The sequence below is a fragment of the Nicotiana tabacum genome, chromosome 19, assembly GCF_000715075.1.
Source record: "Nicotiana tabacum cultivar K326 chromosome 19, ASM71507v2, whole genome shotgun sequence".
Classification (NCBI taxonomy): Eukaryota; Viridiplantae; Streptophyta; class Magnoliopsida; order Solanales; family Solanaceae; genus Nicotiana; species Nicotiana tabacum.
The window spans coordinates 743,453-815,541 of NC_134098.1; the positions used below are offsets into that span (position 1 = coordinate 743,453).

Genomic DNA, 72,089 nt, shown 5'->3' on the forward strand with positions numbered 1-72,089 from the left:
ATCGATAAGAAATTGAATAAGTTTTTCCCTGAGTTCGGGGGTCAATCACGTTCCCAGGTATACCTTTCTCTTAGGCAGATATTCGATTAATATAACCTGCTCCAGTTCTTCGATCGTAGATTTGGTGGCGTCGGAGTCGTCAGGGACGATGAAAGCTCGAGGTGTCAGAAATTCTTCCTCGTCCTCTATTTCCTATTCCACCGGTTCGGTCGAGACTGGTGGCTGTGATTGCTATTTGGTTTCTCGTCTATCTTTAGTGCTTGATCTTTCTGAGGTCGATAGCATTGGTATCGATGTTACCTCATCGACCGCAAACATTTCCTTCGCAGCATGTTGCCCCAGTATACTGTTTTCACGTCGTACGACGTAGGGAATTTCATTACTTGGTGTAGGGTCGAAGGCACTGCCTTCATATTGTGGATCCAAGGCCTTCCGAGTAGGGCATTGTACCTCATATCTCCTTCGATTACATGGAATTTGGTATTTTTGATGGTTCCAGCTACATCCACTGGTAGAGTAATCTCCCTTTTAGTCTTTTCACTGGCCATATTGAAGCCGTTCAAGACCCGAGCTGCGGGCACGACTTGATTCTACAAACCGAGCTGCTCTACTACCCAAGATCGGATTATATTCTCAAAGCTACCTGGATCCACTAAAACACGCTTAACTTGAGATTTATTTAATAGGATAGAAATTACCAGAGCGTCATTGTGAGGTTGAGAGATGCCCTCGACTTCTTCAATTCCGAATGATAAAGTGCCCTCGGGTACATAACCTAGAGTTCATTTTTCCCCTGTGGCCGGTATCTTGCCGTATTTGAGCATGGGTCCCTGTAGAGTATCGACCCCACCGATGATCATATGAATGATATGCAGAGGTTCCTCTTGTTTATGTTTTTTGCTGGCGTCCCTTTCTCTAAAGTGATTCTTGGCTCGGTCGCTGAGGAACTCTCGAAGGTGGCCCTCATCGAATAGGCGGGCTACTTCTTCTCTTAATTGTCTGTAATCCTCGGTTCTGTGGCCATGCGTACCATGATACTTGCACATCGAATTTGGGTTCCTTTGGGAAGGGTCGGTTTGTATGGGTCTGGGCCACCTAATATCTTTGATTCTTCCGATCGCTGATACAATGCCCGATGCGTCGATGCTGAAATTATACTCCGATAGCCGAGGTGCCTCTATAGGATCGGCATATTTATCGAAGCCACTCTTGCTCATAAGCCCCCGAGAATTTTGTCCTCGATCACTCCTTCGATTGTTTCGAGCAGAATTGCACGCTGAACTATTGTTCATTCGATCTGTGACGTACGGTTGATATCGGTCTCTGTTCGACCTTTGCTCTCTGTCGATGTCCCTCTGGTTTTTAATAGCTGTCTTGTTCTGATGCATAGATCCGGAAGGAGCTCCCAACTGGTCGTCTTTGACCTTAATTTTTGACTGATATCGATTGTGTACATCCGCCCAAGTTATTGATGGATACTCGATCAAATTTTGTTTCAGCCGACGTGATGCTATTGAACTTTGCTCGTTCAACCCTTGGGTGAAAGCTTGGATGGCCCAGTCATCTGTGACCGGTGGCAATTCCATGCGTTCTATTTGAAATCGAGATATGAACTCCCTCAGCATTTCACTACCCCTTTGTTTTACTTTGAAGAGGTCCGATTTCCTTGCCGTGACCTTTATGGCACCAGCATGTGCCTTTACAAACGAATCCGCTAACATGGCAAAAGAATCAATGGAATTTGGTGGCAGATTATGATACCAAATCATCGCTCCCTTCGAGAGGGTCTCTCCGAATTTTTTCAATAACACAGATTCGATCTCATCGTCTTCCAAATCGTTACCCTTGATGGCACATATGTAAGAGGTGATGTGTTCGTTGGGATCGGTCATACCATTATATTTGGGAATTTCGGGCATACAAAATTTTTTGGGGATTGGTTTTAGGGCTGCACTCGAGGGAAAAGGCTTTTATACGAATTTTTTTGAATCCAGCCCTTTTATCATTGGTGGAGCTCCCGGGATCTGATCGACCCTGGAATTATATATTTCTACTTTTTATCGTTGGCTTCGACTCATTTTGTGAGTTCCTCGAGCAATTTAGTAATTTAGGGAGTAGTCCCCGATTCTTGCTCGTTTGACTTCACTATGGTTGGCTCTGTTCTGTGGGTGATTTCTTGAAGCGGATTGGGCTCCGGCCTGCTTTGTACCTGAGTTTGGCTCTGCAACTGAGCTATCTATTTGCTGGGCTTGTAACATTTCGAAAATCATGCACAAGCTAACATCGTTTTCCTCGACATTATGGGTATCTCGAACTGCAGATCGAGTGCCACCATGAATGCTATTTTCGGGTTCAACATGTAGGTTCGCCTCAATAGCTACATGCGAATTGATATCTATCGGCGCTCCGATTCGAGCTCCAACGGCATTTATAAGTGGTTTTTCGGTACTGGGTGTCAAGTTATTGTTCTCATCTTGAAGACCGGCTTCGTTGTCGATTGGTGAAGCCATTTGATTGGTAGTTAGTCGTTGTTAATCTGAAATCCAAGATATTTTTGGAAACAAGCACAAAACACAATGGTGTATTTTTCAGATTCGTATCAAATAACCACCGTTATCCTTAGCCCCACGGTGGGCACTAAACTGTTTACTCGAAAAATTGGATAATGTTAAATTTGTGTATGGTTCTAAGGATATGTGATATAATTTGATACAAATTGTATAGAGAAATAGAAATACGTGTATTCCTGACTATGGGAATGAGAATAATGAGCAAAAAGAACGAATAAGATAAAGTGAAATAAACATAAGGGGGTAAGAAATCTTTTGTTACAATGTGTCCCTCTGCTCACAATCCATTCCATCCTTATAGTAGATGGATCATACTTTATATACAATAAAAATACATAGTGGAGAGCCCATGATGTATTATCTTTTCCCTAATTCCCACCAGGATTCTCTCCCTTAGTGCGGCTGTAACGGCCTTGTCTGTGAGTTTCGATACTGACTCGAACTAGATATCGGGTCGAGCCATCGGCCTTGACTCGAGCTCGATCCTGACTCGGAGTCTTGATATTCGGGGTGGGTGTTGGTCGGTCTGTACATCTTCGACAACCTTTTGCCTCGTGGTTCGATTTGGTCATGGGCCCGATAATGATACCGAACTGATCCTTGATCGGACTTGGAGCTCGAATCCCGAAGCCTTTTCTTCGGACCTCGACCTGACCTTACGTAGATACCTTTCGATCAAAGTATTATTATCTCGACCAGTCCGTACGATTGACTTAATAGGTTTCGACCGCATACACTATTTTCTGTCATATCACAAATCTTAGTTTGCTAGTTTATTAGTTTTACAATCAAAGGGTAAAATCCTAAAAGGAATTAGACGAAGATGATTAGCCTATTGGATTTTTTTAGTTAAATTTGAAAAAAGAAAATGAAATGGAAGGACCATTAGAGCAAAATATTCATTAGTATAGGGACTAATATTGAAGTTAGAAATACTTTAGGGATAAAACTAATATTTTCATAAAACCGAACAAGTCTAAAGCCGAGGGACATATTAAACAAACAATTGCAGTCCTATGTTTTAACGAAGGTTCTGTTTTCTTCTGTTTGGTTTTAACAATGGCAAAACTATTTCATATTTCAACTTGTGCTCTTTTAATTCTCTATGTCAAAGTTTCACTGAGAACTCATAGAGCTAGCTACAATGGCTTCCTTATCAACTATTCCAAAACCAATATCCGACGCCTCTTTTTTATTACCAAAATTAAGGGATTCCGTTATTTTTCTGAAGAACATCTCAATTTCAAGACCAAAGATCAGACCTTTGACCCGATCAAATATTATCAAGAATTCAAATCAAACCCAGTTTTCATCTGGTCAATTTGAAATATTTTTTGCTTAATTCTTTTATTTTGGTGGGGCAGGATATTTGTCAAAGAATATTTTCTAGACATTAGCACTTTGATTGTAGGTCCTATGCTTTTTAAGAATGGTTTAGCTGGAGATTTGTACATTTAGAAAATATACAGAACTAATTGTATTTATATTATATTGGCATGAAATGAGTTTAAATGGATTAACATATTCATATAGCCGAACTTTACTTGTATTTATTGCACCCAATGGTGTGGCCTGGTGCGTAATGAAGTGAGTGAGAAACATGAGGTCTTATGTTCAAATCTAACAGGTGATTTTTTCTCATCTATCAAGTCTTGGTGGATAGAGTTACCTAATAGTTGTTGCTGGTGTAAGGTAGCACGTATACCGTGAAATTAGTCGAGGTGCACGCAAGCTGGCCCGGATACTAATGTTATAAATAAATAAATAAATAAAAATTATATAGCCGAACTTGTTTTGACTGAGGTGTAGTAGTTGATGTTGTTATGTTATTTTGGTAATTGGGGTTATATATGTTCCAATTATTTCTCAAAGTTGTTCAATAATTTAGCTTAAGCAACTCTTGTTAGTGTTCCGAGTTTTTGGTTTATTGATGGTTAGCTGTTATTAGAAGTTTAATTTGAGCTAATACTAACATGGCTGTTTGGTGTTGCAGAAGGACAATGTAGTCCGATGTTTGAGGTCCCAGTTCTTTCTTCCTCAGAGGTCTGTCTTCTTTTTATGTTCTTAGGGCTCGTTTGGTACGAGGGATAATGGATAATGGATAATTAATTCCGTGATTAAATTTGAGATGAGTTTATTTATCCCACGTTTGGTTGGGATAAAATCACGGTATAACTAATCCCGGGATTATAGTGTTATTTTTATCCCTATGAGAGGGTGGGATAACAGTCTCGGCATAACTAATCCCGGCAGGGGCGGCCCGACGAATCTCGTGGCCTAAAGCCAAACTTCATGAGGGGCCTAAACTTTTTGATTAAAAAAATTATATCTATTTGAAGTATATTTTTCTAGCTTTTTTTAGAAGCAAAGTTATTAATAATTTTTTATAATCATTTTTCTCCTAATAAGTGACGAGATGCGAAGCGGAGTTAACGCGAGGTTGGAGGTTTGGAGACAGAGTCTAAAGGTTTCAAACTGAGTAGAACCAAGACAGAATGCTTGGAGTGCAAATTCAGTGATGGGACCCATGAAGCAGACGTAGAGGTAAAGCTTGATGCTCAAGTTATCCCCAAGAGAGCGAGTTTTAAGTATCTCGGGCCTATTATCCAAGGTAACGGGGAGATTGACGAAGATGTCGCACATCGCATCAGAGCGGGATGGATGAAGTGGAGGCTCGCTTCCGGTGTTTTATGTGATAAGAATGTGCCGCCAAAACTTAAGGGTAAGAGAGCGAGTTTTAAGTATCTCGGGTCTATTATCCAAGGTAACGGAGAGATTGACGAAGATGTCGCACATCGCATCAGAGCGGGATGGATGAAGTGGAGGCTCGCTTCCGGTGTTTTATGTGATAAGAATGTGCCGCCAAGACTTAAGGGTAAGTCTTATAGAGTGGTGGTTCGACCGGCTATGCTGTATGGGGCTGAGTATTGGCCAGTCAAGAACTCCCACGTGCAGAATATGAAAGTAGCAGAGACGAGGATGTTGAGATGGATGTGTGGGTATACCAGGAGAGATAAGATTAAGAATGAAGCTAACCGGGACAGAGTGGGAGTAGCCTCCGTGGAGGAGAAGATGCGGGAGTTGAGGCTGAGATGGTTCGGACATGTTAAGAGAAGAAGTATTGATGCTCCTGTTAGGAGGTGTGAGAGGTTGGCCATGGAGAGTTTGAGGAGAGGTCGAGGTAGGCCTAAGAAGTACTGGGGAGAGGTGATTAGACAGGATATGGCGTTGCTTCAGCTCACTGAGGACATGACCCTTGATAGGAGTGTGTGGAGGTCGAGGATTAAGGTAGAAGGTTAGTAGGTAGTTTTTAGTTGTTCACCGATAGTCTTAGTAGGACGCATGTCCCTTCATATTCTTAGATTTTTATTACGTTATGTGGTTTTGTTCGCCTCAAGTATTGTATTCCTTGTTGCTATTATTTGGTACTACTTATCCTTTATCTCTCCCTTTTTCTTTTCTCTTCCTTCTTTCTTCCTTCCTTGCTTTCCTCTTCTTCTTGTTACCCTTCCTGAGACGAGGGTCTATTGGAAACAACCTCTCTACCTGCATTAGGTAGGGTTAAGGTCTGCGTACAGACTACCCTCCCTAGACCCCACCTGTTAGGAACATACTGGGTTTTGTTGTTGTTGTTGTTGTTGTTGTTATTTTTCTCCTAATAAGTCTTTCTCAATTGACAATATAGCTAATTCATTTAATCTCTCTTGAGACATTATGATCTTCGGTAAGGTTTTATCAATTTTAATTTTGAAACACTTCTCTCCGCTGAAGCAACGGTAATAGGAGCTATTAACATTATTCTATAAGTAATATAGGCATTTGAAAAAGATTCAAATCTTTTTATTTGATTGAGTATATCAATTAAACTTTTATTAATTGTACTATTTTCCTTAACACTTTTAATTCAAAAAATAAATCTAAACTATCAATATCAGGTTGATTATTATGTTTTATGGAACATTCAAGATCAAGCCAATATTTTTTCAAATTTCCATCATCTAGTGATCTCAATTTTTTTACCGCTAAATAGAAAATCAAAAATATTTTCATATGCTTCTAATTGTTCAAATGACAAGAGTGAGTTCCTCTAGTGGTGAACACCCTCCACTTCCAACCAAGAGGTTGTGAGTTCGAGTCACCCCAAGAGCAAGGTAGAGAGTTCTTGGAGGGAGGGAGCCGAGGGTCTATCGGAAACAGCCTCTCTATCCCAGGGTAGGGGTAAGGTCTGCGTACAAACTACTCTCCCCAAACCCCACTATTGAGATTATACTGGGTTGTTGTTGTTGTTGTTGTTGCTTCTAATTGTTCAAATCTATTTTGAAGTGAAAAAATAGCCTTGTCTACTACTCTCTTCGGTCCATAATAAGTGACTTATTTGGCCTTTTTTGGGTCCAAAATAAGTGTCCTTTTATATAATCGAGAAGGAATTAACTTTATTTTTTCAAAATTTGCCCTTATTTACGTACCTCAATTTGTCAAGTTAACAACATATAAATTTTAATTAAGGATAATTTAGTCAAAATACCTTTTTTCCTCTAGGAGTCGTATTTTTTAAGGGGTGTGCCAAAGGTCAAAAGGTCACTTATTATAGACTAGAGGGAGTATAGGACTCTTCGAGAGATTTGAGATTTCATTATCACATTCTCCTCAAATTGTTTCTTCCTATATATCGCACATTTCTTTCGAAATTAGGATTCAATATTCATTTTAAATGCAATTTTCTTACAGTTGCAAATCCTTATCTCTATATTTGTTAAAGAAAGAAATCAAATTTTTTCACTTCACAAAACTTTTTTTAACTTACATATAGCTTATTAGGTATAAAAAAAGATGGGGGGCCCACAAATGTGGGGCCTAAAGCAATTGCTTTACTTGCTTTATGGAAGGGCCGTCCCTGAATCCCAGGATAATTAATCCTGGGATGACTTGCTTCCAACCAAACAACCTCTTAATGTTTTAATTAAAGGCATAGTAATTGTTTTTAAAGCTGCAGAAATAGAACTTGAATACTACCTGCCTCCCGAATTTACTACTCCATCTGTTCCATTTCATTTGATTGTGTTTGTCTGTGCACGTAATTTAAGAAAGAAAAAAAAAACTTTTGACTTTTGTTTTCCCGGTAAAGGTTATTCAGAGAATGAGAACAAGTCGAGAAGGTCACGAAACCAAGCAGCTTTATTTGGCAATGTACTCTAGCGTTTTCGGTGGAATCACAACTGATACAGATGCCATGGTGATCCCCATGGATGATCACATGGTTCATAGAGGACATGGAGTTTTTGATACCGCTGCCATTATGGATGGGTTAGTATTTCTAACTCTATAGGTTAAGCCATTTAATTTTGGTTCTTCATCTTTCTTCCATCAAGGTTGATTTATGATGTAGATTTTCATTCCTTTATGTAACATAAATCAGTTCTTGGGAAGGCCTATAAGTATACCTAGAGATGTAGCAACACTTGTGTGTTGGCGTCGATGAAGGTTTAAAGTCTCTTTCCTTCAACAACGAAAAGCTAGTGGTTACAGTGTCGGAGCCAGAATTTTCACTAAGGTGGGTCAAAATATAAAGAAGTAAACTCACGAAGAAGCCAGGGAGAGTCAATATATGGAGTAGTATATATACTTAAAAAGAATTTTTTATCTGGCTAAATAGTATAATTTTCGGAAAATTAACACCCTTTGAATACATGTGGCTCTGCCGCTGCTTGGTTACTTTAAGCACATATCCAAGTGGTCATGCTCGTGCATCTGCTTGATGAAATTTGTTTAATACTGTCAATTTACTATCTTGTAGTTTTCCATAGAAATATTCTGTGTGGATCTGTCTAATTTGTCGATAGTAAATAGTTATTTTAAACCCTTTTATGTTGCGTGTGTTTTCTACTTATAAGTTGAGATAATATGGGGTCTGATTTTCTGGCAAATAGATCATAACTTGGTTGTATGCCTAACTTGCCTAATTTCTCGCCCTTTGCGCGCAATTACCTTTTCTAGTTCTATCTTAGGAAAATGTCTGTTTATAGGATTAGATTATGTGCACAACTCTGAAATGTGGAACTAATTGTACTCCTCTTACGTTCTATGTTCGACAAATGCCTAGTTATAGGAAAATTATGTGAGCAACTCTACAGTGTGGACTGGTAAATCTGTACGTCTTTAATTTCTTATTCTTGGTTGGGTAGTCAACAAGAATGAGAAGCTAAAATATAGTTGAGATTCTTGGGCTTGTTTTATTCTCCTTATTTTTTTATCTACCCTCAGATGCCTTTATGAGTTGGACGAACACCTCGATCGTTTCCTGAGATCTGCAACCATGGCCAAAATACAAATTCCTTTTGATAGGGAAATCATTAGAAGAATTCTCATTCGTACAGTAAGTGTTTCCAAGTGCAGAAAAGGTTCTCTAAGATACTGGCTTTCGGCAGGACCCGGTGATTTCCAACTATCTCCATCGGGCTGTCCTCGAGCAGCTCTTTACGCCATTGTAATACAAGATCAATCACCTCCCGATCACAGGGGAATCAGAGTTGTAACTTCATCCGTCCCAATAAAAACCCCACAGTTTGCCGTCATGAAAAGCGTAAATTATCTGCCGAATGCACTTTCCAAGATGGAAGCAGAAGAAAATGATGCGTATGCAGCAATTTGGTTGGATGGCGACGGGTTTGTCGCTGAAGGACCTAATATGAATGTGGCTTTTGTTACAAAGGAAAAGGAACTTCTGATGCCTAGTTTTGACAAAATTCTCAGTGGCTGTACGGCTAAAAGAGTTCTGGTTCTTGCAGCAAAGCTAGTAAAAGAAGGTAAACTTCGGGGCATTAGAGTAGATAACGTATCGGTAGAGGTTGGGAAAAGAGCAGAGGAGATGATGCTAATTGGCAGTGGAGTTCTTGTCCGCTCGGTGGTGCAGTGGGATGAAAAAATCATAGGTGATGGTAAGCCTTTCTATGCCGCCTTTCTCAGTTTCTTTGCTTCCATCGAAACAATGAGCTTTGCACTTTTACAATTGTCTTTCTATAGTCAGTAACTTAATTTTCTTATATCCTTATATCTGCTTAAAACTTTTTCATCCAAGCACATAGAAGCGTATTTCAACCGGTAATGAATAATGGATGCTCTCCTTGTCATGTTGGAAGCTCGAATGCTCAATTTTGAACTTGACTTCTAAATAATATTTGGACAACGATCACAAATGATGAGCATCACATACTATTCTCTTGTCTCTTTGTCACGTTGGTAGCTCGAAAACAGAATTTTGAACTTGACTTCTTAATAATATTTGGACAAAGATCACAAAGGACAAGCATCTCATACTAATCTTTCATGTTCATGCATATAAAGAGTAATCTCCTTGCTGTGTAGTGTGCCATTGTTATCCATAGTAACTGTTATGCCTAAGATGCATTTTAAGACCTGAAGTGTAAACTTAAGTCAATTTGCTATGGTTTCATATGCTGCTCCAAATATGATATTTCAAAATTCGAGCAGGAAGAAATGTTTCTTAATTTCGCGGTCCAAAGAAAGTAATGTTTGACAAACTGAGACTAGACAGATTAGATACCAATATATGTTCACTCATTGTCGCTCTTTCTAAACACTGGTCCCATCTAAATCTTGTTTCATAAGTATGCAAGAGCGACATATAAATTTACGATCATTGAAGTAGTTGATTGTATTCTCATTTACTTTCTGCTTCTTCCTCATTACTGTAGGTAGAGAAGGTCCTGTGACACAAGCTCTGCTAAATCTTCTTTTGGAGGATATGAAGTCAGGGCCTGCATCAGTGCGAGTTCGCGTTCCCTATTAAAATGGATAGCATATTTTCCCTTTCAATATGGTGGTTGGAAATTCAAGATTCAACAATCTCAACTCTTGATTAGGAATTACTGCTGCTGCTGCTGCTACAGAAATGTTTCTCAGATAAGCTTTGCTAAAATAAGCTTGCTTTCTTATTTTCTTCATAATAGTTGTACTATGGCCAAAGAATATTCAGCTTTAAGTTCTTTCCTCAACTGTATTTCTCACATTCCACCCTTGTCTATGCATTTATTGAATGAGATTTGCTTAAATGGAAAAGGCGATACGCCGCCGAATGTATATGGCCATGCACATGTCACAACTCAGAGTTTAATTTGGATCCTGCTATGAATCAAGCAGAGGGGGACCTACGTTGTGGGTTGAGGGATCACGGGACCCCGTTAGCCTCGGCAAAAATACTGTATATATGTGTTATATATATCTGTCCATATATATGGGACCCCTTAAATATTTAAGATGTGACCCAAACACAAAAAGGTGGATGGAGAAGTGGTTGAGTTGGGCATTTAAGTTCGCTTCTTGTCCAGATGGCGTGGGTTCAAAACCCCTTTTCTCCTTTTTGTTTTAGTTCTTGGAATACAACAGTTTTTAGACTTAATAGCAAATTGCTTTAATTTTAACTTTTATCTTCTTTTTGAATCCAACTATAGCTTAGTACTAATACATAATAGTCAACTTAATTAGTTTTGACAAGAGTAGGTTGCTCTAGTGTTAGGCACCCTCCACTTCCAACCAAGAGGTTGCGAGTTCGAGTCACCCAAGAGCAAGGTGGGGAGTTCTCTTGGACGGAGGGAGAGAGCAAGGTGGGTTGTTGTTGTCTCTTTCAAATCCCTGCCTTAAAATTAAAAGCCTCAAATTGTAACTTATCATTCCACAAATAGAAACATACAAATCCTTCAACAATCACTTTGACTCCGACGCGGCAATGGCAACTAAGAGTTTGAAACTCTTCTTCAGTTCTTTGGCTTTTAACATACCAATACTCTTGATTTCTTTAGTAAGTTTTGATAATTTAAACATACCCCTTTTTGTTAAAATACTAGAAATTTAAAGTGTTAAACATGCTTAATCAAACACCTTCCCTTTCCATAATATCAATTTTGTGAAGAAATCTCTCTCTATTCAGTGCTTTCTATTTTTTTTAGAACTTTTTATTATACTTGAACGATAAGTCATCATAATATTAAGTTTTCAAAGAATCGCACGCCGAATTTAATTTATCGCTAGTGATTAGCATACAGTGATGCCCCGTTATGCTCAAATTCTGGGTCCACATCTGAAATCAAGTCTGGTATTTAAATGGAGAAGAGTATAGGACATGTTCATTATCCATAGATTTTATGGTATTTAATGATGTTCGTTATTATTTCCGTTTGAAATGAGTTAAGTTCTTTCCAATTTTAAAAGATTGAAAAGTTCCATGCACTGATGAATAATTGAGAATTATCAAATATCATTTCCAGGCCATCAAGAGAAAAATAAGAATATGCAAGTTCAGAAGCCAACAAGAATAGAGACAAAGCCAAAGGGCAGCCGATGCATTAAGTTTTCATCGGAATCCGGAAAATGGTCGGACTACAAAGGTTTATTTTACGCAGCCATACCTTGTATTTCTGCAAGAGGCTGTTTCTACGGCTCGAATCTCATGACCTCCTAGTCACATGACAACAACTTTACCAGTTACAACCATACCCTACATTTCTGCAATAAATTATTTTCACAGTTCGATCCCTTGACCTCCTAGTTATACGACAACAACTTTATCTGTTACGCCAATACTCTCCTCCTATAGCCAAAGCCAATAAAAATAAATTTTCCACGGGGAGAACCAACAAAATCAAACAATTGAGAAAGGTTTACAAAATAGTACTATCTACTCAAGATGATCTAATTAATAAGTTAGGCTAATAAAAATTCACAATATGTACACCAATTCTTACAAAAAGTTCTAAGAATTAAAGGTAAGAAATTAATCTATCTTGAAGCTAAGCTCAATACGTTCTTTTGTAAAAATAACCTACCTTATAGATTAGACGAACATGCTTCTCGAACATAGTTATACGAAATTCTTCTCAACAATAAATTCATTTTATATCTTAGATAGAGCCTTTATATCTCATAGACCAAACTTCAAGAAAATATTTATATCATGTCTATTGAATGCTAGGATATGCTATAGATTATTAGATGATACTCCCTCAAATCCACTTTAATTGATTTTTTGACAGTTTTTGCACATATTAAGGAATGCACATTTTAGCATTAATTAACAATAAAATTGACTATATTAATCTTAATTTGTTCATAATATAACAAATACTTTAAAACTCTTTAGTCGAAGGGCAACTTTGAAAATAAGAAGTTAATTACTTTTTGGTATCTGAAAAAATCAAATATTATGGATCATAAAAAATTAAAAAATTAATTAAAGTAGACCGAAGAGAGTAATAAATAAGGAATCCAATTGGAAAAGTAAAAAGAAATCGATAATAGTAACTACTAACTACCTTACGAATTTCATTTAAAGTTTAAAAGGTCCAAATGTCAAATAACAAAATTACATGGTTTTTTATTTAACTTCTACAAACCTTAGGGGCTTAAGTTTACCAACTTGAAATCTTGACATAGTTAGACTTATACGTGTTCTCTTTTCATTGGCTACTTCCACTTTCTTTTTAATTCTCTTTTTCTTGACAGGAAAATAAACTAATCATCATAACAGAACACAAGAGAGAGAGAGAGAGAGAGAGAGAGAGAGAGAGAGCTCAGATGATTTGATTCGTTTTTGGAATATCGCCAGTGAATTATTTTAACGCCGGAGAATTCGCCGGCGGTCACATTTTTGTTTCAAGTGATCGGAGGCGAAAATTTTCTATTTTATTTTTTGGCGGTAAATAAAATAATTATAGGATGGTGAATTTTTTGGTGGAACGAGCGACGAGCGATATGCTTATTGGGCCTGATTGGGCCATGAATGTCGAGATCTGCGATATATGCAATCGCGATCCCGGGTATGTAAAATTTGGATTTTTTTCTTTTTCTTACATAAAATATGATTCGGCTTTCTGTTTTATTGAATGCTCCATTTGTTACTGAAATAGTTGTAATTTTCAGTAGTAGTAATAGTTTCTGGTTACTTGTATGTCAACCTTTTAGTTTTAAAAACTAGTACTAATTTATGTGATACATTTTCTTATTTTAGTCGGTTCCAAAAAATGATACATTTTTATAATTAGAAATAATTTTACTTTAAATTTCTCATTTTATCTCTAATGAAATAATTTTTAGCCGCACAAGTATTTATGACTTATTTTAGACCACAAGTTACATCGTCCAATCAAACAAAGTCACATTATTGGGACTGAGGGAGTAATTTGTTTCTCTGCTTTTGCATGTAAATATTTTTTCTTTTACCTGTTTTAAAAAAAAATGTATGAGTCAGTTTTCTGTTTTGCTGAATATATGTAAGGGAAAAAAGTTGTAAGTTTTCTATAGTAGTAATCTCTGGTTAGAGACTTCTATCTCAGCGTAGCTACAAGTGTGAGATTTAAAGAACTTGTAGTTTTAGGGAACCTTATTTTGTCATAAAAGACAAATTCTAACGCTTGATCTTAGACAAAAGGCCTAGAAAGAGTTTGGAAGCTCAAAACAAGAGATTTCTCTATTATGAAAAAAGGCTTAGTTAGATAAAAAAAGAAAGGCTTAGCCTAATGGTTGATGAAGTTGAAATGAAGACCATGGGAGACAAGGATTTGAATCCTAGTAGTGCTAGAAAGATTAGGTGATTTCTTCACATCTGTCTAAATCTTGGTGGACAGAGTTATTCGGTAACTATGGGAGGACGCAGGTTGGTGGATAATCGAGATACATGCAAATTGGTCTATACAACACCGTCATTTAAAAAGAGGCGATAAAGGCATGTCCAAGAAGACAAATTAGTTGCCAGTATTGAAGAAATGGTCTTGAATAGAGTGGAATGGACACAAAGGGTTCATATAGTCGATCCCGACTAGTTTGAATTGGGGGTGAAATATAAAAACTTAAGGTATTAGAGAATTATTTGCTAGTATTGGAATGAAGTGGCATCGAGTTAACCGGAATGGATATAGAGGATTGATATAGTTTTCCCGAAGGTAATACAGAGGAGATATAGTTGACCCAACTAGTTATGGATTGAGACATAGTTGATTGATTGATTTTAGTAGTATTTTTCTGTGATTATGGGACTGTGCTGGACGGTATAGAGTGAGTTCAAAAACTAGGTTTGCATCTTTATATGGTGCTACATCTGAGGGTCATTGTTTTGCCATGTGTTACTGTAACCTTTGTTTTTGTGGGAAGCTGGAATGTAGGATTTTAAAGAGATCACAATTCATGTTGGTTGTCTGGTGCTTTAAAAGTAATTTTTCTTTAAATGAATTTTTGAAGAAGAAACTAAGATGGAAACAGTTGATCTATAATTGCAGCAGACCTTATTGATAACGATTTAACAGTAATGTTCCTTGTTTAATCTTGCTAGATCCGTAATTTAATGGTGGGTTCAAATGTGTTTCAGCAGCGGTGTATGGCTGTATGCAGGATTTTTTGCAAGCAGTGTCGACATTTAAAAACTAAAAAGTAAACAAATGAACAAGTCACTCTAATTGACACAATATAAAAAAGACACAATTCAAATTTTATTACTAATTTTTAGTTAACTTGGATGATTCCGTTCCAAACTTTTTAAATTATTTATTATCAACACTGGTAATGAATTACTTTGTCGATCCGGTGGTTAGTTTTGTACTTAAACAGTAAGTGGTTGGCGGTTCAAGCATGACAACAAACTTTTCCTTTGAGATAAGGACGCAAAACTTTAAAATACGAGTAAATTTTTGAGCCAGAGAATCAAAACGTCAACCTCACTCTAATAAGTAAGGCGCTTCACCATTGGGCCAGAGCTTGTTGTGGCAAGTGGTGTCAGTTTTAACGATCTACAAAAAAAATGTTTTCCTATTTCTTTTTCTCCAAATTGTCCGTATAGGCTCTAGAGGGACTACTGTTATTCCTTTTCTATTTATGTTGTTTTTTCTTTTATTTTTTGTTTTGTTTTATATTTCTACTTTTTTATCTTCGGTCCTTCAGCCGCTTTGGTATCTTACCTATTAGATACAATTTTGTTCTTATCGCAGTTTACTGGTTTGTGCTGAGATTATCTGGTAGCTAATTGCTACAGCTTTTTATGTTTCCTAATTGGAGTGCCCTCATGTTTCTGGTGCTGCTGGTTATTTATATGACATCTGACTATTTTTAATTACGCAGTAGGCTATTATCAGAGGCTAGTATATTATAACACTCTCATGAGAGTCTTTCTTTTGGGATTAAAAGGGTTTTAGGGAAGACGAAGATATTTTTCTCTTCTCTTTTTTGGTGGTGAAAGTAGACAAGTAAATACTGGTATTTGTTTGATAGGTAGATTATCATATATGAGACTATAATCATCTTGAAGATGCAACCTCACATTTCCAGTGGAAGGAGCCAATCCCGAGGGCATTTCATGCGTTGATTATTTTAGTTGAGATGACCTAAAGGAAAAATGGCGCAGGTCCAAGCAACCAGGGTATTAATCTAGTATTGACAGATTTTTATTGGTGAAGCGGTTCGTTAATTATTTGCTAACCTACAAATAAATTGCCATCAAGTCGCTTCAGCAAGTCCATTCTTTTTTGGACGACCTGAACTTCTAATTACACGTTTTTTTTTAATTTAGTAAAATTAAGATATGAGGTTCTAGCCTCTTTACTGACCTATTTTAATGAAAATTGAGACAGTGTTTATTGGACTTCTAATATTTTCATAATAAAAACTTCAGTGGTGTCATGCTGTGGTGCTCAATGCAATTTCCCCTTTTTCTTTTGTTTTCTAATTTCAAATATTTGGTATAATCATTGAGGTGTTTGCGTTGTTTGGACTGGAGATTGGTTAAAGTAGTTCTTATTGTTTGTTTTATTTTGGTTCACCAGGCAAGCCAAAGATGTTGTGAAAGGAATAAAAAAGCGTCTTCGCAGTAAGAAACCAAAAGTCCAGCTACTCGCCCTGACAGTAAGCTTTTGAAACTATTTTATCCACAAATTGCTTAAACTATATGGATTGTCAAGTCCTTACCTTCCATCTTTTTTGTTAGTTTTCCTTTATTTGTTTTGAATGAGAGCTAAGATTTCCATCTACATTCATTTGTCATTTTGCTATCTCTCTGCCTTCTTTCTTTATATGTTTGCTATTTCTCCTTTACTATTAGCAACGAGATATGATGTAGATTTTGAGATGAAGAAAATACTTCTTATATTTCTGTGTATGTGTACATCCCATGAGCAAGGAAATTTATACAAAGCTCCTAATGCTAATTAAGGAAATAAAATAAATCTATACAATCAATTCAGCTATCAAATAAAATCAAATAAAATCAAATCTCCTAAATATAATCAAATCTTCTGAAATCGTGCTAATCAACAATCTCCTAAATAAAATCAAATCTTCTTGAATCATGCTAATCAACACTCCCCCTCAAGTTGGTACAAAGATGTCGCACATGCTCAACTTGAAACTCAGAGTATGGAAAATTCGCTTTTGAGACCTTTGGTAAACACATCAGCTAGCTATTTTTCCAATAGCACATGAAACAAACTCACGACACCAGTTGTAACTTTTTCTTAGATGAAGTGTCGATTAATTTCCACATGCTTTGTTCAGTCATGCTGGACTGGATTATGAGCTATACTGATGGTAGCTTTATTGTCACAGTACGAGGAAAGTTTAACTTTTTCAGACAGTCTCAATTCCTCTCGTAGCTTTTGTAGCCAAAGCAGTTCGCAAACACCCTGGGACATAGCTCATATTCTGCCTCTGCACCTGATCTAGCAACTACACTTTACATAGATGATAGATTAGAGCTTAGATAATGGTACTAACAGATAAAAGATAGTGACGGGGAACTCAGGGACACGGAGCATAGATGATAGTTTAATATTAGGAGGACAAACGATAGAACCTATTCCAGAGATAGGTATTAAAGAACCATTGGCTATTTTAACATTATCTCCTTTGAGATGCGGAGAATAATTTGAATGCTTTTAGAAGAGCTTGTCATGTGTCTATTTGCTCCGGAATCAACAATCCAAGAATTAAGGCGAGCAACAAAAGCAGTACCTGATTGCACATGATTGGATGTTGCAACATTAGCGGAGTCAAGTTTGGCTAGGAGGCGACGGAGAAGCTGAATTTTATCTGAAGACAAATTGAAAGAACTTTTGTGTTCGAACCTCGAATCCGGACCTGTTCGACAAGACCAGATCCATCAACAAACCTAGGTCCAATATTTGCGTGTACGAGCTAGCCATCAACAGACGGACATCCTTTTTACCGCAGTCTTCCCCGATTGGGCATAGCCTTTTCTCATGTCTCCAGATTTCTACCCAATCAGAAGGAAATCCGAAGAAAATTGCTCAAAAATAATCTGTCTCGCTGGAAACCAAATATGTCTCGACGGACCTTAACTCTGATGAACGGAAAAATCAAAACTGGTAGGGATAGGCTCGAAATGTTCCAGCGACCCTAATAGAAAAGAAAATTCCAAAAATAAAATTGACCAGAAGGAGTTTGTGTTGCGGACAGCCACCAAGAGAGAGAAAACTCAACCTATTTGATAAAAACGGAACCCTAGTGCTGCGAGGGAGATAACTAACCTCAAAAAGGCAGCAATGACTCTGATACCATGTAGATTTTGAGAAGAAGAAAAGGCTTCTTGTATTTCTATGTATGTTTACATCCCATGAGCAAGGGAGTTTATACAAAGCTCCTAATGCTAATTTAGGAAATAAAATAAATCTATACAACCAATATAGCTGTCAAATCAAATCAAATCTCCTAAATATAATCAAATCTCCTAAAATCATGTTAATCAACAATCTCCTAAATAATGCTAAATCAAATCTCCTTGAATCATGCTAAATCAACATATCATCTTGGAAGACTAATAAAGTACTGATATAATGAAATACTTGAACCAATATGCTACTGTTACTACTAATAAAGCTCTAACAATGCAGAATATTGGTTTCTTTTCACTGTGTAGTCGCCCAGTTGTCCCAATGTTCCAATTATTAATCTCAAGAATCCAACGACTGGATTTGTAAATTGTCTTGGTCTCTCCAGTGTACTTGACTTTTTCTTACTTTTTATCTAATTATCTCCTGTTTTATGCTCCCCCGTTTTATTTTATGTGTATTAGTATGACTGGACATGGAGTTTAAGAAAGTAAGGGTGGACTTTTAGGTCTTGTGGCCTTAAACTAAAGATTTGTGTAATGCACCATAATTCCCCCTGAACTTATGGTCTTAAACATGCCATGTGTAATGTTTGAATTAGAGAGTTATACTAAACATAGAAAGTTGCATTTTTTTAACACACTAAAAATGAAAGTAAGACACATAAATTGAAACAGAAGCATTATCTCTTTTCATTTTGACTAAGAAATTCTTAACATACTATTTATTTTTAAACGTCTCATTTATGTAATACACTTCCCCTTTTTTTTTATAAGGTAAATTGTATTATCAAAAGGGAGAGAACTCCTGTATACACGAAGTATACCAAAAAGTAGAGAATTTACATCAGAACATGATTCTCTACAAAAGACGCCCAATTTTCTATACAAGTAGGGGCTAAATGAGTGCACCAAAAAGCGATCAAAGATAAAAGACTATTCTTAAGATGTGAAAAAGGAGACTCAATCTCCTCAAAAGCTCTCCTATTTTTCTCCCCCCATACTATCCACATGAGAGCTAACGGGGCGAACTTCCACGCCTTTTGCTTTCTTCTTCTACGGAAACCGGCCCAGCTATATAACATTTCCTTTACAGTGCTTGGCATCACCTATTGAACACCAAAAAGATTCAGGATTGTCCTCCACAAAGCAGAGGACACAGGGCAATACAACAAAAGGTGATCAACTACTTCCCCTGAGCTTTTACACATGTAGCACCAACTAACAAGTGTAATTCCTCTCTTTCGGAGATTTTCAGCAGTCAAGATCACTCCCTCGCCGCTAGCCATGCAAAAAAGCACACCTTCGTGGGCGCCCTAGGAATCCAGATCGAGGAGTATGGAAAAGTGGTCTCCTCTCTCACCAACATACTTTGGTAAAAGGACTTTACGGTGAACAAACCATCGCCACGCAAGCTCCATCTCCAAGAGTTGCAGGATGGCTGGGGCCTGTCTTGCCCATATAGAAGTGCCAACAAATCTTGGAGCTCCGCAATCTCCCAATCTTGCTTGTTCCTTCTGAATGAGAGGTCCCATACTACCTCCCCTTCATGCTCCTTACGAATCTGTTGGACCATCAGTTCCTTCTGGTTTGAAACTCTGAAGACGTGGGGGAAGGAGACCCTCAGAGTATCCTCTCCACACCACCTATGATTCCAAAAGCTGATTCTCCTTCCATCTCCCACCCTATAAGTGATGTTGCTACTGAATGCTTCCCAATTCTTCACGATGCTCCTCCACATGCCACACCCGAAAGGTGTTGTGATTGCCTTGGTCCTCTAACCCCCTCCCGTGGAATCGCACTTTTCTACTATGACCTCCCTCCATAGAGCATGCTCTTCCACCCCGAATCTCCACGGCCACTTCCCCATTAAAGCTCTGTTAAATACCCTAAGATCTTTCACTCCAAGTCCACCCCACCTCTTTGGGGAAGTGACTGTCTGCCAATTTACTAGATGACACTTTCTAGTTCCATCCGCCGCATCCCAAAGAAAATTCCTTTGAAGTCGCTTCAGTTTTTCTGTGATGCTCACCGGTGCTTGCAACAGGGATAAGTAATAGGTGGGCATACTCGATAAAGTGCTTTTGATAAGCACTTCCTTACCGCCTTTTGACAAATACTATTTTTGCCAGCCTGCTAATCTTTTTTCAACCCGCTCGATCACTGAATTCCAAACCGTAGTATCCTTATATGAAGCGCCCAATGGGAGACCCAGGTAAGTAGTGGGAAGGGAGCCCACCTTGCATCTGAGAACATAAGACAAGGCATCAATATTAGCAACCTCACCTACCGGAAAAATTTCACACTTGCCGATGTTGATTTTGATTCTGATACTAACTGAAACTACTGCAGGACCTGCTTCAGGTAGGTCAACTGATCCATATCGGCATCACAGAAAACCAGTGTGTTATCCACAAAAAGCAAATGTGAGACTTTTCGGGCTCTGAGCACCCCAATCGGAGTTGAGAATCCTCTCAAGAAGCCTCCGCCCGCCGCACGATCCATCATTTTGCTCAAAGTATCCATCACTAGAATGAATAGCATGGGGGATAGGGGGTCACCTTGCCCGAGACCCCTGGAGATGCCAAAGAAATCACACGGGCTACCATTAACCAGGATAGAGAATCTGACTGAGGAAATGCAGAACTTGATCCATCCCCTCCATCTTGCCCCAAACCCCATCTGCATCATAATGAAGTCCAGGAACTCCCAATTGACATGGTCGAAAGCCTTCTCAAGGTCCAACTTGCATAGTAAGCCGGGTTCTCTATTTTTTCTTCTGGAGTCTACAAGTTCATTTGCCACCAAAACAGCATCCAGGATCTGCCTACCTTCCACAAACGCATTCTGGGAGGACGGAACAGTCATGTCAAGAACCTTCTTAAGTCTGTTGGAAAGCACTTTAGAAATAATCTTGTAAATGCTCCCCACGAGACTAATAGGCCTGTAGTCTCTGATACAATATGCACCTTCTTTCTTAGGCACAATAGTAATAAAGAAAGCATTGATACTTCTCTCGAAAACACCATTCACATGGAAGTATTCAATGGCTTCCATTAACTCCCCCTTGATGGTGTCCCAAAAGAGCTGCAAGAAAGCCAAGGAGAAACCATCAGGCTCGGGGGCCTTATCACCAGCACAACTCGACACAGCCTCGTGCACCTCCTCCTCCTCGAAGACCCTTTCTAGCCACTCGTTGTCTCCCTCCCCTATATGGTTGAACTCTATTCCCCCAAAGTCGGCCTCCAACTAACTTCCTCTTTATATAAGTTCTCATAAAACCCCACTATCGCCCCTTTTACCTCCTCTTCTCCCTCAATCCTCACCGCATCCACAGCTGAGGACTCTATGAAGTTTCTCCTTCGATTTGCAACCGCCACCCTATGGAAAAACTTGGTATTCGAATCCCCCTCCTTTAACCAGAGCGCCCTCGATTTTTGCCGCCAACTAGTCTCCTGAGCTATTGCTAACTCGACTATTTCCCTTTTAACCTCCCCCAATCTCGCTTTCTCAGATTCATCCAACTCCCTCGCCCCTTCCCCTCTTTCTAATTCCCCCAATTCATGCATAAGTTCCCTCATTTTAACCTCTACCCTCCCAAAAACCTCCTTATTCCACCTAATAATATCTCCCTTGAGCAATTTAAGTTTCTTCGAAAGACGGAATGAAGGTGTCCCTGATACCCTGTAGCTTGTCCACCATTCTTTCACCTTGTCACCGAATCCTGGCACTTTCAACCACATGTTTTCGAATTGGAAGGGAACACGCACCCCCTTCCATCTGCATCCATCTAGCAAAATAGGCAAATGATCTGAAGTCGGTCTAGGTAAAAGAATCTGCAGCACATTCGGCACCAGCTCATCTCATGCGGGAGATGTCAGGAATCTATCAAGTCTAGACCTTGAGTTGGAATCCTCCGCCCTGGCCCAAGTAAACCTTTTCCCTGACAGAGGAAGGTTAATGAGAAAGTGATCATTGATGAAGTCAGAAAACTCCTCCATGGCCCTCGAAATCAAACTACACCCTAATCTCTCCTCCGGGAATCTAATAGTATTAAAGTCTCTCCCTATAACCCATGGAATGTCCTATTCCCCCATAATATTGGCTAGTTCCTCCCAGAAAGACACCTTGGACCCTTCCCCTACCGGCCCGTACACTCCTCCAAATCTCCACTCCACCCCACTCACTCTATCTTTGACGAGAGCTATCAAAGAAATAACTCCCTTCCTAATCTCCTTTACCTCCAAGCTTCTATCATCCCACATAAGTAGAATGCCGCCGGCACTTCCCGCTGCTGGGACCCAGTCATATTTCACCCAACTACCTCCCCCGACACTTCTCACGATCGCATCCGACAAAACTTCCATTTTGGTCTCCTGAAAACAAACTAAGTTGGCACCCCACTCCCTAACTCCCACTTTGATGATGGCTTTTTTGTTTGGGCATTCATCCCCCTCACATTCCATGAAAGGATCTTAACTTCCATAAGCGACAATAGCCCCCATTTCCCCACCCCCCAGCCGAGGTCCCTTTCTCCGTGTCACATACTCGCCCCCTTCTCTGATACACCACTACATCCCCTAAGTTATTTTGCTTAACACCTTTATCCAACTCCCTCCCTGCACCATCATAAAGAGATTGTTGCTCAATCTCCCTCAACAGTTCTAACACCCTATCTTCCTTCCCTTCAACAGAAACACCTCCCAAAGTTTAATAGTTTATCCTCCATCCAGAAAGACATATCCCCTCCTCCAATCCGTGACGAAATTGGGCAGGCGTCTTCTATATGTACCCTTTCCTTGCTACTACCAGAATACAAGACCATAGCATTGCTAGCACTAGGAGTTTTAACCTCCGAAAGGGTCTCACCATTTCCTTGAGGGGCAGCAACCTCTGAAATTAACACCCCGCTGCTATAGGAATGTCCAGAACCATCAGTAGGGTAGCATGGAGGAAAAGAGCATGGAACCCTTGGCGGCATATTAACGTGTAATACACTTCCCTTTAAATCTGTCCTGAAGAGATGATATCATTCTGTATATGCCATTTGGAAACTATTGCAATTTTTAACATTCCCGTTTTAATTAGGAGATAGAAAGATGAAGGAACATGTGGAACTCTTGGCATCTTTAATTGTTGGTTGTACGGAAAATTTTCGTACTTCTTCATATATTTAGCTTATTTGTCAAAAGTCTTTGTTTTTTTTTTAAAAACAGTAACAATGACGAATTTTAAAAAAAAAAATGCATTTGCATTAACTGCGTCCCTCATTCTAGTAAACTATAAATGTATATGATAGTCTCTTAAGTGACATATATACATGCAGCTCTTCGATACAAAATTGCCTGTCTGTTGGTTATATCTTTGCTGGTGCTTTCCCAATATGTCTTGTTGACAAGACAATCTGCAGAAAGATACATATTAACAAAAAGAAGAAGATAATCTGCATGAAGATATGGATGTTGAGATGACAACTTTTACTCTAGAAAAAAAAAGTTGGGGATCATTTAGATGATCGTGGTCAAGCCACAAAATCATATGCAAGTGTTTTTGACACTATCTTGGTGTATTTATATTGTAATATATTTATTTGACTAATCATAAATAACTCAAGTCATTCCCAAGAGGGAGAGTTTCAAGTATCTGGGGTGTGTGATTCAGAGTGATGGGGAGATTGATGAGGATGTCACACATCGTATCGGAGTGGGATGGGATAAAGTGGAGGCTCCCTTCCGTGTCTTGTGCGATAAGAATGTGCCATTGAGACTTAAAAGTAAGTTCTACAAAGTAGTGGTTAGACCGATTATGTTATATGAGGCAGAGTGTTGGCCAGTCAAGAACTCAGCTCCCATGTCTATAAGATGGATATGCGGGCATACTAGGTTAGATAAAAATAGGAACGAAGTTATTAGGGACAAGATGGGAGTTGCCCCCGTGGAGGATAAGATGCGAGAGGCGAGGATTCGATGGTTCGGACATGTTAAAAGGAGAAGCACAGATGACTCAGTCAGGAGGTGTGAGAGGTTGTCCTTGGGGAGTCAGAGGAAGGGTAGAGGTAGGCCAAAGAAGTCTTGGAGAGAGGTGATCAGGCGAGACATGGCGCAACTTGAGCTAATCGAGGACATGACCCTTGATAGGAGGGAGTGCAGGTTGAGAATTAGGGTAGAAAGTTAGTAGGCAGTCAAGTGTTTCCCTTTGTCTTCCTTGTTTCAGTAGTATTAGTGTTAGTATGGTATTATTTTATTACTACATATCTTGTTTTGTATTACTTGTTATCAGTGCTTCTTTCATCTTGTATTTTGCTATTTTAGTCTCAGTTTTCTAATATCTTGTACTGTTATTACTTGCTATCCGTGCTTCTTTCATCTTTTCTTTAGCTGAGGGTTTATAGGAAATAATCTCTTTGTCCGTCCAGGGTAGGGGTAAGGCTGCGTACCTCTTACCCTCCCCAGACCTCACTTGTGGGAATACACTGGGTCGTTGTTATTGTTGACTAATCATAAATAAATAAATAGGTGGTTGGTTACGTTTGTTTATCACTTCAGTTTTATAGGGGTTTACGTTGTTCCTTGAGAATTTTGTTATTCTCTTTGCTTGGCCTGCAAAGTAAAAAAATTAACTGGACTCACGGTTAACCTGAGATGTTACCATTTTTCAGCTATTGGAAGCAATTGTGAAGAATTGTGGGGACATTGTGCATATGCATGTTGCCGAGAAAGGTCTTCTTCACCAGATGGTGAAAATTGTAAAGAAGAAGGTGATTGCAGACTCTAAGCCTCCCTTATGTTATGTTACAACCACCCCTCCCCCCCCCCCCCAAAAAAAAATAAAAATAAATTTCTGGCATCAATCTTATACTGTTTTGCAAAAGCAGCCCGACTTTCACGTCAGAGAAAAGATATTAATTTTGGTAGACACTTGGCAAGAAGCTTTTGGAGGACCAAGGGCGAGATATCCACAATATTATGGATCCTACCAGGAGTTGTTGGTAAGATTGTTTTTAACTCTTCTATTAGGTGTATATTTGAAGTTATTTTTCATCACTATTTGGGGTTGATATTTGTTAGTTTATAGATATGTATAGTGTAGTCTTGTCCCACATTGGAAGAGGAGTAATATCTCCTTGTAGTGTATAGCAGTAAATAGGGACCTCTTGTATTGTATTTATCATCCAATATCAATAACATATTTTCTCCCGTGCCTTCTCACATGGTATCAGAGTATTAGTGAGAAAAGATTGCTGTGCGTGATTCCAGCGTTAACCGGGAAGAAAGAACTTAGTCATCGTGTAATTTTTCCGGTGACCTAAGGCTTGTCTAAGTGAAAGTCATTTTCTGTCGGTGTTGTGCTAAAACCAACACCACCACGAGGTAGGTCACCCTCCGACTACCAACCCCTGAAATTTTATCCGGCAGAAAAGCCGCCACGCTCCTCCACGCGCCGGCAACAACTTTTCCGGCGAGGGTTCCAGCCATTTTTTCGCGAAACTTCTTCAGGACAGTGTGCTCTCTTCAAAATTCCGAGCCTACCCATCTAATTCAAATCAAAATTCCGGCCCCTTTTATATTTTTCCAGCGTGAACAGTGACCTTTCTGGCTATTTTTTGAAAATATTTCTTCAGGACAGCTTGCTCGCAAAGGAATTCCGAGTCTATCCATCCTGGTTACAACAAATTCCGACAACTTTGGAATTTTCCGGCGAGCTACAGTGTTTCCGACACAGAACAGTGTTCTGTTTTCCTGCTGTAAACAATGTTTTTCAAGCTATTTCTTCAGTTTTCTCACAGGAGTTACTTATTTTCACTATTTCAAGTTAACCTTACTACTACAAATTGTAGCGACATGGGAACCGATGCTTTGAATAGTCGGATGGTTTCTTTAGCAGAGTATATTGAGTTCCTTCAGTATAAAGCATGTAAGCAGACATCTTCCGAGATAGCTTCTGTTGTTCAAACAGGTAATAGCGTGACTTGTTTCTCCCAATCTTCATCCTCTGAGTCTTGGGTCATTGATTCGGGTGCATCAGATCATATTTCTGGTAACAAATCTCTTTTCACTACTATTTCGTATTCTCAATCTCTTCCAAAAGTCACAATGGCCAATGGGTTTCAAACCATGGCAACTGCAATAGGTCAAGCAAGCCCACTTCCTTCCTTACCTTTAGATACAGTCCTTTATGTTCCCAATAGTCCTTTTAATCTCATAGATGTTAGTCGCTTAGCCAAATCACTTAAATGCACTGTTTTATTTCTTGATAACCATGTTTTTATACAGGAACGCAGTACGGGGCGGATAATTGGTACCGGGCATGAATCAAACGGACTTTATTACCTTATCCTTGCTAAATCACATGGACTCACATCTTGTCTTCCTTCTACAACTTGTCTTGTTACTGATTCACCAGATTTATTACATAAACGGTTGGGATATCCCAGTTTGTCAAAACTTCAGAAAATGGTATCTGGTTTATCTCACTTGTCAGCTCTAGAGTGTGAGTCATGTCAGCTCGGTAAGCATACTCGCTCCCATTTCCCTCGGCGTCTTGATAATCGAGCAGAGTCACCTTTTACTTTAGTCCATTCAGATGTTTGGGGTCCTAGTCGGGTCAGTTCCACCTTAGGATTCCGCTACTTTGTCAGTTTCATTGATGATTATTCTAGGTGCACTTGGATATTTTTGATAAAAAATCGATCTGAGCTGTTTTCTATTTTCCAGACCTTCCACGTTGAAATTCAAAATCAATTTGGGGTTTTTATTCGCACATTTCGTAGTGATAATGCCAGAGAGTATTTGTCTTCCCCATTTCAGCAGTTTATGAAATCTCGTGGGATTATTCATCAAACATCTTGTCCGTACACATCTCAACAAAATGGGGTAGCTGAAAGAAAGAATAGACATCTTATTGAAACTGCTCGTACCCTATTCATACAATCTCATGCTCCGTTGCGTTTTTTGGGGGATGCTGTTCTTACATCTTGCTATCTTATTAATCGTATGCCATGTTCAGCTATCCAGAACCAAGTTCCATTCTCTTTCATGTTTCCCCACTTACCTTTGTTCTCTCTTCCACCTCGTATCTTTGGAAGCACGTGTTTTGTCCATAACCTTACTCCAGGAACACATAAGTTAGCTCCTCGTGCTCTTAAGTGCGTATTTCTGGGTTTCTCGAGAACACAAAAAGGGTATCGATGCTACTCTCCTGACCTCCAACGGTACCTTATGTCCGCTGATGTTACCTTCTTTGAAACCCAATCATACTTCACAGGTTCAGGTCATCACTTAGATATTTCTGAGGTACTACCAGTTTCATCTTTTGGAGATTCAGTCACTCCAGCTCCACCACCTACAGCTCCAGTTGTAGCTCCACCACCTATAGCTCCAGTTCCACCACCTACAGCTCCGGTTGTAGCTCCACCACCTATAGCTCCAGTTCCTCCACATAATCCAGTTCAACCTTCTACAGCTCCACCACTCTTGACTTATCATCGTCGTCCACATCCAGCATCAGGCCCAGGTGATTCACGCTCCGTATCAGATTCTGCATTTACTGTGGACTTGTCTCCTCTTAGTCAACCAATTGCACTCTGCAAAGGTGTACGATCCACACTTAATCCTAATCCCCACTATGTCGGTTTAAGTTATCATCGTGTCGTCACCACATTATGCTTTTATATCTTATTTGTCCACTGTTTCTATCCCTAAGTCTACAGGTGAGGCACTATCTCATGCAGGATGGCGACATGCTATGATTGACGAGATGTCTGATTTACATGCGAGTGACACTTGAGAGCTTGTTCCTCTTCCTGCAGGTAAGTCTACTGTTGGTTGTCGTTGGGTTTATGCAGTCAAAGTCGGCCCGGATGGCCAGGTTAATCGGCTTAAGGCTCGTCTTGTTGCAAAAGGATATACTCAGATATTTGGGCTTGATTATAGTGATACTTTCTCTCCCGTGGCTAAAGTAGCATCTGTTCGTCTCTTTTTGTCCATGGCTGCTGTACGTCATTGGCCTCTTTATCAGTTAGATATTAAGAATGCTTTTCTCCACGGTGATCTTGAGGAAGAAGTTTATATGGAGCAACCACCTGGTTTTGTTGCTCAGGGGGAGTTTAATGGTTGTGTTGGCAGATTGCGCAAGTCACTATATGGTTTGAAACAGTCCCCTCGAGCTTGGTTTGGTAAGTTCAGCACAATTATTCAGGAGTTCGGCATGACTCGTAGTGAGGCTGATCACTCTGTGTTTTATCGGCATTCTGCTCCTAATCTGTGTATTTATCTAGTGGTTTATGTTGATGATATTGTTATTACTGGTAATGATCAGGATGGTATTACTAATCTGAAGCAACATCTCTTTCAGCACTTCCAGACTAAGGATCTGGGCAGATTGAAGTATTTTCTAGGTATTGAGGTCGCTCAGTCTAGCTCAGGTATTGTTATTTCACAGCGGAAGTATGCCTTAGACATTCTTGAGGAGACTGGAATGATGGGTTGCAGACCTATTGACTCTCCTATGGATCCGAATGCTAAGCTTCTGCCTGGACAGGGGAGCCTCTTAGAGACCCTACGAGATATAGGAGGTTGGTTGGCAAATTGAATTACCTCACAGTGATTAGACCTGACATTTCTTTTCCGGTGAGTGTTGTAAGTCAGTTTATGGATTCTCCCTGTGATAGTCACTGGGATGCAGTTATTCGCATTCTTCGGTATATAAAGTCAGCTCCAGGCAAAGGATTATTATTCGAGGATCGAGGCCACGAGCAGATTGTTGGGTACACAGATGCTGATTGGGCAGGATCACCTTTTGATAGACGTTCTACGTCTGGATATTGTGTTCTAGTAGGAGGTAATTTGGTCTCGTGGAAGAGCAAGAAACAGAATGTAGTTGCTCGATCTAGCGCTGAAGCCGAATATCGGGCCATGGCTATGGCGACGTGTGAGTTAGTTTGGGTCAAGCAGTTGCTCAAGGAGTTAAAGTTCGGAGAAATCAGCAAGATGGAACTAGTGCGTGATAACCAAGCTGCTCTTCATATTGCGTCAAATCCGGTGTTCCATGAGAGGACTAAACACATTGAAATCGACTGTCACTTTGTTAGAGAAAAAATACTTTCAGGAGATATTGTTACAAAGTTTGTAAAGTCGAATGATCAACTAGCAGATATTTTCACTAAGTCTCTTACTGGTTCTCGTATTAGTTACATGTGTAACAAGCTCGGTACATATGATGTGTATGCACCGGCTTGAGGGGGAGTGTTAGTTTATAGATATGTATAGTGTAGTCTTGTCCCACATTGGAAGAGGAGTAATATCTCCTTGTAGTGTATAGCTATAAATAGGGACCTCTTGTATTGTATTTATCATCCAATATCAATAACATATTTTCTCCCGTACCTTTTCACAACATTATTTGTATTTATGTGACGGAACACCCCGACAAGTTCTGTATGGCTCCAGACATAAAATTTCAGTTTTCTAACTTTATCACCTAAGCAGCAACTATATAATCAACAGGGTTTACTTGGAGAGTAAAAGTTTTCTTTTCCTTGGGTAAGTCATTATGGGGCCGACGTGTGGAGAGCCCATCACATGATCTGTGGGTTTAGGCACACGTCATGGGTTTGAACCCTTTTGCAGACAACAGTTTCTTGGTATTTAAGTGGAGAAGAGTAGAGGGACGGCCCATTATCCTCTGAGTTTTGAACCATGTACACTGGCTCTCGGGGATTTATCGGTTATCAAAAGTTATTCTGACGCCTTCCAAACAATACTAATGGTTTGTACCGGTTGATAATCGATTGGTGTTGGTTGCTAAAATTCCAAAACCAAATGCTTGAACGTACTGACTGAACTTATACAACTAACTGGAGTTTGTCCATCCCCAGTTGCTATGATAATACTTTCTATATGCTTGGTTGACACCTCAATATATAAAAAATGTTTTGCAAATGTATTGCTTGAGTTCAGTGCATTGGAGCAGTAAAAGTTATGCTTTTCTGTACTGACTGAACTTCCACTAATACTTGTAGTTTTGTCCATGCTGGTTTTATGTACTTTCTATATGTTTGTTTGACACCTCACATGATGTTTTGCAAATGTATTGCTTGACTTACAGCGCATTGGAGCAGTATTCCCTCAGAGATCTGAGAGATCAGCACCTGTGTTCACGCCTACTCAAACACATCCACTTTCATCTGATCCACAGAATCTTCAGAAGCCTGAATCTAGACAGGATACAGCAGAGTCTTCAGCAGATGCTGAATATCCCACCTTGAGGTGACTGTTTTTCTGTTAATATAAAGAAGGATGCTAAACTATGACCATTTTTGTTTACTGAGGAATTTCCAACATTCTTTCTGTTTCTTTAATTCTGTTGCCCAGTTCTCAGCAAATGTAGCTAGTTTAGTTGGTGGGACAATATGAGAATGGAGGATCACTGTAGGAAAATGCTCCCATTATCCTTGCATTGACTTGATAGATTAGTCATTTATAGTGCATGGCTTGACACTTTCTCATGGACAAGCTCAACTTGAGAAATCTGAATTTATTACTCACTAGCGTCTGGACAGTTAGAGCTTACGAGAGGTTTAGGACTACACTAATTTCTTCAGTTAGTGCTAGTACCATCTTATCCCTCAAAAGGTGCTAAGAGGCAAAAAGCTTCTGAGTTCGATTTCTAGTAAATCATTGGTCTTCCAAGCATGCAATGTCTGTTGAATGTAAACCTGCATTACCAGCTCTTGATCCGAGTACTTTGAAGCTATATGAAAATCTTTAAGAAGCAGAAAGTGGTAGAAATGACTCCGACAGGTTTGGATGATATTGGATGATTTAATACAATACAAGAGGTCCTTATTTACAGCTATACTATACAAGGACATACTACTCCTCTACCAATGTGGGACAATACTACACTATATGCATAGTTGTAAACTAACACTCCCCCTCAAGCCGGTGCATACAGATCATATGTACCGAGCTTGTTACATATATAACCAATACGAGGACCAGTGAGAGACTTGGTGAAAATATCTGCAAGTTGATCATTCGACCTCATAAACTCTGTAGCAATCTCTCCTGAAAGTATCTTTTCTCTGACGAAGTGACAATCAATCTCAATGTATTTAGTTCTCTCATGGAACACTGGATTTGATGCAATATGAAGGGCAGCTTGATTATCGCACACAAGTTCCATCCGACTGATTTCACCAAATTTCAATTCCTTGAGCAATTGTTTGGTCCAGACTAGCTCACATGTTGCCATAGCCATTGCTCGATATTCTGCTTCTGCACTAGACCGAGCAACTACATTATGTTTCTTGCTTTTCCAGGACACCAAATTTCCTCCTACTAAAACACAATATCCAGACGTAGAACGTCTATCAGAAGGTGATCCTGCCCAATCAGCATCTGAGTATCCAACGATCTGCTCATGACCTCGATCCTCAAACATTAACCCTTTGCCTGAAGCCGATTTTATATATCGAATAATACGGACAACTGCATCCCAATGACTATCACAGAGAATTCATAAACTGACTTACAATACTCATAGGATAAGAAATGTCGGGTCTAGTCACTGTGAGATAATTTAATTTTCCAACCAGCCACCTATAGCTTGCAGGATCGCTAAGCGACTCCCCCTGTCCTGGCATAATTTTAGAATTCGGATCCATCGGAGTGTCAACAGGTCTTCAACCTATCATCCCCGTCTCCTCAAGAATGTCTAAAGCATATTTTCTTTGAGAAATAACAATACCTGAGCTAGACTGGGCAATCTCAATACCTAGAAAGTACTTCAATCTGCCTAGATCCTTAGTTTGGAAGTGCTGGAAGAGATGCTGCTTCAGATTTGTAATACCATCCTGATCATTGCCAGTAATAACAATATCATCAACATAGACTACCCGATAAATACACAGACTTGAAGCAGTGTGCCGATAAAACACAGAGTGATCAACTTCACTACGAGTCATGCCAAACTCCTGGATAACCGTGCTGAACTTACCAAACCAGGCTCGAGGAGACTGCTTTAGACCATAAAGTGACCGACGCAAGCGACATACAAGGCCACGAGACTCCCCCTGAGCAATAAAACCAGGTGGTTGCTCCATATAAACCTCATCCTCAAGATCACCATGAAGAAAGGCATTTTTAATAGCCAGCTGATAGAGGGGCCAATGACGAACCGCAGCCATGGATAGAAAAAGGCGGACTGAAGCCACTTTAATCACGGGAGAGAAGGCATCACTGTAATCGAGCCCAAATATCTGAGTATATCCTTTGGCAACAAGACGGGCCTTAAGTCGATCAATCTGTCCATCGGGACCAACTTTGACTGCATATACCCAACGACAACCTAAGTTGCTCCGACATGGCAGTTTAGGTGCCGCAACCGTGTCGACACGACACTAGTATGGGTGTGGGTGTGGGTGTGGGTGTGGGTGTGGGTATGGGATCCGTACCGGATCTGGTCAAACAATTTTGGGTACTTTGACCACGACGGACGAAAAAATTCGAGATAATATACAATTTAATTCCCGAAATCAAAACCAAAACTAGGGTAAATTTGAAGAAAATAGCATACCTTATCTAGGAAATCAATCGTTTACTTATCTACAACTTGAGAATAAAACAGAAATCCACACTTTACAAGCTATACACAAGTATTCCACAAAATTTCTGATAATTTAGAGATATTTTTATATTTTTATTTTTTTGAATTATTTTTAACCGGATCCCCGCACCCGTATTGGTACTAGGATTCGTATCCCCGAATCTTAGAATTTACATCTCGAAGGATCCGACCTCTAGATCCGCACCCGTGTCCGAGCAGCTTAGACGACACCAACAGTAGATTTACCTGAGGGAAGAGGAACAAGCTCCCAAGTACCACTTGTATGTAAAACAGACATCTCGTCACTCATAGCCTGTCGCCATCCTGGATGAGACAACGCTTCACCTGTAGACTTAGGGATGGAAACCGAGGACAAAGAAGATATAAAAGCATAATGGGGAGATGACAGACGATGATAACTCAAACCTACATAATGAGGATTAGGGTTAAGTGTGGTCCGTATACCTTTCCAAAGTGCAATCGGTGTACTAGGAGCAGGGTCCGCAACAGGAGCTTGGTCAGGTGCTGGACAAGAACCAGTTGGGCCTGATGGAGGACGCGAACGATAATGATAAGTCAAGAGTGGTGTTCCTGTGGCTGGGGAACTAGGGGGAACAACATTAGACTCCTCAACGGTTGGTATGGATGAAACCTCTGTGGTCGAAGGTGGAGCTATAGTAAACTCCTCAAAGGTCGGTATAGGTAAGACCTCAGATATATCATGGTGGTCAGCAGAAGTAAAGAAAGGTTTAGACTTAAAAAATGTGACGTCAGCTGACAAAAGGTACCTACGAAGATCTGGAGAATAACAACGATATCCTTTTTGAACACGTGAATAACCAAGGAAGACACACTTGAGAGCACGAGGAGCTAACTTATCTTTCCCAGGGGCTAAGTTATGAACAAAACACGTGCTCCCAAAAACACGGGGTGGAAGAGAGTATAAGGGTGATTGAGGAAACAATACTGAGTGCGGAATCTGATTCTTGATGGGAGATGAAGGCATCTGATTAATCAAATAACAAGCTGTGAGAACTGCATCGCCCCAAAAACGCAACGGAACACGAGATTCAATTAGAAGTGTGCGAGCAGTCTCAATAAGGTGCTTATTCTTTCTCTCAGCAACCCCATTTTGCTGAGGGGTATAAGGACAAGATGTCTGATGAATAATTCCCTGAGAAGTCATAAACTGCTGAAATTGAGAAGATAGATATTCTAAGGCATTATCACTGTGAAAAATGCGAATAGAAACACCAAATTGGTTTTTGATTTCAGCACAGAAACTCTGGAATATAGAAAATAACTCAGAACGATCTTTCATTAAGAAAAGCCAAGTATATCTTGAATAATCATCAATGAAACTAATAAAATAACGAAATCCCAAAGATGAACCGACTCTACTAGGACCCAATATATCAGAATGAACTAAGGAGAAGACAGACTCTGCATGACTCTCAACACTACGTGAAAAGGAAGCTCGGGTATGTTTCCCAAGTTGACACGACTCACAATCTAATGTAGACAAACTAGATAAACTAGGCACCATCTTCTGAAGTTTGGATAAACTCGGATTTTCTAAACGTCTGTGGATTAGATCTGGAGGATCTGTAATTAGACATGTTGTGGAAGGACTGAGTGAGTTAAGGTAGTAAAGATATTCTGATTCACGTCCGGTCTGTCCCGTACTGCGGTCCTACATAATAAAAGAATCGTCAATTAAATATATACCACAATGGAGGGCACGAGTCAAACGACTAACATATGCAAGACTAAAAGGATAGTCAGGGACATAAAGAACGGAATCTAGGGTGATAGAAGACAAGGGATTAGCTTGTCCAACTCCTTTTGCCTTAGTTTGACATTCATTGGCTAAAGTAATAGTGGGAAGAGACTGTGAATATACAATATTTGACAAAAGTGATATATTACCAAAGATGTGATCAGAAGCGCCTTAGTCCATGACCCATGGGCCAAGAGTGCTAGACTGAGAAACACAAGCAAAAGAATTACCAGTATCAGAAGTATCAGTCTGAGCAACTGTGGCTACTTGTGGAGATGTTTGCTTACTTGCTCGATACTGAAGGAGCTCATTATATTCTTCTTTAGATAAAGAAAATCCCTGGTTACCTGGAGTCTCGGTCTGAGCAATGTAAGTATTTTTGGGTGGACGACCATGTAAGGAATAGCACATTTCACGAGTGTGTCCAAGTTTGTGACAATAAGAACACTTGGGTCTAGATCTTCCAAAACGACCTCCTCCTCGTCTATGCTCCATAGTTTGAGATGCCCGAACATCCACTGTCTGGGATGCAAGAACAGAGGAATCAAATATCTGTGATGAGATCACTGGTGGACTTGGTGCTGCAGCAAGGCGGAGTAATCGAGAGAATAATTCATCAACTGTCGGGACAGTCGGACTAGCCAAAATTTGGTCGCGTACTGAATCAAGATCATTAGGAAGTCCAGCGAGGGTAAGAACGAGAAACATCTTCTGTCGCTGCTCTTGTTGTTTTTCAACACTAGCAAAAACTGGCATCAACTTCTCAAATTCCTCCATGACTGCGTGTACTTGACCCAAGTAAGTAGACATATCTAATTCCTGCTTCTTTAAATTTGTCATCCGCGATATCACATCATAGAAGCGAGATATGTCATTAGTGTATAAGGTGCGTGCCTTTGCCCAAACCAAATAACATGTCTGGAATGGACGAAACAAGGGTATCAACTTGGAATCAATAGATCGCCACAAGATGCTACATAACTGAGCATCAATTTTTGCCCAAATTGCTATTGCCTTTTCATCTCCATCGCTAGATTGTTTGATTAGATGATCTTGAACACCTTGACCTCTACACCACAACTCGATAGATGAAGCCCAAGCTAAGTAGTTTGAACTTCCCATTAAAGGTTCTGAGGTAATAATAGCACTAGAGCTTCCAGAACTCAAGTTTCTAGACCCAAAAGCATCAAATCCCAAAGACATTGTTGCAAATTATTACCAAATAAGAGAAAGAATCAACTGTATCCACTGAAACAGAGTACGGAAACACAGAAACAGAATACTGAAAATCTGTAGCTGTCGGAATCTACTGTAGCTGTTGGAATAGTACTGTAGCTGCCGGAAAAAACTCAAAGTGGTCGGAATGAAATGAAAACAGTAGGGGTAGGATCGGAATTACCAGGCGACCCAACTGTTCTGAAGGAAGATTTTCAAAAAATGGCCGGAAATGGTCGTACGCGCCGGCGCGGGAGCTCACGCGCGTGAGCTTCTGGTGGCGCGTGAGGAGGCTGTTGTCGGAGCTTTTCACTGGGGTTTGGTCGCCGGACAGTGACGACTCTTGTGGTAGTGTTGGATTTTGCACAACACTGACGGAGATGAAGCAGATAGAAAACAGCCTTAAAAAAGTACTGATTTCTCTTTCCCGGAATCGCTGGAATTTATGCACAGCGATAAGTCTCTCACAATTGCTCTGATACCATGCGAGAAAGCACGGGAGAAAATATGTTATTGATATTGGATGATTCAATACAATACAAGAGGTCCTTATTTATAGCTATACTATACAAGGACATATTACTCCTCTACCAATGTGGGACAATACTACACTATATACATAGTTGTAAACTAAAAGTACAATAACAACCTATTGATCCTACCGCTATTTCTAACTATACGAGTTTTTCTCTTTGGTTGTTTATTTACATCCTGTTCTGTTATAAATTGTGAGAACAATTGATTCATAAACAAGTATGAATAACAATATACCATAAGGATAACATATGTAATTTTATTGCTTTTGTTTCCACTCGCGAAAATGTGTTGCGTATGATATGTGTGGATTTAGCAAAATGGATTTATGGGCTATCTCTTTCGAGCTACGTTCATCACATGTGGACTCAATTTTCATATGTTAAGCTAATCTGAACTAACTTCTAGCTGTCATTGAAGTCTCCTTACATAGTAGTCAAACCATAGATATTTCTAACTTATTCCATATTGGGTCCCAATTCTTAAGAAAAAATGTTGAGATGTCAATCTTGTTAGGCTAGAGGGGGCACTTCTTGCTTTTTTTTCTTTTTCTTCTTCCTTAAAAGATTTACTTTCTTGTGAAACTTCTGTATCTGCACTGTTTCTTCCAATCTTCACGGGAGGGTAGGTGTTATGACCAGTGCATGAAACTGCCCTAAGGCGGAGGCGGCACAGATTTGGTGGCCGGGCATCCCAATCGCTAAGACGTACGCCCAGTGTTGTCAAAGGCTCATTTAAGGCGCGCTTAAGCCCTGAAGCTCAGAAAAGCTCAGGGAGGGCGCTTCGCCTCGCTTAAGCTGCGCTTCAGTGTAAGGCAAAGCACTAAGACATGCGCCTCATTGCCCATGAGTTTTATTGGGAATCAAGAGGCACTAAACAACAAATATAATCAGAAAATAATGTATTAGCGGTAAAGAAAAACATTATAAATGAATTTATTACTTTGTCCTTGAATTACATATATATTTTATTTTTTCCCATAGTTGCGCCTTTTTTTTACTAAAGCCAATACTTTAAGTGCACTTTGCGCTTAAATCCCTAATAGACCTAAAGTGCTTTTAGAGTTTTTCGCTTTTGATAACATTGCGTATGCCCAGGCGTGTATTACTCCTCCCTGACAGGGCGCACACAGAAAACTCAAGCAAATGTAGGGCAAAATCCTAAAGAAGAAGAAGAGAACATTAGGGTTTATTTATTTACCACAAACATGCAAATACAACTATTTCACTAACTTGGAAAGTATCAGTCGTGTAAATAAAATATTTTCGTATTGCTTCAATTTCATTCGCTGAGAACAAAGGGCTCCAGGGATGGAAGAAGAATATAGGTCTAATCCCTTCCAAATACACTATTGAAGAAAATTGTATTTGGGTTTCGAATGTTGGTAATTTGGGGAAGAAGATGAACTCTCAAAACCATGAGAAGGACATGGGGAGAAATTTTGAGAGAAATTGTAGGGGGAGAGAATTTGCGAAAAAGATGATTGTGATTCAAAAACCATATGTTGACCTTTTTTTCCAACTGTGAAAATGGGCTGACGAAGAAAGCAATGACACTCTCCCACTGCCCTAAAACATCATGTCATCTTGCAATTCACCATATGTGCCAGCCGTGGAATCAACCACTGATACTTACATCAGAGTAGGCTGCTTATATCACACCCCCTAGGGTGCAGCCCTTCCCTGAACTCTGTGAATGCGGGATGCTTCGTGCACCGGGCTGTTCTCTTTTGTCCTTTTCAAGTTCTTAAATGATTTACATGTTCTTTTAGTTATTTCGCAAAGAAAGTTTTCTTAGAAAAGTTTCTTTCTACTTTATTGACTGGTCTATTAAAAGTTATAGCCTCTACTTTATTGTGCATGTTTATAGATTATACTAAAATCTCCTGCCTTTTTGATAAATTTTGATTTCTAAAAAATATTTGTATGTTTTTCGTATTTTAAAAATATTTATGTGCTATTGAATTATACAATAATAAGATCCATGGGGCTTACGCCTCGCCCCGTACTTGATAAAATGTTTCGCCTTGCGCCCTCTCCTTTTAAAACACTTGTTATCACCCTCCCCATAGTCGACACATCTTTTATTTGGAAAAGGTAAGAAAAGATGATTTTCAGCTGCTGGTGAATGCCATCTGATAGCTGTATTGCTTATCTTTCTTCTGTTAGGTTATCTTGCTATGATAATTAATGTTCTTTGGTTCTTTTCTGCATGTTTCTATTGCTAGCTTGACGGAGATCCAGAATGCACGTGGTATTATGGATGTCCTTACTGAAATGCTGAATGCATTAGGTCCTGAAAACAAAGAGGTAAAATCCATATGCATAGTATGTCTCAAGGGATATGCTCCCTTGCTAGTTTATTGAAGTTTTGAGACTAAAGATTTTGATTCAATAATTGAGATGTTCAGAGCTAGATGCGAATTGGAGCAGACAAAAACTGAAAGAAGGGAATATTCACCTCTAAGATATTTTCATTCCTGTTCAGTTAATTCTTTATGAGTTTTGTCCTCTTTATATTTGATGCAACATATTTGCATGTGGGGTTACAGGAACTCAGACAAGAGGTCATTGTTGATTTGGTGGAACAATGCCGTACCTACAAGCAGAGATTGGTACACCTTGTAAACTCGACTACGTAAGGCCTTGTTTTACTTGTCTGATTCTTGTGATTTTTTCTGGATATTGTGATATGCTTCTTTTTTCTTAAATTAACCTTAATTCTTATAATTAGAGAATATTTCTCTCTCTAATGAAAGGGTCAGTGTAAATATTCATTTGAAGCTTCTGACATGTATAACCTGGGTTTGTTCTTGCTAGGAATAAAATTTGATGGCCGAACATTCATCTCCCATCTATTGTTTATATATTCATATTCATATACTATATTATAAGTACGAAGGCCAAATTTAAAGTTGAATTACTAAATTATCCATCAAAAACAGAAAGACATTTTTACCACACTTTTAATTTCTTGTAATATTTTTGTATTACCAAATAGTAAATTCAACTACCAATAAAAGTAAAAGTACTTTCATTTCCCATTAGTTATTGCAAAGGTACAAATTATATCTAATCATTGTCATTTAATTGTCAGTTTTTTATTTTTTTGCAAGAAGTGTTTGTTTGAGTTTTTTCAAAATGAAAAGTCAAGTGTAGTTGAAAAGTCGAAACAAATTGAGAGGAACATCTCTGCGGAAACAGAAATGCGGAAACATCATATCTCTAGACACTAAAAAGAAAATTTTGACCAAAAATTATTTTTTTCCTTTAAATTTACATCCAACATGCAATATTTGGACCTGGAAGATAAATTACTAAGCCCTTATTATATGGGACTGGTTGCTTTTTATTCTTTAGGGGAACTCTAGTTAATTGTTTGTTTTTGCTTTGTTTTTTGATTCATCAATTATATGGATATTCTTTTATAGTTAAATCCAGATGGTAAACTCTTACTAAAAGTTTTTAACCAATTTTTACTTTTTGCCTTTTATTACTGCCTTAATAAGAATATATATTTTATAATAGACTCGTGTATCATTGTCACATAGTTATTTTTTTATTTTCCTATAAATCTGCGAGTCAATTTGATGGAAAGGTGGCATTTATGTTTTTTTAGTGAAATTCGGTAATATGTGGATAATTCAATAAGGTATTTCAGGACTTTTGTGTGGTACAGTTTCTTCCTTTATTGAGTTAGTTAAATTAAATTTGACATTCATTTTTAAGAGTTGAATTTTTGTAACTCAAATACATGATTTTATGCTTCCTCTGTACCAATCTATGTGGTGTTTTTTTTAGTCTGTTTCAAAAAGAATGACATAATTCTTATATTTAACAATTCAACTTTAATGAGATAATTTATAGACACAAATGTCTCTGGATTGTATTATATCATAATTTTCAATTTTTTTTCTCTTAAATTTGTGTTCAGTCAAATAAAGCTACGTAAAATGAGACGAAAGTTGTAGTATTTATGTAATTCTTTAAAAAATTATACTTATTGATGGGGGTACACGTGCAACGTGCGTGCCCACGAACTAGTATATACTATAAAGTTCAAGTAATTTGAGTTAACTTTTTTTCAGAGATGGGTTTTTCATTAACTTCTTGGAACTTGCTGAAACTGGCCATGTTTACTGTTACTATTGAACTTAAAACAATTTTGAACTTAAGATGAACATTTTGTCTGTTCTCTCTGTTCTCCCATCTTTTTTACGCGCCACAGGTGTGGTTCCTGTGAATCCTTACATTTACCTGATCCAGGGATGAGTCACTGCTATGCCAAGGACTATCGCTGAATGATGACTTACAGCGTGTATTGGCCAAGCATGAAGCTATTGCATCAGGAACTTCTATTAAAGGCGAATCATCAAAACCTGAAGCTGCTCGATCCCTTGTAGATATTGATGCTCCTCTTATTGATACTGGAACCAGCAACCAGTCAGACCAAGGGTAACTTAGTTTTGTTATTTTTTTTGCCAATCAATGTACTCCTGTTGAGTGTTTCACTTCTTATTACAATTGACTTTTGAATTAGTGGTTTGGTTCTCAAGGACTGAGATATGGATATCAGTTTGTCATGCCACGGAACTAGCACTATAATTCCGAGTCACCTATCCAGTATGTGAGTGAGCCCGCCCTACGGATCCCCTTTGTTCAATGGGGGAGGTCAGACATGAATTGTGTAGATAGTTATCAGATATTTGTCTAGAACAAATTTGACCTTCAAGTGTATTGTCAATTAAATTCAGATTTTAACAAAGTTCTGTAGTTGAACATATTTGCTGTTGTAAGAAATATTAACTGAAACCCACCCACCCCTCCCCCCACCAAACCCAAAGGAATAAGAACTGACGGGTATTGATTTAAGTTTCAGAGTGTTAACAGGTCAGGTCGGAAGAAATGTTTTTTTTTATCTAAGGCATGTATGTTGTGCTTTCCAGATCTACATCAATTGCTAGTTTAGGGACACAGTTGCTTCTTCCTGCTCCTACATCAGCAAATGGTCCATCAGCAACTCCAACAAAAGTTGACCCTAAGATGGATCTTCTGAGCGGAGACTTTGGCTCACCAACAGCTGAGAATGCTCTTGCGCTTGTTCCTGTTGGAGAACCTCAACCAGCAAATCCTTCGCAGCAGAATGCCCTTGCTATTCTCGACATGTTTTCGCAGCCAAGCACCACCCCCTCTACTTATTCAGTTGGTCAGGCAAATCCTTCATCCCCTCAATTTCAGCAACAACAGAATTTTCATTCTGTGCAACCATCTTTGTACCCAAATGGAAGTGTCCCTGGTATGACCTACGCCCAAGGCTCCAATCCTGCCTGGAATGGGCAGATGTCACAGCAACAACAGCCAGCTTCTCCAGGTTATGGTGATTCCTTTGTTATCCTGCGTGCTTTCCACTTGAATACAGTATTGAGGACCTGATAAAAATACAAAAGAAATATTATGGAAACATGCCCGTTTTGTACCTTGGCAAACCTGCCTGTTGGCTGGATAATCTACATGATGGATTAATCGAGGTGCATGCAAGCTGGCCCAATATGACTGATATAAAAAAAAGGCCTGTTGTGTTAAACCATAATTTGAATTCTGTCCTTTTGCACTTTTGTGTGCCTAATCTATTGCCTAAAAAACGACCTTTTAGATAGATGTCATATTAGGGAAGAGTTCAATATATATCCTTATCCATTGCCTAATGCTTAAAGCCCCTTTTACCTATTGTTTAAGATCCTTTCCTTGTTCAAGTTCTGTGAATTGCCATGTTTTAAGACTCTTGCTCATTCAGTTTCTGAATAGTTATATCTTGTTCAATTTCTGAATAGGAACTCAAAGCACTAATCCTTTTCCACTTCCTCCATGGGAAGCTGAGGCAGAAGAAAGCCAAATAGTAGGTAGCCCTCATGCTCAACCGATGCTAAATAATCCCATGCCAGGTAGTTCACAAGCTTTAGCAATGCACAATAATCAGATGATGCCTGGCGGTTCGCATGCTGTATCACCGCAAAATAATCAGCTGGTTGCAGCGAACGCTCAGCAAACATACCTCCATGGTATGTATGCACATCCGGGCACAGCTGGACAGCCTGCTATAATGAGCAATCAGGCTATGCAAGGCAATCAGATGGAAGGCATGTATCCTCAACAGTTCCAAGGTGGGCAACCAGGGGGTTTGTTTCCTCAACAAATGCCATCTGGGCACATGGCTTATATGTATTCCCAGCAAATGTATGCCAACCAAATGGCCAGTTATGGTTATGGTAACGCTCAACAACAAAATACTCAGTTCCTTAACCAAGGAATGTCTGGGCTCTCTGTGAGGGACAATGGTGTCCTCAACAATTCTTCCTATCCAGTTTCCGCTCCTTCATATGTGCCATCTGGAAAGCCTTCAAAGCCGCAAGACAAATTGTTTGGGGACCTAGTTGACCTTTCAAAATTCAAACCAGCCAATGCTGCTCCCAGCAGAGCTGGTAGCACGTGACAGTAACTGGTTTTGCACCCTTTTTTTTTTTTTTTTTAATAATTAGAATTTCTATTTGGTTCTTAAGCTTCTGTTGTCTCTTCATTTTATATTTACACATTCTCCTTTGAGTCCATATGCATTTAATGGTTCTTCACGAGATGATGAGAGTTGTGTACATTTCCTATAGAGTGAAGAACTAGCTCTGGAAGAAAGAAAGTCAAGGAACCTCGCTCTAGCTTGAATATGTATAGGATGTATTCAATTATTCATTTTAATGCAGTTTCGGGTGATATAATTTTGTGCTGTTATATCTTTCTTTTTTTTCAAGTGTTCTGTTATATTTAGTTATCCTGTTGTATGTTTCTTTGGAAATTTTTTGTATGAGCTTGGTGAGACGGTGTAAACAGAAGAGACTTCTATGTCTCAATAGTGAAATCTTGCTTGAATGTGGACTCGCATTACATAATCGTACTTAGAGGTGTGCATATTAATCCGTATACTCATCATATTAGCATCTGGACAATGTACTAAACTGATTTTTGAACCTGAATTTAAAAGAAAATCTAGCTTTTTGCTGCATTATATTCTCTTGGCTGTTCTTTCTACTTGATTCCTTTGATCTCTCTTGAAAATCTTGTTCTTTGTGATGTTTTACTAGTTGTTTGACTTGGTTCATTTCTTATTAAGTCTGAACTTGTACAGGAGATTTATTGGTGTCATTTTTCTTGTCCAAAATTTGTCTTGGCCCACATATGTCTGTGATGACCTTTTGCCGGGTTTATGTGTTGTAAATGAGAAGTCCTACCAACTAGGATTCTTGTGGAGTGGTCTCGAGTTCGATTTATGGGTATGGAGTCGCCTTTGTTACGGAGAGCTTTATCGCTCAATGTGGGACTTAAGGGAGAAATTTAAAAATAGTCAGATTTACAAGTGTTAATTGAAAAATAGCCACAATTTCAAAAATAATCGAAATTTAGCCACTTTTCATGTAAAGATAAATCTGAACGAAAATACTGATCAAAATCCGAAAAATATTCCAGCATAATATATTGGAGTTCCAGTATAATATATCGGTCCAGCATAATATGCTGGAAGTTCATACACAGGTGCTCTAATCTCCAGTATATTATGCTGGAACTTTCCGCGTGTTGGAGTTTCAGTATAATATACTGGAAGCTCATACACATGTGCACCAATTTCCAGTATATTGTGCTGGACCGATCCGTGTTGCACCAAAATAGTGATTATTTTTCAATGACTTTGCAAACGCTGGCTATTTTTCAATTACCAATCTGAAAACTGGCTAGTCCGTGCTATTTTTACGGGACTTTCTAGCACGAGTCTAGATTTAATCGTGTCCCAATGATCATGGGGTGAGAAATCAAAAAAGAAATAAGGGAAATCTTATTTGTTTATTCCGTAAAATGACATTGGATGATAAGATAATTAAATGGTGTTTCACTGTTTCTATTACTTTTGATGTTTCTATTTTTCTATACGCTTCGGTGCTTTATATTGATCCTAATTTGATTTTCGATATCTTCATTTTTGGCAATGGTTCTAAAGTAGAAATGGTTAACCATTATCATAAGAACATTCAAATGTCGATAGAAACTTTTGTTTGATTTATCACATAATTTATAAATGAATTATACGTATATTATATATCTGTCGGCTATTTTTAGTTTAAGCAGTTGGTGGTCGATCACTTAGGTTAATTATTCATTTATTATTTTGTACTACTTCCAATAGCTCTCCGTTATAAACTATTGGGACTTGGGAGCGTCCTGCTACTCTTTAGAACTTGTTTTTCCGATGCCACGTATTAGCCAATTTCTTTTTCTTCTTTTCAATTTAGTCAATTAATTGATGACCAAAATTGAAAATAAATTTTTTGTAACTATAACGTAGTGTCAAAGTTGCCATTGACGAAGGAGATAAATCACCAATTAGCAAAAGGAGGGAAAAAACAAAAATAAAAATGCACTAATTTTAGAAAATAAAACTAATCAAAACTGTTTAAAAGGGAAATGATATATTCCTTGACATGCAATTCAAATGACCTTTTAGCTTTTTTCCTCATAATCCATTAGATCAATTGGATATTTTAGGTTTCCTGGAATAGTGGAAATTTTTAGGAGACAATGAGGAATTATATAATGTGGCCTTGTTTTGCCAAGGAAGGAATAGTAATTACAACTAGGAATTTATCTACTACTGTTTGTAATAGCCTAGCAACTCTTGGCAATATTATTGCATGTTACTGGTAATGTTATTGCCATCACTATGCATGGCACAACCAGCGCCCCTACGATCTACCTGTAATCAGAGGCGGAACTAAAATTTCAAGCTTATGGATTCAGGATTCTAATCGTTTGCTGTTATTGGGTTCTAAATTAATAATTTGTACATATTCAATGAAATTTTTAAGACAAATACAGGGTTCGAACCAAAGCTACTAGATTCGGCCGAACCCGCTCCCAATTAGAGCATAGGTTAACCACCAGCTACTTTACTGCTTTGACCCATTTTTAGCTAGTAGTTAAGATTTTGTTAGTCCTTTATTTTCTCAAATAAATCTCCTTATTCAAGGAGTTTGTTCAGCAAGTAGTTGAGTCCTCCTCTTCTAGAGGAGTTAGTTTAGGGAATTAGTTTTTTCACTCTTGTATTTAAAGGTTGCTTTGATTCAATAAAGTAATTAGCTTTTTGTGTTTCTCTTGTTCTTATATGGTATCAGAGCTTCAACAAACTCTAATAAGTAAGATCCTACCTTTTTTCTCTCCCACCCACCCTCAACAAATGGCCAACACGACTGGAGTTGTTAATGCTGATAACAATAGTGGTGTGATGGTCGTCCAATTTAATCATGCGTCACAATTGCCAATAAAATTACAAGGCAGCCACAACTTTGTAACTTGGAAGGCGCAATTTTCCATGCTTATGCACGGTCATGATCTTTATGGTCATCTAGATGGGTTTACCCCTGCTCCATCTTGCACTATCACAACTGGCACAGTCCTTAGTGCCAATCCTGCATTTGCTTTTTGGTTTCGTCAAGACCAACTCATTCAAAATGCATTTATGGCATCCGTTGATCCAACATTTGCCACTACTGTTGCAGCTGTTGATTCAGCACAAAAAGCCTGGGATGCATTGCATACTGCATATGCTAACAAGTCCCAAACCAGAATTTTCAGTCTTCGCGATCGACTTGCGCGACTCACAAAAGACTCCCAACCAATCACTGAATATTTGCAAAATATTCGATCTATGGCTGACGAACTCTCTACTGCTGGTGCCCCTGTCACAAACTCTGAACTCATTGTTAAGATCCTGAGTGGTCTTAGACTAGAGTTTCGTGAGATTTCTGTTGCAATTCGTGCTCGTGACTCCACTATTACGTATGAAGAACTCTATGAGAAGCTTCTTGATCATGAACTTTTCCTTAGACATGAAGAGTAAAGAAAGCTCCTAGCCAGATTACTGATGCTGCTGCTACATTTAACAAATCTAAAAACTCGAACAATCGCAACAATCGTCGCTCCAACAATAACAATGGCAGCAACCAACAATGGCGATACAACAATTGCTTTAATTCACAAAATCAGGGCGATCTTCGAACACCAACAACTCTTATGATGGTGTTCGCTACCAGTTTTGTGCAACAAACTAGGTCATGTTGCAAGTGTATGCAAATCTAGATCTCACAATCATTTTTTAGGCCAAGGCCAACTATGTTTTGGGAATGCACGCATCAACAAATCCCTGGATTCTCGACTCTGGAGCATCTCATCACATAACTGATAATCCTCACAACTTGCAGGAATACAATGGCATGGAACAGATCTCCATGGGTGATGGTAACAAAATAACAATAACTCACACTGGTTTAACTCAATTACATGCATCAAAAAATGCTTTTAAACTTTCTAACACTCTTTGTGCTCCTAACATTAAACGCAACTTACTCTCCGTTTCTAAATTTTGTCAAGATAACCTAACCTCTATTGAATTCTTTCTGTTTCACTTTTCTGTGAAGGACCTGGAAATGCGAAATCCGTTGGTGTACGGTCGTAGGAGTAGAGACGGTCTCTATGAGTGGCTAACCTCACCTTCCATATCTTCTCCTAAAGCACATTTGGCCTCCACTAACACATCCATCTTCACCTGGCATTGTCGATTGGGTCATCCGCATGCAAGAGTTTTAAGTTTTGTTTGAATAAATTCTCGCTACCTTACTCGAGAGACAAATTTTTAGTTTGTAATTCTTGTTCATCGAATAAGGGTCATCGACATCCTTTTCAGAATCTTACTTTATCAAGTTCCAAACCGTTTCAAACAATATTTAGTAATTTATGGGGTCCTTCTCCGGTTTTATCGATTGACAAAAAAATATACTACTGCATTTTTGTTGATCAATACACCAAATATACTTGGCTATATACATTAAAAAGTAAAAGTGAGGTTAAAGATCTTTTCAAAAATTATCAAGCATTAATGGAACGATGTTTCAATATAAAAATTCTTTCTATCTATATAGATGGTGGTGGCGAATATAAAAGTCTTGATCCATACCTACGTTCTCAGGGTATTGAACATCTTTTATCTCCCCCATACACCCCCCAAAGAGTCGCTCTTTCCGAAAGACGTCAAAGACATATTATTGAAACGACAAGAATTTTACTTCATGAAGCTTCGCTTCCACCGACTCTTTGGTATTTTGCTTGTCAACATGCGGTTTATCTTATAAATCACGTGCCAAGCTCGCTTTTACAAAATAAATCACCTTTTCAAATATTGTTTGGTAACGATCCAGATTATAATTTTTTAAAAATTTTCGGGTATCTCTGTTATCCCTGGCTCAAACCCTATTCAAAAAATAAATTAGATCCACGGTCAACACCTTGTGTTTATTTAGGTTATTCTTTAAATTATTATTGTCATCAATGTTTTGATCCGAAATCTTCCAAAATATATTATCTCGAGATGTAAAATTTTTTGAAAATAATTTTCCTTTTCAAATGTCTTTTCAAATATTTTCTTAAATTTTAAAACTCTTGCGTGGGAAAACCTAACTGAAACCAACCCAACAAAATCTCCTATTTTTTTTTCCTCCCATAGTTAGTGAATTACCCAACCCTATACTTATCCCAAATATAGAAACCAGCGCTCACAAAGACACCGTATACTCTGCCTGTGCTCCAACAGAATCTGCAACTACATGTACGTCTTCTACTTCTCCTCCTACAAATTATGTTCTTCCTCCCGATCTTAATGATACCCAATCTTATCCCCCATTACCATCCCCAACAGTTATCCCAAGAAATTCAAATGTCTCCTCTCCTCCACAATTACTACGTACATTATCACCACCCCCTTCTTCAACACCTATATATTCTCAACAACCATTCACCTCAGTCCCACATCCTCAACCACCATCTTTTTCAATTGTATACAGTCGCAAAACGACCAAAATGACAACTACTGGCCAAACCATTGTTGCTCGTACCACTGCCTCAACTCCGCAACCCACACAACCTTCTCTCCCTCCTCCAAATCGTGTTGTGACTCGTTCACAAAACAACATTCACAAACCGAAAACGATCCTTGACTTCATGGCTCACTTATCCCCCACCATCACCCCTACCAGTTTTAAACAAGCTAACAAATACCCAGAGTGGCAGAGAGCAATGAAAAGTGAATTTGATGCATTATTGAATAATCAGACATGGGAATTGGTACCATATGACCCCATAAATTATTTCGTGCAAATGGTTATACAGGTTAAAGAGAAAAGCTGATGGAACAATCGATCGCTACAAGGCTCGTCTTGTTGCAAAGGGGTTTACACAACACCCTGGAATTGACTTTCATGCTACTTTTAGTCCGGTTGTCAAACCGACTACTGTGCGCTTGGTGCTTTCGATTGCTGTCCAGCAGAATTAGCCCATACGTCAGTTTGATGTCAACAACGAGTTCTTGCAGGGTTACCTAGAAGAAGAAGTCTACATGGTCCAACCTCCGGGTTTTGAAGACGAGCAGTTCCCCTCACATATATGTCGCCTAAAGAAAGCTATATACGGAATCAAGCAAGCTCCTCGGGCCTAGTACAATGAACTTAAGACGTTCCTTCTTTATTTGGAATTTGTCAAGTCCGAATCTGATGCATCGCCTTTCATTCGCAAAGTGTCGAACAACGTGTTGTATGTGCTAGTTTATGTCGACGATATCATCATCACCGGAAGCCATAGCTCATATGTAAATCAGGCTATACGTTGTATTGCAGGCCGTTTTTCCATTAAGGATCTCGGAAACCTTAACTTTTTTCTTGGAGTTGAGGTACTCCGTGTTGCAGATGAAATTACTCTATCACAATCCAATTACATCAGTGAAATCCTCTCTGAAGAAAATATGAAAGACTGCAATTCCGCAAAAACTCCAATGAGTTCCAGTGAAGTGCTTCAACAAAATGATGGAGCGGAACCAACTGATGCCACTCGCTACAAGAGAGTTCTTGGAAAACTACAGTACACTGGAAAGCACTCAAACAAGTACTCAGGTATCTTCAAGGAACAATTCAGTTTGGTCTTCGCATTCAAAGAGATAATGATTTCAAGCTACACATGTATTCTGATGTGGATTGGGCTGGAGATACGAGTGATCAAGCCTCCACTACTGGTTACATGCTATTTTTTGGCCAAAATCCTGTGAGCTGGTCATCCAAGAAACAAAGAACAGTTGCTCGCTCATCAACCGAAGCAGAGTATCGAGCGATTGCAAGTGCACTTGCTGAAACAAATTGGGTGACGAATCTGCTAAATGAACTACATGTTTCACTTCCACAAGCACCAACCATTTACTGTGACAATGTTGGTGTAACTTATTTGTACGAAAATTCAGTCTTCCATAGCCGCATGAAACACATTGCAGTGGACTTTCACTTTGTTCGGAAGCAAGTCCAACATAATCAAGTTCGCATTGTTCATATTCATACTGCAGTAAGTTAACCACCAGCTACTTTACTGCTTTGACCCATTCTTTAGTTAGTAGTTAGGATTTTGTTAGTCTTTTATTTTCTCAAATAAATCTCCTTATTCAAGGAGTTTGTTCAGCAAGTAGTTGAGTCCTCCTATTCCAGAGGAATTAGTCTAGGGAATTGATTTTTTCACTCTTGTATTTAAAGGTTGCTTTGATTCAATAAAATAATTAGCTTTTTGTGTTTCTCTTGTTTTTATACTCCCGACACTCTAGTTCCGCCCCTGCCCGTAATATTACTTCGTTTTACCCCAAAATGAATTATAAGTAAGAAATAAAAGAATAAAAGCAACTATGGTTAAGAAAAATGCTGTTTTTTCTACGTACCTTTTGGTCTTAAGGCATGCATGGCAGAATATATTTGAACGCCATAACTTTAGGATTCTGGACGTGGACATAGAAAACAACCTGAGGCGCGCGTGTGTATATATATATTACTAAAATTTAATTTCTAGTGTTTAATATGTTCAATGACAAGATTTTGACACGGAACTCATCAAATTTAAATTCTAAATTCGTCTTTGGATAGAATTAAAGACGTGACGGCATATGCCGGAGTGGGGCTGCGGGCAAAGATAGCAACATATGAATCACAAAAGAATACATATATTTCATTCCTATGAAAATGGCACTGGTATATAAATTGAAGATCGATTGAATGTGCAGTGAAATCAGATAAGTGCCGAGCGGTGTTTTAAAAAGCGAGGACGTGAGGCGGGGCGTTTTACTTGATACAGGGCGAGGCGTAAGCCCCACGGATCTTTAAATTTTTTAATTTATAAATTAATAATATAGCATTGTAAAACAAAAAATATAAAAAGTAAATTCAAAGTTCAAGAAAACTGAAAAAATTAAAGAAACTCATAAAAAATAAAATATCTAGCAGGTTTTACAAATATAAATAATGCAATAATGTTAAAGTTACTAATAAATCAACTATAACGTCTTAAATTTCAAACAATTATAAATTATAACTTCTAAAAAATATTATCAAACTGCATATTTTACCTTCCTAATAATAAATACACTATAAATTTTATCAATACTATAATTTAAAATTATTACTCCTTCACGAGTAAATACAAAATTATTTTTAAATAGCAAAATAATAGATGTATAATAATTTTGAGAGACATTGAACTAAGGCATGAAGATCTAGCAAGTAAAGATATAAATTTTGGCTATCTATTTTCAGAAAAAATATTCAAATGATATACGCCTCATAATGTTCTCAATTAATAAATATGCAATATTATGCTTCATTATTTGAGTTATTCAAAATTTTCATATTTATATAGATGAAAGAACTTTAATTATTCAATTGTTAAAGAATTTTGAGAGTAAAAAGTACTAATTAGTGAATTCGACACACGATTTGCATAGGAACTGTTGAGTTAGCCCCAGACATTGAGCTTTACGCGTGTTTTGGGCGCATAGTCGGGCGCTTCAGGGCGTAAGTCTTACAGAACTAAACCCCACACATAAGCCTCAACGTGTTTTGATAGTGCCCCGAGGCGAGTTCCAAAAAATCTTTTAAAATACTGGTGCCAAGCGACATATAAGTTGTGGTATCCCACTAGTCCAACTATTTCGGATTCGCATTGCATAGAACTTTAAAAGAATAGTCTATTCAAGAAATTCTGTGTGATATGAATGAAGTTAATAAGACAATTGAAGAATGCGGAAAGTATCACAATTAACTTGGCGCGATTGCAGTCAAATAATTAAAGTCACATTCTTTTGGTCCAGACTCCAGAATTCATAATTAAATTCCTAATTTTTTCAAAACAAATATGGAAGATATATAATTTAGATATATTCTTTCTTGTTTAGGTATTTAATTTGAGCATCAGGTCTTTCAGAATCAAACCAATATTATCAAATTCTCAGCTATATATCATCAGATTGGACCCACAAAAAAGAAAGAAAGAAAAAAAAGAAGAAATATCCAGTTTTGTGACGACTATTGAAGTCATAACTGCATTATACAAATATTTGCAAATTACCCACTTTGGAACATATGCAACTGAAGTTACAAAAATCTCGCATCTGAAGTTATAAATTTCGGGCAGCTTTCGCGTATGAGGTTTTTTCGTGATATGAAGCTACAAATTTCGGGTAATATTCGTGTCTGAAGTTCTCCCTCATGATAGTGCAAGCTTCAAACAACCACGTCTAAAGTTCGCATGAAGTTCTCGCTTCTAAAGTTTTCCTAGTTCATTTTAGCCTAGTTCTTTCAATGTGGACACAAAATTATGTGTAAAAAGTCACTAAAATTATAGTAATAAATAGTAGATTCAACCTATAATTTTAAAAGTACAATATATTTAACACTAAATTTTTTAAAATTGAATCTATAGAGCTTAAATAATGAATTCGCCTCTAATTATGAGTACGACTGAAGGGTTGGCGAGAACTCGTCAACAAGTATAAAAGATTGTAACATTCACTCAGAGAATAGGTGGATTTTAACTCTACAGCACTCCTCTTGAGTCCTCTCCTTGTCTTTCTTTTACAAACCTCAAGATCGTACAATAAGATCATGAAAAAATTGGGTATTTCGAAAGTCTTATACTAATTAGATTAATTAGAACCTAATTACAAGCAGTCATTTGTAGCAAGTATGGACCATATAAATTATTTATGTAACTCTCCCTTGACGGTGGCGGAGAATGAGTATAGGTTACGGGTTCGTTTTGGTCTAAACTTTGTATTTGTCTTAAGAAATCCAGTAAAGATGTACAAATTACGAACCCATAAGCTTCTAATCTTGACTCTGCCTCTGTCACTCGATCAAGTGTAACTGGGAGCAGTCGGATGTTGTTCCACTTTTAATTAATTCTCTTGATTACATGAATCTAACTATAGTTTGTCCAAACTGACCCTTAAAGAAGTACTTTTTCCGTTCAATTTTTTGTAGTTTTTTTGTTTAACCATATGGCATCCGAAACCTAGTAACGAACTAATCCAGATTCATCAAAATTTACCAATAATTGAGGGATCAAAACTGCAATTATCCCTATATATATTATTCATCTGAGAATGTTTGTTGTTCAAAATTGAAAGAAAAGTGTAAAAGAACACCACTAAAGTGTTTCAGGCTTGCAACTAGCAAGCATCATCTGTAGAACTAAAGTCTCGGACTAGTTAGAGTCGACTATATGAAGATCAAAACAGAACAACAGAATATATACCAGAAAATAGAAGGTACCCTTATAATATTGAAGAGCAAAGCTGATTTTATCTCATGTTTTCTCTTTTCAACATACAAAAGATACACATTTTAAGCTGCTGCTTCTTCTTCTTCTTTTTTTTTTCTTTTTTTTTTTTTACAATAGAAGCACAACAACACACAAGTTATCTAAAATTCACCATGCCTCCAAGCTGGATCAAGATCCGGAATCAAGAGCTCCGGTTTTTTGAATCAGTTCAAGTTTGTGTCCAGAGTATAACTCTATTCAAAGTTTCTGAACATTTTGATACATTTCTTATTATCACAGATTTAATTTACCCTGAAAACTTTAACTGGTATAGTAAATGAAATTATATGCTGGGAAACCAACCAGCATTAACCATATACCCGAGTATAAGTTGGGAGGTATGCTTTCAGCAGAATTGATTCTCCACAGCAAAAAGATAGACAATTTGTGGAACTCACTATGCACGGCCTAATGGTAGTAGTCTCCCTTCTTTTTCCTTTGTGATTCTCCGCTGCTTTCGCTTATTCAGATCAACAGTGTGAGATCTCTCTCTTGATGAGATTTTCTTCCCAATTCTTGGATCCTTTACACTCCTAGTGAAGGGGTTCCCTTCTTCTGGAATACTAAATTCAGCAGGGTTTCGGTTAAGGCTGCAAACATTACTTCCGTTGACTGGAAATACAGCTCTAGCATTACTGTGGCCCTCCAAGTCAAAGAATTTTGAAGCATTATGATCCTGCAGTGGAAGCACCTGAGAACTTGATGTGCCAAGGATTTTGTTTTGCTCATCCTTCTCAGGACAAGAATGTCGACTCATGCTTAGCAGGCCATTTGAAGATACAAATCTCTCCGATTTGCTTCCACCACATCGCGAAGGTGCGTGAGATTTTCTTGATTTCTCTTGTCCTCGAGACTTGAAAGATATTTGATCTGTAAAATCAGCTTATTAGAGTTTGTTTCATTTACACATGGAACGATGATTGGACCAATTAATGACCGGAAATGAAGATGAAAATATTCTAAGAAAGTTGAATCTTAATCAATAAAGGAACAAAAAGATTATCTAGAGCTCTAACCTGCATGATAACCACCAGGGTGTACCCCGGAAGACTCCTTCAACTGATGATGTGATAAATACGATCCATTGAGAATACTCTGCTTACCATCCGTTTGAAACCTCGGGTGATAACTGCATGGAGAAAAAGGTTTCTCCCGGAGCTTGTTTGTATCCAGATTGAAAGGAGGACTTGATGGCATCCTTCGGTCCATAAGGCTGAGTAACTGCATAGCTGGGATTGTCTCATTATTATAAGGATCTAAAGACCCCATATTTTTCACATTCAAATCGGCATTGCCTCCTGATTTGGGTAAAACAAGATGAGGCTCATTCTGCATTCTCACATCAACACTCTTTATGTCACTAATAGTCCTCCCTTTCTGAATCATTTTGTCATTTGGCTGACCAATGGATTTCTGTGCAATTCCAAGTCCTAATGGTGTGTTCTGCACATTTGAAAACCATACCGGGTTTGCTTCTTCACTATGCTGCAAACCGGATCTGATGTTCATGGAAGCAGAACCTTGGCCTACATTAGATAATTCCTGTTGAGTTTGTGGAAAGGTGCCAAACAGTTTGACCGGCAGTCTTTCAACCTGGGCCATTCCGAGGTGGTTCCTCTTAACATGAGAGAATTGGAGGGAGCTTCCTCTTCTTGCTCCAACATCGGTCTTTGTATTTGAATTAGATGGATGGAAACTAATTAAACCAGGACGTGACCATGTCACTGCTTCACCCTCACGTATCTCAGCATATGGCCTTGCAATACCATCAGTTCTTTCAATCATGCATTTGGTTTTGGTCTCAGTAAGACCCCTCTCGTACTGGTTCTTCGCCATTAGCTCCACTATTTCCATTGGTATATCATCTGATAACCCTCGTTCTAAAGCCTTCTCAGAGTGTTGATTTCTGTGATGCTTAATTACATCTGAATGCTCTAGAAATTCATTAAGATTGGCTCCATTATGCCGGTGAGGCATTTCCTGCAAAGGCAAATCTCTGTGACTTCACTGAATACAAACACTTACCTTAAAAATTGTGCTAATAAGTTGCATTGACTTACTCTACAACATTCATGAAACAGAAATAATAAAACAAGAAGTCACACGTCCACTGATTGAAATTTGTTTCACCTAAAAGACCTATAGAGAAGTATTAAGCATATAAAACAATACCAAATAAACTCAGGCTCACACTAATAAGCATGACCAGATCAGAAAATGTAATGATATTGTCTCTTAGCACTCGGATCGGATATTTAGCTAGTCACTTAAGTAACTTCATAGTTTAAGAACATAAAAAGAAATTTAACGTAAAAAGGGGGCATCACTGTCTAATGTGAATATCTTTTCTTTTCACCTTTGACATTGTAGCGTATACGAAATTCAACTTCTCAAATGAAGACGTTCTTTCATCAATCAGTCTTCTAAGATATCAAGAACAAGATTTTGAAATGGAAAACAGATCTCAGTTATCCTGCTGCCCTTTTCCAAAAGCTTTTCAACCCCCCTCAATCCCATGTGTTGGATCCAAACAATCAATCTGGCTATTTAAGATATCATTGCTAGTTTATTAACAGTATTTTTTCTTTTCCATCATCTCTGAACAAAGTAGCATTAGGTATATAAAACTACACTCAAGAACTGCAAAAAGTATCAGCTTTACTTTATAGCCTGAGCAACCAAAGAAAAGAAATGTTTCTAAATCAACTCAATTAAGATGCATTCTTAGCCATTTGATTTAGATCCTTTGACCCCACAGGACATTATGGAGGGGGAGGAAACTAAATCATCGCAAACAAAAGGGAGGCTAAAAGTAAAACACGGAAATAAACCAGTACCATTATATCGGAAACATGAAGGTTCCCCTTCTGAAGCAGATTTGGAGAGTTTTGGATCCCTTGCCACATTGATGATGTCTGGAAAATTCCCTGGTTGAGGTCATGAATCACTCCTTTCCTTGAAGATTGTGAATCAGTCACATTTGACTGTCCGACAAGAGTATTATCTTTCCCTCGAGGATCGCTACTCTTATTTCCCTTCTGCAGAATGAACGGCCAGGTTGTCATATTTCTTTTTTGGGTAATATCATTCTCAGCACATTTGTCAGAGTCTCTGAAGCTGTTCAAAGACAGGTCTAGCCTTACTTTATCAGACAATTCATGCGCTGGCTGAGAGGTCACCATTTCCATATCAGGTGTCACCAGTACGAGATTTTTCCTCCTGGTTGAACTTTCCCCCAGAGAATTATTGTCCGGATGCATAAGATTTGAGGGAACACGTCCAACTTCAGGAAACTTACTACTGTTCCAACACAAATCGGAGTCTCTATATGTTCCTACCAATGACTGATAACATTGAGCGGAATGAACGAGGCTATTCGCAGCACCATATCCCTTTGAACCGCAATCTTCTATGGTTGTATCCTTCCAGGGCATTTCAGGAGAATATCCATCGACAGGTCGAAGCTGCTTGTTTTTCTTTTTATTTATTCCATTTCTATGCTTAATTTGCAGACTTTTGGTACCACTCGCTATACCTTCTCCATCAGATTCCTTCTCATCTGAACGTGAATCATCAATTTCGATTGCCATGGAACTCCTCCCAGCTCCTCCATGAGAGGACCTGACCCTTTTAGCCACGTTACATTGTATGCCCATCTCCAACAGATTTCTGTCATCTTCTTGAGACAACTTCCTCTTCTTCTGAAAGGATCCCTTATCTTTAGAAGCACCAACTATTTCTTGCTCAGAAGGCACCGTGGGCGTGGTACTCGATGAACTACGCTCTGCTTTGGCATGCCTAGTCTCTGAATTGACTTGTCCACCCAATATATCAGTCAAGAGACGTACCTTTTGAGTTTTCCGACGTGGTAGATCATTTGGAATATCATGGTGCAAATCACACCGTCTTTTTTCAGCCAAAATTATGTCACATCTTGAAGATGTTTCATCATAATCTCTCAATTCAAGGGAAGGTAGCCTACTTAGTTTCGTCTTACTAGTTTCAAGAGCTTTACCGTTGCTACCTGATATATCAGATTGCTTGAAAGCCGTTGAGGCTTTCCTCTGTCCATCATTTGGAGAACCCATTTCTTTCTCTGGACTAATATCAGCACTTACATCATCAGCACTTATGTGGAGATTTCCATGATGAACAATTTTACCCCCTGCCAAGGTTGAGTCAGAGATTGCAACTCGTATTCTGCTGTTTGAGAGATAATTGGCAGCTGTTTTGGAAACCAAAAGAGCTCTCGTTAATTAAAAATTGACGATCATATGATATAGACGCATATAAAAAATGCTATTGAATTACCTGGGCTCTTTGAATCTATTTCTTGACCTGAGTGTTCTTTAGATATTGCTACCTCAATATTTGGATATCCGATCTCCTCATTTCTAACATTTCCGGAACCAGTTCTGTTGCCTGAAAAGCAATATGGATTATAAACACGTAGGCAGAAATTATTATCGTTCTAAATGAATAAAAAATATCCAAAATATGAGCCATAGTAAATGAATTATTAAAGAATATACCAGCTGCAATAGCTTTGTCTTCAACTACAGTGCACCTTCCTTTGTTTGGTTTACATAAGAAGTCATAGCCACTACTGGTATTGGGAGAACCATTGATAATAGCTTTGTTTCTGTCAGTTTTTCGTGAAGTTAACTCCTGCTTTGTCCCTGGAAATACATTTGCCATAGCACTAGTAGAAGCCATGTTTTCGGAGATCAATCTACTTCTGCAGCTTGAAGAAAGGACCTCACACTCTTCTCCTGCACTTTCTGTGCCTATCTCGTTAATGCAATTTTTGCATCGCCACCACCTAAATTTAGGAACATCTAGAGGAGGAAGTTGCTCCTCAGAAGTACTGCAATCACTGGTCGATGCAAAAGGAGAACAAATTTTCCTGTCCCTTTTTCTCATCTCAGCAACATATCCACTGTGTCCAATGTAAGAAATGTAGTCAAGAACATAGGAGTTCGCTAGAAAGACTGCAGTGTTTATTCATTGAAAAACATCCCAAGTGATTATTGGGTTTTATTCGACCTCAGAAGGCTTAAGACTGTAACTATAGTAGTAAAATTCAGCGCCTAGAAAATATTATCGGAAGAAAATCTTTTGACGGAGATAACCACAAAGCAAAAGTTTGACCGTACATAGGTGATGTGCCACGATTCATCCCACAAAAATCCAAAGATAGTAAAGCCAGCTATACATCTTGCCTAAACTTTCCACACTCTCCTATGTGTACGAGTAAACAATTATCAACCAATATCTGCTATCAGACATATAATCTATTTGTCAATCCAACACCGTAATCCAGTAAGAAAAAAGTGACCATCAATGGCAACAACAAACTTCCAAACACATCAGGTATCAACACAAAAGAATCGGCTTCTAAACGAAGTAAACTGAAGATAGCATAAAGGAAAGGTAAAACAGAAACTTTATGTAAGAAATAAGAAGGCAAACTGTACACATCAAGACTTACCGTATTGAAAAATGTGGACAGTTCCCTTCCTCTTTCTTCGGCATAGGAATATCAAGGTCTATAGATATTGATTCAATTTGTACGAGCGATCCCAAAGATTTCGACAAAGATGTATTGATATCAGTACTTGTGTGAGAATTTTCTTCCAGTGCTATGTTACTTTTCTCCATGTAAAAGGGAGACCAACTAAAAACTACATAAAGCAATGAATTTGCAGTCACAAAAATGAAATTCATGTCAGAAACTCAGAAAATGAAGCATTGCAAACAGCTAATTAATTATTTATAAGAAGATCAAAATATATTGTTGCATTTTGCATCGGCATTACTGAAATACATATGGGTCTTTAATTATATGTTTGTGTACGCTTAAAAGATTGGAACTTTATCATCAAATCATGCTTAAGGTACTTAAGGAGAAAATTTTAGTTCATAAAAAACCAACAGTGCCATATATGTAACTTTTATAAATTCGTCAGGTCACCTAAAAGCTAATTATATGTAACCGTCAATAAAAAAGTAGAATTAGCAACATGGGAAAAAGGTAGGTGTAAATATTATTTGTACTGCTAGTGTATATAAGTTAAATTCTAACATTATTACAATGCTGAATACCAAAGACATTACATTAAGGAATAACACGTGACTACAATTCTAATGAAATTCAAATGCTAAAAACCCTAATCTAAATGACAACAGAAATCAATCTTTTCCCATCAACTATTTCCATAATCAATCATTTGTAGCCGTTCTAGGAATTGTGCATTTGTTCCACAATTCACATAAAATCATACCTAAATCTAACAAATTAATATCCACAAGCAAAATTAGGGTTTTGTTAATACCCAATTATCTCGACAAGCTAAGTATAAACCTATAAGCAATCGAAGCTACAACCTTAAACACAGTAACAGACAAGAAAATAAAACCCAAGAAGTACACAAAAATAAATAACCAAAAAGGGGAAGAAAAAAAAAAAGAAATACTTAAAACGTACGGGAATCATTTCATGTCCAAAGAATCAGCTAAAAAATCGCGTAAAAAACAAAACCTCTCAAATCACCTTAAATCAAAAACCCAAAAATCAAAAACTAAAGAAAATTAAGTAAAAAAACTTACCTTTCTCCTAAATCGAAAGCTCAGATCAGAAAAACCCAGAATTATTTTTTTCCACGGCTGATAATAAGGCGACTATCTTTGTAAAGAAGAAACTGAAATGAAGCCAATTGTACAATTTTCTTGAAATGATTTTTAGAAAAATGAGAAGAATTGGGAGTGCGAAATGAAAGCGAAACCCTTTTTAGGTTTATTTTGGTTTGAGATGAAGTTGTAGAGAGAGAATAGGCAAGATGAGTGAGTGTTGAGGTTTTTTTGAAGTTTTTAACTTTTTATCTAATCTGATTCTTGAATTAGCCTTGTTGTTATTTATATATACACTCATTATTACGTGTATCTAACTTTAATTGAGATTTTGCATGTGTACAGATAGACGAGAGAGAAAAGGGATTGACCAAAGGGAATGTGACAAGTGTGATGCTTTGAAACCCTAGTAAAAAATTGAGTTGTGACGCGTGTATACACGCGCTACACGTGAGAGTGGGCCTTTTGAGTGGATGGTCCTTGTCTGAAGACAGGTGGCACGCACTTAGGAGAGATATGAGTGGTCCGTGCTGACGAGGCCACGTGTGGCGCGTGGCTGTGAAAGATCCGAGGATGAAACCCTAATGTTTTAGGTTGGAGAGGGGGGGGGGGGGGGTGGGGTTAAAATGTGGGGATAACCCTAATCTTGTACAAAACGTAAGGCACAAAATAGAACTTGAAAGATGTGGGACCCAATATATGGTAAAAAAAATAAAATAAGTATTTGATTAGGGTTTTGATTTGATAATTTTCTTTTATCATGTATTTTTCGTGAATATTATTCTGCTTTTTACCATTTTTTTTTCGTATTATTCAGTTTCGCGCATGCAAGAGTTTTCCCTCGGGAAATATGATACATGCAATCACACATGGATATATTGTATGATTAAAACTTATTTGCATTCCATATTATTACAAGCAAATGAGTACATAACACTACTCTTGTATATAATAATTTATCACTTAACTATGATTAGGTGATTTGCATCACTTTAATTTATGACGGTTATAATTAAATTGTTTGGTTCGATATAAACATTGAGGTCATTTAACTATTTACCATACATGTACAACCAACAATTAAAGAGATTATTGAAAGACCAATAGGTAGATCACAACACATTTAAAAAGTGATGTTCAATGAACACGGGTATGCATAGATTTTAAAATTGTAATATATCATTTATGAAACATAGCGAATGTAATTACCAGGTTTATATACAATAATTAATTGCCACCTTTGACTTACTTCCCTTTGGTAGTTAACTATAGCTATAAAAAAAATCTATCTATAATAATAGTTATTATTTGGAACTGAAACATAGTTATTATTATTTGTTTTTTATAGATTGTCTATATTAGCTGAGTTTCCAAATTAGATAAGCGGCATTTTTTCACGAAAAAGAATCAGATTCTAAAGTATTCATTCATTTTAAAAAGGTTGCGGGAGTTCATACATTAACTATTTTTACAGCCTTAATTATTTGTATATGCTCTTAGTTTTTATTTGAATTAAGTACATTTAATTTTTGTCTTGCGATAATTCTCATAAGAGTAGTGCAACAGAATATATGAATACTAGGAAACATATAATTTGAGATTTGCATTATTCTTGCAAAACAATATTTAGCCGAGAACCCATTCTTATTTACCTTCTCACAGGTCCCAATCACTTTTTTTTTTAATAATCATAGTGTTCGAGTCTGGGGCTACTCAACTAATTTACGTTTATCTGCTAGTTTTTACCAAGCATACGTATTAAATAATTTTGTCCACCACAGTTTGAACAAATGAGAAAAAACATACCTAACTAGTATTTTTGCCTCCGCTTTGAACTTGAGATCAATCACAAATTATTCTTACGGTACTTTTCTGTACAAAAAAAGTTAAACGAATTGGAGTACTATCTTTATAATAATTATGGACAACAACAAAAATACATTGCCCTACGCTCTACCACGAACAGCCAATGATGTGACAGAAAATTAAAACTGTAGTGTTCTTCTTCATAGGAAGATGTATTATCATATGAAAGGTGTATCATGTATTGATAATTTTTGTTTTTGAAAAATGAAAAATTGTCTTATGATGCATTAAATACATAAATTAATAAGTAGAGGCGAATCCCAAGTTTAATATTTAGGGGTTCCTATATCGGCCTCTAGTAAATGGTATTTCACGTTCTTTCTATCGCGCACAAGAAAAGTAGATCATCAAGCAAATATACATTGATAATATTACTTGGCACATGATCATAAACTAACTTTAAAAAAAAAAAATATATATATATATATATATATATATATATATATAATAGATAACTAATATTTCCACTTATGGAATCCAAGTTTCAACCATATCAAATTAGATATATTGATTTCTACCTAAAATTTTCAAGTTTCCACAATACATCTCCATCAAGTTAGTTGAAAACCCAAAAACCTACTAACAAACGTGCACTTTTTTCTAAAATAGTGGAGAAATCTCCGAGATTAGTTGTGTGGTTCGTAACATAGTAAACAATTAGCTCGTTGCTCTACCTTTTACTACTTAAATATCATGATATCTTGTTAGCGACTTGTTCGAGCTAACATATATACGGTATTCTTTCTGTATGAGAATTTTATAAGTCCAAGATGTAATGGATTGTTATTTTCTACTTTAATTAATTTCCCTTTATAGTGACTTAATTAAGCTATTAACAGTAAATTGCAGCAAATGCCTCAAACATGCCTGAGTTACAAGTGCACCTCTTATTTCCCTCTCAAATATTAAACTCTATATAACCTACTAATATATTAAGACACATGAGTTTAAATTATATACTAGTTGGTAAAAAATATTTATATAATTAGATTATGATAAAGTAATTACATGTAAATTTCTACGATAAATATCTATCGGTAAGCTGATAATTAAAATTACAACTAATCCCATAATAGGTCAAATTATAAAGGTCTTTAAACTCCGTGCATATAATTTAAATTCAAGCCTAACCTTTCACTGAAAGTCTGAAAGCATGTGAAAAGCTGGAAACAATTATTAGAAAATCTTGTTAGGAAATTAGGGGTGTTAATTAATACATAAATCAGTGCCTTTTTTAATGTAATAAACCTCTTTATATTTCCGTTTTAACAAAATAAAAAATACTTGAATTTTTCTCTCTCTATCGGTCTATCCCAGTATCCCTCCCTCTTTGTATAAGCAAAATGCACTCCACTGTCCTCTCTATTTTGTCTCTTTCTTCTTTAATTTATATTTGGGTGGGATTTTGTGCTCAGTGGCCGGAGATCATAAAATCAAAGAAACATTTTGCATTTTTTTTTTCCCTTAAACAAAATAAAAAGGATTTTTCAACACAAAATAAAAGAAAAGAAGAAAAACGATTTGGAATTTGATATTTTGAGTTTCGTTGCCCAAAAAGATATCTTTATTGATTTACAAACAGGAGATGAGATCTAGGATGTGTCGAGATGAACTTATAGTATTATCTTTTGCATTAATTATTTTTTTGACATGTAGAATACTTTTACTTTTTTCGTCTAATTTATTATCATATTTTACTTGAAGTAATGGATTGTCCTCTCTTTCAATAAATTTACAGAAAGATAAATATGATGACAGGTTCGGTAGCTCATTTTGGAAATCAAGAACAACGCACAAAGACAGTATTTTGGAATCACCACACTTTCCGTACTCCCTACAAGCTTTATTTAAATTTATTACGCAAATACTTTTTGGAAAATCAATTTTAAAACTACATCTTATTGGTCAGAACTCGTCGCACCGAACTTGTCTAGTACGATTTATATTTTTTATGTAATTTGCGAGTTATTGTGCATTAAACAAGTTGCCTAATGCGCATCATAAGAATAACAAATGCGGGTTTCCCTAGGAATTTTCCAAAGAAAAAATGCATCTTATTTAGATTTTAGCAAAAGAACTAAAATTAATGTCCCTGATTACAAATAGCTCCAGGAATAACTCATGTGCTTTTGATCAATCATTTGTGGTTGATAGATAGTGACCTTATGGGCATTTTATTTTTTAAAAAGAGTAATAATAAAATAAAAAAGGGCGGCCTGGTGCACTAAACTCCCGCTATTCGCGGGATCCGGGGAAGAGCCGGACCACAAAAGTCTACAGTACGCAGCCTTACCCTGCATTTTTGTAAGAGAAAAGCCAACAACATTTAATATTTGCGAAAATACATTAAATTATGTAAAACTAAAACACGAAACAAAATATGAAAATTAACACAATTAACTAAGCATAATAACTTGTGTACTTAATAATATGCTAACTTAATTTTACCTATGTTTACCCTAAAAATTGAGTAACAATTAAACTTATATTGTGGTTTTAAAGATATGTGATTTAAACCAGCACCAATTGATAAACAATGAATTAAATAGATAACTTGGACAATAAAATAAAAAACTGGTCTGCAAACGATGCCTCGACCTCGATTCGAGATAGTCTCGAGGTTAGTTAATAAGAACAATATAGGATAGAACAAATAGTGATGAACAAAGAAAGCAGCGTATATGTATATTCTTATCCGTGAATCATGTTCGTGGCTACAAGTGAATGGGATCCCTCTTTATATAATAGAGGAATCCTAAATAAGGTACAACTCTAATATCGGAAGTAGATCTCATGATTGGCGCTAATAATCACTTTGATTTGATCTGTTCTGGGATTTCCGCCCTGACTTTTGACCTGTTACTGATATCTCGTCATTCCGTTATTATGTCTTACTCGAAGTCAGTCATGCTCGATCTCGATTATTGTTGGCCTCGATCTCAATGAACACTTCAATATCCAGGTGTGATGTTCTATCTTTGAGCTTGAGCCCGATCTATTGTGAGGTTACCCTCGAGGCAACTCCCCTGCCAATAAAATCGGGTATGCCCGATTTTGATCGTATACAAATAGTCCCCTCGTTTTTTTGGAGTGTAACGAGAAAAAACAAATTTGAAACCTCGATTTAATACCTCGATCAATTATGATGTCAACGTCGTGACGTAAGTGACAGAAGCAATTAAAGCATCGCGTCTGCGCAGTTCCCAAGGTCATTAATTAATGCCAGTTGATGGACGGCTACTAGTGCTTTCAAGCCGTCAAAGTGGCTATTATAAATAGACCACTTTCATAACCTTTTCAAACTTTACTTTCAAACTTCTTCTAATCTTCAAAAGCTCTTCTATTCTCTTCAAGTCCATCAACTTTGTCGGTTTTCGTTTGCCAATCTCTTATTAAAATGCAAATTCTACCTTTTCCTTCCTTAAACCTCATATAGCAATGGAAAAAAACATTAAAGACCGTTCCTCAAGAAGAAAAGGCCTCCTCATCGCAGCCGGACAATGACAAAACACTGGTGAAGCCACGTATCGAAAAGTGTATCCTCAGGCCATGTGAACTTACTTCTGACTTTAAAGTCAAAAAACCCTCTTCGGTTCCTGGCCGATGCGAGCCCATGTCTAAATACATCTGTTCGATATTTGAAGGCGATCTCGAGCAGGTGAAAAAGGACTGCCACTGGGAGAATAAAACGGTGGTGATTCCTACCCCCGAAGAGGACATCACCACTCATGTGACAGGGTTCTTAAGTGTGTATACTTACCCTTTCACACTGGGTTCCGTCGATCCCATCATAATCGACTTCTGCCGCCAATACTGGGTAACCCTAGGACACATCTACCCCTCTTTTTGGCACATTGTCATTTTGCTCAGATTCTTCTCGACCAAGATCGAGGGGATGTCTTTCACCCTCGATCACCTTATTAGGCTATACAACCCCCGTCTTTATCGGGGCGGACTGATAAGGCTTCAACGCCGGGTCACGAATGTGCTATTCTCGAGCATAGGCGAGGACAAGGACCGAGGATGGATATGCCGGTTTGTCCGAGTCTCGACCTCCGATTTAATCCCCATTGAGAAGATGTCATTCCTCGAAGAATAGAACATGAAGCGTAAGTATTACTTCACCGATAACGTTTGATTACTTGTTATGTTTCCTTTACATCTTCTCATCTATATTCTTCTTTATGGTGAAGCTTCCCTCCGATTTCCTGGTGCAGTCCCGGACCTTGCAGGTTGGGTTCGACAACTGGTTTCAACCTCTTCGTATGCTGAGCGCTCGTGGAGTGATTTGGCCAAGGGTCAATGGGAGACCAAAAAGCATGGTAAGTTCTCTTGTCCATGTTTGATGCTTTCATGTGAAATACTTCTTTTTAACTTGATTTCTTCTCATACAGGTCTTGGAGATAATGTCGTTATGAGGCCGCATCCCCTCGGGGAAGAGGAGGTCCCAAAGCTAACCAAAGATAAGAAAAGGAGAAAGGCCTCGCCACCAGATACTCCAAGGCCCAAGAAAAGTAGGGCTCGAAAGTCGAAGACTGATCTCGCCGTTCTGCCTGTCGATGTAGTCCAAACGCTACGAGATGAAGACGAGGAGGGAGAAGATACCGACTTCCTACTGGTGGCTTGGAAGAGGGAAAGCATCGAAGCTTCGAAAGTTGCTGAGCTGGTGACGGTCGAGGGGGTTCAGCCACAGACCGAGGTGATCTTGAGGGAAGGTCCGAGCAGAGTCCCTAAATCATCAGATGTTGATGATGCCTCCTACCGTGATGAGCAACCGGCGAGTGTACCCGAAGGGTCTAGTTCTGAGGCCCTTCAAAGAGAAGAGAATGCCCCTAGTGACTCAATCGGGGCAATTAATATTGACGATTCGCCGCCCGACCCCACGTTCTCTGAGGGGTAGTTTCGGGATGTCCGGTCCATGGGGACCCCTGATGTGGGGACGGCCCCCGAAGGGGATGATATATTCCACGGCTGCTTTGCGGGGGTCGATGATGTTTCCGACCTGGACGCATCACTCATTTTTGATGAGGCTCAGCGGCTTCTGAACCAAGTGAGTTTTAGCCCATGCTACCATGCTTGCGTTTGTTCTTATTTCTCTAAGTATGATTTCCTTTCTTTCTGTACAGGCTACAACGCTCCATCGAGAAGCGTCTTCCAAGTACCAAGCTGAGCTGGACCGATGTGAGGCTGATCTCAAAAATCTTATGGAGGAGAGAAACACCCTCAAACTCCTCTATGTGCGAAAAGAAGAGGAGATCATGAGCATTCGAGCCGAGCTGACAAGAACTCATCGAGATCAAACCGAGCTCATTGAATGGGTAATGTAAATTTTTGGGAGCTTGTTATGTATTAACTTGATATTGGCAACTAACACTTTGATCCTGCAGGTTCAGCAGAAGGCCGAATTGGTTGAGCAGCTTCGTGAGGAGGCCAAGATGAAAGAGGCAGAGACTTTGGGGTGGAAGCAGAGCATGGACCGTCTCGCCTCAGAGAAAGATGCGGTTCAGGCCCAACTGTCTTCGGTTGAGCATCAACTCTAAAGTGTAAAGATGGAGAACTTGGCCCGAGCCCAGAAGGTTAAAGAGCTCGAGACTCGTTTGGTCGTTGAGCTTGCAAGGGCCACATTCGAGGCAAAGGCGCTCGTGGCCTCCTACCGAGCCGATGTTGAAGCCGTTAACACTCGGGCAAAGAAAACTTCTGACGCTACTGAGGTTAGATTATCATGTGTTATCGAGCATGCTAGGTGCCAGTCTCTAAAAGAGACTCTTGAGGAGGTACATGCTCGTGGCTTCGACCTCACGGCTGATATCGAGAGTGCAAAAGTTTTGGAGGACGAGGCCGGAGCTTTGCTTTCCGATGATGAAGACTCTGCTAGTGGATCCGAGAGCGGATGAGATGAAGATGAAGCTCCCGAAGATGCAGCTCCCGAGGCAGACTAGGCACTTAGGATTTTTTCTCCTTTTATTTTTTTGTGTAAGACCTTGTGTGGTCTTTTATAAATACTTTGCATATATGAAAGATTCCTTTTCTTTCCACTTCGTCTCCGATTTCTGATTTATGATAAATTCTGTTTTGCCTTTGTCTTGTAAAAACTTTGTTGCAATCAGGTTGCTGTAGCCTCTATAATCGAGTGAGCAACAGCTCGAACTCAGAGTAAAACAAACCCTTAGGTTTTTTAGTTAAGCAAAGGCGAGTCCCCGAGCTCAACAATATGTTCGGGATTTTGATTTCGGATGGCTTGATCGAAGTCGTAATTGTACTGTTTTTGTAGCTGAGTTCGAGTAAGTTTCAAACTCACAGTAACAGACCCCTTAAGGTTTTATATCAAATAATGATAAATCTTCAAGCTATATTCAAGTCCATTTTATTTGAGCTCGGAATAGTGGAACCCTTAGGTCTGAATTGAGTGAGAATAAAATCTCGAACTCTAAGTGTATTGGCCCTTAGGCTCTTTATATTGGGCCGATATGGCCTCTAAAAGATGGATACTTTTCCTTTTTTCGGCTTAGAAGACTTAGTAAAAATTTCTTTATGCCTTAACATGTATTCTTTACCCATTGGGTTTTTTTAGGGTTCGATGTCGATTGAAACCCCTTTTCTTTTTGTGCCTTAGTACGTTTGTGTTATGATAATTTGATACCTCTTAAGGTTTTTCGAGGGTTGATTTCATCGAAGCCCTTTTGCCGAGGGTAGCCTTTTTAAACCGGTTTTTCAAAGAATTCGAAGTCCTATTTTTATTGCGGGATTCGGACGTCTCCGAGCCGCCTTAATTTGGCCGTAGCCTTTGAGTATGCCTCTTGGACTTATTTCCCAATAACACATCGAACTTGTTCGAAGTGTTAGTCCCCGAGAGTGATGTCCTCGGCCTATAGATCGAGGGGTGCCTCTTTGAGGTCTAGTGTAGATTACTCGAATATGTCGATCATCGATGGCAATCCCCGAGTGTACGAGGTATATTTGCACTTGGCCCTTGAGCCATTTTTTACAAAATCATAAGTATGGAGCTTGTATAGTAGAAAATTTTCTTTGAGACACAAGATGTTTGATATAGAAATAATGCTTCTTTGTATAATTTATACATGCGTACATGTTTTTCCATCGGGGCTCAACTAATCTATACGGACATGGTTCATTCGACCGTTTGGCCCATTACAAAGTTTCTCTATCGAGACCCTTTGACACGAAGTAATTTCCTCAACAGTGTAACATCCGAGGGTGATGCCCCCCAGTATTCGAGGTTGATTGTAAAGAAGCCTTGGATACTGTTGAATTATCCTCATGTAGCATATAATTGTTGCCTCGTTAAAAATCTCGTCGGGAAAACCCACTTGGGACAAAAATCGATCTTAGGAAAAAAGAGTGCAACGCGTGCTTTAAAACACAAGGTCTCGATGTCTTCGATCGAACACCTGCAGTGAGTTAGTGTCGAATATATAAATGAAAAAGGGAATAAAGTCATACCTTTAGCAATAATACCATTTGAGAAGCGATATGTTCCAATTATTTGGTAGTTGTTCGCCGTCCATCGTGCCGAGCTTATAAGATCCCTTTCCGACGATGTCGAGGACTTGGTAGGTTCCCTCCCAATTTGGGCCTAGCTTCTCTTCATTAGGATCTCGAGTGTTGATGGTGACTTTCCTCAGGACTAAGTCCCCGACTCTGAAGTGGAGAAGGTTGGTTCTCCTATTGTAGTATTTTTCGATTCGTTGCTTTTGTGCAACCATTCGATCGAGTGCGGCTTCTCGTTTTTCATCCAATAATTCGAGGCTAGTATTCATAGCCTCGTGATTTGACTCTTCTGTTATATGTCGAAACCTGGCACTAGGTTCCCCGACTTCGACTAGAATCAAGGCTTCAGAGCCATATACTAAGGAGAACGGGGTTGTCCCCGTACTGGGCTTTGATGTTGTTCGATATGCCCAAAGAACTTCGGGTAGAATTTCTCTCCATTTCCCCTTAGCGTCGTTCAACCTTTTCTTTAAGTTTTGAACGATAGTCTTGTTCGTCGATTCGGCCTGTCCGGTCCGTTCCTACTAGGGTGATATGATGTTTATAACATCCTTTTTATTTTGTGGTCTTCGGGGAATTTTGTCACTTTGATGTCGATAAATTGTTTTCCATTGTCACACACTATTTCGACGGGTATCCCAAATCGACATACGATGTGATCCCAGATGAAGTCTATAACCTCTTTCTCTCTCACTTTCTCAAATGCATGTGCTTCAACCTATTTAGAGAAGTAGTCAGTCATAAATAAAATGAACTTAGCTTTACCTGGGGCCGATGGCAGAAGGCCGATGATATCCATTCCCCATTTCATGAATGGCTTGGGGATAAGACTGAATGAAGTTGTTCTCCGGGCTGATGGATCATAGGTGCAAACCTTTGACATTTATCATATTTTCGAACAAACTCCCTAGTGTCTTTTTTCATGTTATCCCAGTAGTATCCTGCTCTAATGATTTTGTGAATCAGTGATTCGACGCCGGAGTGGTTCCCACAAGTGCCTTCATGGACCTCTCGTAGAACATAATCAGTGTTACCCGGTCTTAAGCATACCGCCAATGGTCCATCGAATGTCCTTCTGTATAATGTTTCATCTTTAGCCAATGTGAATCGAGCAGCTTTGGTTCGTAGGGACCTCGACTCTCTAGCATCCGATGGGAGCTTTCTGTTCTTCAAATATTCAATATATTTATTCCTCTAATCCCAGGTTAAGCTTGTAGAATTTATTTCGGCATGACCTTCCTCGATCACGGATCTCGAGAGTTGAATGACAGTCCCCGAGTTGATCTCATCTTCCTCGACCAATGTCCCCAAATTTGCAAGTGCATCGGCCTCATTGTTTTGTTATTGAGGTACATGATGCAAAGTCCATTCCTTGAAATAGTGCAAAGTTACCTGCAGTTTGTCCAAATACCTTTGCATTATATCCTCTCGAACTTCGAAGGTTTTGTTTACTTGGTTCACCACCAGTAAAGAGTCACACTTGGCTTTAATGACTTCTGCTCCCAAGCTTTTAGCTAGCTCGAGACCTGCAATCATGGCCTCGTACTCGGCCTTATTGTTAGTCAACTTAGTCTTGATAGATTGCCTAATAGTGCTACTCGTGGGCGGCTTCAAAATGATGCCTAGCCCGGACCCCTTCACATTCGAAGCACCGTCTATGAAGAGGGTCCATACCCCCGATGATGTATCCGATTTTAACAAGAGTTCCTTTTCAACTTCGGGTACGAGGGTTGGCGTGAAATCGGCCACGAAGTCCGCTAAAATTTGAGACTTGATGGCCGTCCTAGGTTGATATTCGATATCGTACCCACTGAGTTTGACGACTCATTTGGCCAATCGGCCCGATAGTTCGGGCTTGTGCAGAATATTACGAAGTGGGTAAGTGGTTAATACGCATATGGGGTGACATTGAAAGTATGGTCTTAACTTTCTAGAGGCACTTATCAGTGCAAATGCCAAATTTTCCAAGTGTGGATATCTAGTTTCTGCTTCTCCTAAGGTTCGACTTACATAATAAACGGGAAATTGCATACCTTGCTCTTCTCGAACTAGGACACCACTTACCGCGATTTCCGATACTGCCAAGTACAAGTAAAGTTTCTCATATGCCTTTGGAGTGTGAAGCAGCGGTGGGCTTGATAGGTATCGATTCAATTCCTCTAATGCATGTTGGCATTCTGGGGTCCAAGCGAAATCGTTCTTCTTTTTGAGTAGAGAGAAAAATTCGTGGCTTCGATCCGACGACCTCGAAATGAATCGTCCTAAGGCAACTATCCGTCCAGTTAGCCTCTGCACAACTTTTACACTGTCCACGATGGTGAAGTCTTCGATGGCCTTGATTTTATCGGGGTTGTCCCCCGATTCGATACCATGAAGCCAAAGAACTTGCCAGAACCGACCCCAGAAGCACATTTCTCGGGGTTGAGCTTCATGAGGTATTTTCTTAAAATCTTGAACGTTTCCTACAAATGAGCCAAATGGTCCTCTGCGCGCAGGGACTTAACTAACATGTCATCAATATAAACTTCTATTGATTTACCTTTTTGTTCTTCGAACATTTTATTTACTAGGCATTAATAAGTAGCTCCTGCATTCTTTAGCCCGAATGGCATTACATTATAACAATATGTTTCATACTTGGTGATAAATGAAGTCTTTTCTCGGTCCTCCGGGTTCATTTGGATTTGATTGTACCCGGAATAGGCATCGAGAAAAGTAAGGATCTCGTGACCGGCCGTGGCATCGATCATGCGATCGATGTTAGGCAGTGGAAAAGAATCTTTGGGGCACGCCTTGTTTAAATCCTTATAATCTACACACATTCTAAGTTTGTCCCCTTTTTTAGGGACTACAACTACATTGGCTAACCAATCAGGATATTTAACCTCCCGAATGGACCTTATTTTGAGAAGTTTAGTTACCTCGTCCTTTATGAATGCATGCTTGACCTCAGACTGGGGTCTTCTCTTCTGCTTCACCGGTTTGAACCTAGG

At 38.5% G+C, this 72,089-nt stretch overlaps 3 protein-coding genes across 7 annotated transcripts; 2 read left to right on the forward strand and 1 right to left on the reverse strand.

The window, feature by feature from the left end:
* The first annotated feature begins 3,611 nt into the window (after nucleotides 1-3,611).
* LOC107830444 (D-amino-acid transaminase, chloroplastic-like) lies at nucleotides 3,612-10,663 on the forward strand. Its single transcript, XM_016657990.2, has 5 exons — nucleotides 3,612-3,886; nucleotides 4,564-4,613; nucleotides 7,696-7,874; nucleotides 8,832-9,505; nucleotides 10,283-10,663. Exons 1-5 carry the CDS (start codon nucleotides 3,715-3,717, stop codon nucleotides 10,375-10,377), a joined length of 1,170 nt encoding a protein of 389 aa, XP_016513476.2. The 5' UTR covers nucleotides 3,612-3,714; the 3' UTR covers nucleotides 10,378-10,663.
* Nucleotides 10,664-13,084: 2,421 nt separating this feature from the next.
* LOC107761140 (TOM1-like protein 9) lies at nucleotides 13,085-43,104 on the forward strand. Of its 5 annotated transcripts, XM_075239469.1 has the most exons (11): nucleotides 13,150-13,399; nucleotides 15,840-15,987; nucleotides 16,391-16,469; nucleotides 24,848-24,946; nucleotides 25,064-25,177; nucleotides 30,295-30,455; nucleotides 38,553-38,634; nucleotides 38,877-38,962; nucleotides 40,591-40,779; nucleotides 41,271-41,701; nucleotides 42,156-43,104. In XM_075239469.1, the coding sequence occupies exons 4-11, from the start codon at nucleotides 24,890-24,892 to the stop codon at nucleotides 42,812-42,814; spliced, it is 1,779 nt and encodes a 592-aa protein (XP_075095570.1). In that variant the 5' UTR covers nucleotides 13,150-13,399; nucleotides 15,840-15,987; nucleotides 16,391-16,469; nucleotides 24,848-24,889; the 3' UTR covers nucleotides 42,815-43,104. The 5 variants fall into 5 exon arrangements, with proteins under 5 accessions (XP_075095567.1, XP_075095569.1, XP_075095566.1 ...); XM_075239466.1 differs by lacking the exon at nucleotides 15,840-15,987 and having other exon boundaries at nucleotides 13,085-13,399; nucleotides 41,271-41,695; XM_075239465.1 differs by lacking the exon at nucleotides 15,840-15,987 and having other exon boundaries at nucleotides 13,092-13,399.
* Nucleotides 43,105-53,216: 10,112 nt separating this feature from the next.
* On the reverse strand, nucleotides 53,217-59,980 carry LOC107761139 (protein EMBRYONIC FLOWER 1). Its single transcript, XM_016579311.2, has 7 exons — nucleotides 59,701-59,980; nucleotides 58,583-58,775; nucleotides 57,624-58,030; nucleotides 57,403-57,513; nucleotides 55,929-57,316; nucleotides 54,108-55,071; nucleotides 53,217-53,961 (listed from the first exon to the last, which is right to left on the reverse strand). Exons 2-7 carry the CDS (start codon nucleotides 58,750-58,752, stop codon nucleotides 53,489-53,491), a joined length of 3,513 nt encoding a protein of 1,170 aa, XP_016434797.2. The 5' UTR covers nucleotides 58,753-58,775; nucleotides 59,701-59,980; the 3' UTR covers nucleotides 53,217-53,488.
* Nucleotides 59,981-72,089: the final 12,109 nt, after the last annotated feature.

Coding starts and splice junctions, on each gene's coding strand:
- LOC107830444 (XM_016657990.2), top strand. CDS start 3,715: ATGGCTTCCTTATCAACTATTCCAAAACCAATATCCGACGCCTCTTTT. Junction 4,614..7,695: donor CAGTTCTTTCTTCCTCAGAG/GTCTGTCTTCTT, acceptor TTCCCGGTAAAG/GTTATTCAGAGAATGAGAAC. Junction 7,875..8,831: donor ACCGCTGCCATTATGGATGG/GTTAGTATTTCT, acceptor ATCTACCCTCAG/ATGCCTTTATGAGTTGGACG.
- LOC107761140 (XM_075239465.1), top strand. CDS start 13,299: ATGGTGAATTTTTTGGTGGAACGAGCGACGAGCGATATGCTTATTGGG. Junction 25,178..30,294: donor GATCCTACCAGGAGTTGTTG/GTAAGATTGTTT, acceptor CTTGACTTACAG/CGCATTGGAGCAGTATTCCC. Junction 38,963..40,590: donor CACCTTGTAAACTCGACTAC/GTAAGGCCTTGT, acceptor TACCTGATCCAG/GGATGAGTCACTGCTATGCC.
- LOC107761139 (XM_016579311.2), bottom strand. CDS start 58,752: ATGGAGAAAAGTAACATAGCACTGGAAGAAAATTCTCACACAAGTACT. Junction 58,031..58,582: donor TGTCCACATTTTTCAATACG/GTAAGTCTTGAT, acceptor CATTGGACACAG/TGGATATGTTGCTGAGATGA. Junction 57,514..57,623: donor AGACAAAGCTATTGCAGCTG/GTATATTCTTTA, acceptor ATTGCTTTTCAG/GCAACAGAACTGGTTCCGGA.